Genomic DNA, 72,089 nt, shown 5'->3' with positions numbered 1-72,089 from the left:
TTTAATGCATCTATATACTTGGTAAAGGGTGGAAGGCTCGGCCTTATGCCTGGTGTTTTGTTCCACTCTTGCCGCCCTAGTTTCTGTCATATCGGTGTTATGTTCCCGGATTTTGCGTTCCTTACGCGGTTGGGCTATTGTGCGAACCCCTTGACAGTTCGCCTTAAGTAAAGCTCTTCCAGCAATGCCCAACATTGGTTTTACCATTTGCCACCTAGCCTTTTCTTTTCCCTTGGGAGTCGCGCTCCTGGGGGTCTTCATTTTTTTCCCCCCCCCCCCCCCGGGCCAGTGCTCCTCTGAGTGTTGGTCCACACTAGAGTCCTGTGCAGCGCCCCCTCGGGGAAACTCAAGGTTTGGTTTTAGTTGTATGGAGCGCTCATCTGAGTGTGCCCTGAGAAAGAGATATGTGCAGCTCCTATCGGGATTTGTCGGCACATTCGGGCGGTGTTGCTGGTTTAGTTTTACCCTGTCGAAATGTCTTGTTGTACCGGGATACCGAGTCTGATCGGAATGTCTCGGGAGGAGGTCTATTCCTTCGTTGACCGTGAGAGCTTGTGATGGGCTATGTTGGGACACCCCTGCAGGGATTGGAACTTTCGAAAGCCGTGCCCGCGGTTATGGGCAGATGGGAATTTGTTAATGTCCGGTTGTAGATAACTTGAACCTTAACTTAATTAAAATGAGTCAACCGCGTGTGTAACCGTGATGGTCTCTTTCCGGCGGAGTCCGGGAAGTGAACACGGTGTTGGAGTTATGCTTGACGTAGGTTGTTATAGGATCACTTCTTGATCATACTTTTATCAACTGTGCTTTGCCTTCTCTTCTCGCTCTCTGTTGCGTATGTTAGCCACCATTTATGCTAGTCGCTAGTTGCAGCTCCACCTCATACCTTTACCTTACCCATAAGCTTAAATAGTCTTGATCGCGAGGGTGCGAGATTGCTGAGTCCTTGTGACTCACAGATACTTCCAAAACCAGTTTGCAGGTGCCGATGAGTCCTTGCAGATGACGCAACCAAGCTCAGGAGGAGCTCCATGAAGATCTTGTCCTTTATGTTGTTTCGTTCTAGTTGATCAGTAGTGGAGCCCAGTTGGGGTCGATCGGGGACCTTTGTCGCATTTGGGGTTCTTCTTTTATTTTGGCTCCGTAGTCGGGCCTTGATTGTATTTGGATGATGTAATGATTTATTCATGTAATGGCATGAAGTGGCGAGTTTAAGCCAACTATGTATCTTTTCCCCTATTGTATTACATGGGTTGTTTGCGAAGATTACCTCACTTGCGACATTGCTTTCAATGCGGTTATGCCTCTAAGTCGTGCTTCGACACGTGGGAGATATAGCCGCATCGAGGGCGTTACAGTCACGGAGGGAGACATCAAGAAACTGAGGTGAGCCCGATACCTGCCCGATGACATCGCGCACCGGCTCCCAGATGAGGGGCAGCTCATCCCCACCCCCAGGCCCCATGAGAGGGTGGTATTCCTCACCCATTTCCTCCGCGGACTGGGATTTCCTCTCCATCCCTTCATCCGGGGGCTCATGTTTTATTACGTCATGGATTTCCATGATCTGGCCCCGAACTTCATCCTCAACATCTCGGTGTTTATCGTCGTGTGCGAGGCCTTCCTCCGCATCAAGCCCCACTTCGGCTTATGGCTGAAGACCTTCAACGTCAAGCCGAAGGTGGTGGGCGGCCGCCAGGCGGAGTGCGGAGGCGCCATGGTGGGCAAGATGCCCAACATAACATGGCTCGAGGGCTCCTTTGTGGAAACCATAAAGGGGTGGCAATCGGGGTGGTTCTATATCACCGAGCCGTGCGACCCCGCATGGGTAGCGGCCCCCAAGTTCCGATCTGGCATCGCCATGTGGCTCACCTCCTGGAAAGAGAAGGGCCTGTCCTGGGGTAATTCAAAAGAGCTGACTGGACTCCAGACATGTATTCAAAACATGGTGGACAAGAAGCTCAAGCTCGTCAACATAGTCCAGGTTATGCTCATCCGCCAGATACTCCCGTGCCAACAACGGGAGTTCACCTTGTGGGAGTTCAATCCGGCGTAGCACCGAACTCTGAACAGGATCTTCGACACGACTCATGAAGATGCCTGGAGGGTGCTGTTCAAGAGCGTCGAGGTACCTCCCCCCATTACTGAGGATCGCGGATTCAGCGCGAAGCGCCAAGCTAGTGCGGTAAGTTATTTTACCTTTCACGGGATACTTATTTTTTATATAGATTGACTCTATGCGGGATCTAAACTCCCGTGCCTTTGACAGGACTGGAAGAAGATGGCCGGACAGATCGACTGTCCGACTCCCTTGCCCGATGGCCCCGCGGACGCTCTTCTGGCGAAGCTGCTGACTCCGGCCCCTTATAAGGAGTCGAAGAAGACCAAGAAGGCCGAGCGAACTCGAAAGAGTTCCCAACGCCAGGCGTCGTCGGACTCACCGTCCGATGACTCTGCGGCGCACTCTTCCCTGAAGACGAGGAAGAGGAAGAAGAGGCTCCCCCACCGACTGGGGGAGACAAGAAAAGGAAGGCCGCCCCAACTGGGGAGGCCGGAGGGTCCAAGAAGTGAAGGACTCTCCTTCCGGAGAGCTCCACCGCCGCCGACGAAAGTGAAGACGAGTGGTTGCCCAGGGCCAAGCCCCCGAGGAGATTGTAAGTATTCGGATACCAAAGTTACCCATAGGATTCCTTTGTCGTACTACTTTTCCTAACGCCGACCTCAATTGTGCAGGCCACCCCGAGCCAATATCGAGGTATCATCAGACGGCTCATTGGGCTCGTCGGACATGGATAGCGATCCAGTCCCGACCGCCACCTCCCCTCATCCAGACGACGACGCCGAGGTGTTGTCTCAAGAGGCACCGGATCGAGGGGGACAGTCCCAGAGGCGCCTCAAGGTGACCTTTCGGACTCCGGGACCCGAGGGGACGGGGTCCCCGAGAGCTCCGAGTTCGGCCCTCAGCCGAACACCGCGCCAGACCCTCCAACAATTCCGAGCTCGGGCAGGCGGACCCTTCTAAGAGGGCCAAAACGCTTGTGCCGGTGACCTCTGCCCATCTAGAAGCACCGAACAACCTGCTGGAAGCGCTTCGCAGCGCTTCCATCGACGAGGACCACCGCACCATCATGTGTGCGGTGATCCAGAAGGTTCAGTCCGCCAAGAGCGGATTGACTGAAGCCTGTGCCAGCCTTCTAACAGGCTTCGAGGTAAGTGTGCTAAAATGTAGTAGAAGTATTACCGCATAGACAGTAGCTCCTGATGCTTTGTTCGGTGTTCACAAAGAAAAGCCGAACAGAGGATCAAATAATATCGCAGGAGTCTAATATAAGTATTGTCAATATGCATATGCAGGCTTCTCTGCTGGCGTCTGCCGCACTAACTGCGGAGATCGCCGTACTGAAGCAGGACCTTGATGAGTCCAAGAAAGAGCTCGGCCTTGTTAAGAGGCAGCTCGAGGAGAACGAGGGTAAGTAATACCCCGTCTATAGATATGTATATATATAAAAAAGGACGCGATTGCAAAATGACAGGATCATTGTATGTTTTGCCAGGGGCCACGACCGAGGTGGTGACCCTGAAGCAAGCACTGACCAAGGCCGAAGATACAGCGGACAAGGAGCGCACCGAGCGAGAGAGGCACAAGGCTCGGGTGGGCGAGGTGCAGCAAGAGCTCCAGGCTCTCGTGACGAAGCATGAGGCGTTGGAGCTTGTCGCGGCCTGTGAGAGCGTGAAGAGTGCCAAGGCCGAGGCCCAGAAGGCCCTTCAAGAGATCGACACGATGAAGAAGATAGCGGCGGGTAAGGCTTTCTATATGCAAAGCAAGCATGTAAAAGTGAATTACCGATTACTTACCCGAATCCGGAGCTCTTCAGGAGCATTCGTAGATTTGCCCCGTAGTGTGTCCGATGCCGCACAATTTTACCAGGTTGAGGACGGAAGCTCGACGGAGAAGCTGTTCTGGTCTCAGTATGCTGAGGCCGAACATCCGGTGCCAATGAGCGACCAGCTGAAGCAGATGGTCGAGCTACATAAGGCGGCGGATCAGGCCCTGAAGGGCTTCATAGTCCAGTTGTGGCCTGGCGACGCCCTTCCGAACAGCTTCTTCGGCCTGGTGAGGCGGCTTGTGGATGCCTACCCATGGCTGGATGTCGTCAAGCAATCCGTCTGCATTGAAGGTGCACGCCGGGCTTTCGCCCGTGTAAAATGCAGTGGGTCAAGCTAGACGTCGTGAAGCTGATCAAGGAGGGGCCACCGGAGGGCAAGGAGCACCGCCACCCCGAGATGTATTACGAGGGTGTTCTGCCGGGTGCCCGTCTTATCGCGGATGAGTGTTCACAAAATATTTGAATGAGACTTGCTTGTTTCGTCCTGTATGTATGAAAATTTGTATCATATTCGCTATGCAACGCTTGTTAGAATTTAAAATATTACCTTATGTTTGGCTGTTTATCCAATCTGAGAGATGGCTAGTCCTCGGCTTCTGCCCCCATGCCATGAGTGCTGGGGTGTTCGGGATAAACCTGAGCACTCTTGTTCCCATGTTTGGGTCCTTCGAGGGAGGTGCTCAGCACAACGAACAAGGCAACCAGACTAATAATGCTCTATCACTCTCACTTAGCCATAGAATTCTATAATTTTAAATTTCGGCGAAGCCCCTGGTATTCGGAAGGCCGAATTCGGGGCGCGATACACGCGTGTAAGCCAGACAGAGCCGGCCCCTCGCCCTAAGCGGCATAAGTCTTTAGGGACTCGAAAAACCTCGCTGAACAGCGACCAGTCTCTCGCCTTATCATGACAGTCAGTTTTAGCTTTCTCTACTGAGATGCTCAGCCCAGCAGAACCGGGGCACAATCGCAGTAGTTCTCCTAGCGCTACCTTAGCCGATAGAGCGGAACTTAAGGTAGCAAAACATAGGAGCCGTGCAAACCCAACATTTGACAAAAGACATGATTCGGAGCTGATGCATATAATGCTATAAGTTCGGGGTGCCGCACTTGTGAAAGTGTTCGGACTTTTCACACCGCATTGTGGGGTATGTGAGCCCCTGGTGTGTTGGTCGTACCAGAGTGTACGGTTGCAAGGCGTCATTAATGAACACACACACATATACACACACACACACACACATATATATATATAGGGTCACGCTATTCGTCACCCTTGGTGATGAATAGTTATTCATCACCCCCTCTCTATTTTGACATCAATGCACCGTATTTTTACGTTTCATAATTTTTTTCTTATTTCATATATAAAAAGAGAACGTAAGAAAATATGTACTCGCCGTAAAAATATATTTTATATTACGTAAAATTACGAATGCAAAAACATAGTGTAAAACATGCATAAAATGTGATTTTTCTGGTTTATAACCTATATTTTTATTTTTTTTATACCAAATTTTACATATTGAATCAATATGCATGTAACTATTTATATTCTAAACGTAATTTATTTAGGAAACGATCGTAAGATTACCTCGGGTGAAGAATAACTTATTTTGTACCCTGGGTGATGAATAGTAACACTATATATATATAAAACAAGAATGCAATAATAGCTGTAATGTCATGCATTGTTTATTGAAAAATTGCGTGAAAGCAGAGTGATACAGATAGTGCGATAAGCAAAAGAGTAGGACTATGTCCCTTCCAAGGGCGAGCTGAGGAATGATATGAAATCTGTAATCAACCTGGGAATTCCGTTGTATAACGTAGCTGTCTGCCTCCTTGGTTGCTGTATCATGTGTTCGGCAATAGGGCTGCCGGACATTGTTTCCATAAATTAAGGTCCTGAAATAAAAAAGAAAAATAACCAAACGGGAAGCCCCTAGTGCGGTTTAGGCCGCGTTTTGGGGTGTGCCGCAGTTGTGCCCCCCCTCCCCACCCGAGCCCATGGTATTTTTAATGCGTAATTATGTACGCGCGGCATGAATATCGCCGTTGGGCTGCGATTGGGGTGGCCGCCGTATTGCTATGAGGGCTCAGATCGCGCCAGGCGGTCTATTTGCCGATTGCCCCGAGCGCGCTTGAAGGTGTCTGGGCTTTGAAATGCTGAACTGGTAGATTGCCTTGAGCGGCTGCTTTGCGCTTCTGCTGCGAGGGGCGTGGTGTGCTCCTCTGTTCGGAGAGAGCGCTCTGTGTTTCGATTGACTATAATAACTCCACGAGGTCCTGGCATCTTGAGCTTGAGGTATGCATAATGCGGTACCACATTGAATCTAGCAAATGCGGTTCGTCCGAGCAACGCGTGATAACCACTACGGAATGGGACTATATCGAAGATTAATTCTTCGCTTCGGAAGTTATCCGGGGATCCAAAGACCACTTCCAATGTAATGGAGCCTGTGCAATGGGCCTCTACGCATGGAATGACGCCCTTAAAGGTCGTTTTTGTGGGTTTGATCCTTGAGGGGTCTATACCCATTTTGCACACTGTGTCCTGATAAAGCAGGTCCAGGCTGCTGCCACCGTCCATAAGGACTCGAGTGAGGTGAAATCCGTCGATGATTGGGTCTAGAACCAGTGCGGCGAATCCGCCATGACGGATACTAGTGGGGTGGTCCCTACGATCGAAGGTGATCGGACAGGAGGACCAAGGGTTGAACTTTGGGGCGACTGGCTCCAACGCATATACGTCCCTGAGCGCACGCTTCTGCTCCCTCTTGGGGATGTGGGTTGCGTATATCATGTTCGCCGTCCGCACTTGCGGGGGAAACCTCCTCTATCCTCCAGTGTGCGGCTGCCGGGGCTCCTCCTCGTCATCGCTATGCGGCCCCTTGTCCTTGTTTTTGGCAATTAACTTGCTGGCCTGCTTGAACACCCAACAATCCCTGTTGGTGTGATTGGCTGGCTTGTTTGGGGTGTCCTGTATTTGACACGAGCGATCGAGTATACGGTCCAAGCTGGACGGACCCGGCGTACTTTGTTTGAATGGCTTTTTCCGCTGACCAGGTTTAGAGCCTTTGAATCCGACATTGACTACCGTATCCTCAGTATTTTCGCTGTTAATGCGGCACTTATGCTTGTTGCGACGTGACCTGCTATTGCCGTCCTTGGTATCTGAGGTACCATGGTTCTTTGATATGTTATTACTGCGAGCCAGCCAGCTGTCTTCTCCCGCACAAAAGCGGGTCATGAGCGTCGTGAGGGCTTCCATAGATTTCAACTTTTCCTCACCAAGGTGCCGGGCTAGCCACTCGTCTCAGATGTTGTGCTTGAAAGGTGCTAAGGCCTCCGCATCCGGACAGTCAACGATTTGATTTTTCTTTGTAAGGAACCGAGTCCAGAATTGCCTGGCCATCTCTTCTGGTTGCTGAATTATGTGGCTTAGATCATCGGCGTCTGGTGGTCGCACATAAGTGCCCTGAAAGTTCTCGAGGAATGCAGCTTCCAGATCTTCCCAATAGCTAATGGAGTCCGCTGGCAAGCTATTAAGCCAATGCCGCGCTGGTCCTTTGAGCTTTAGTGGGAGGTATTTGATGGCATGTAAGTCATCACCGCAGGCCATGTGGATGTGGAGGAGGAAGTCCTCAATCCATACTGCGGGATCTGTTGTGCCATCGTATGATTCAATGTTTACAGGTTTGAAACCTTCTGGAATTGATGTTCCATTACTTTTTCTGTGAAGCATAAGGGCTGTGCGGCGCCTCTGTACTGGGCTATATCTCGACGCAACTCGAATGGGTCTTGCTCGCTGTGTTCAGTCCGACCGGATTTGCTTTTACTGTATCCGGCGTGACGTTTGTCGTTTCGCAGAGTGGTGCGCCCTCGTGATCCGTAGATCGATCTTGAATGCTTTGCCCTGTCCTCCAATATGTCTCATAGGTCTGGCGTATCTCCCCATGCCTTTTTATTTGAATGGTGTTGGGGTGGAGGGTGAGCTTTTGGGTGGAATGCCTCTCTATCGTGGCCACGAGGTGGCCGATCAGCCATATCATACACTTCTTCCTCCAGTCGGGGTAGTAACCTGCGCCTTGGGTAACTCTTGGAGGGGTGCTCGAGTTTATAGTCCTCGGCTGCGAGGACTTCAGTCCATTTGTCAGCTAGCAGATCTTGATCAGCTTGAAGCTGCTGCTGCTTTTTCTTCAGGCTATTTGCCGTGGCCGTAAGCCGGCGCTTGAAGCGCTCTTGTTCGACGGGATCCTCTGGGATGGCGAATTCATCGTCGCCGAGGCTTGCCTCATCTTCGAAGGGGGCATGTAATTGTCATCCTCCTCCTCTCCGCCAGCCGCTCTCTCAGGAGAGCTGGCTCCTTCATCCTCCCGCTCTAAATCTTGCTGGAGGGGATTGTTGTTGTCTTCGGCGCTATCCGGAGTGTTATTATCTCCTGTGCCGGTATCACCACTTTTCCTTTGGCGGGACTTAGAGCGGCGCCGCTGACATTGGCGCTTGGGTTGCTTCTTGGAGGGGTCATCCTCCGCTATGTTGCCCTTGCCTTCATTGGGCGTATCCACCATGTATATGTCATATGACGAGGTGGCTTTCCAGTGCCCTATAGGTGCTGGTTCATGTTCGTCTCCTACATCATCGTCCATACCGTCGATGTCTTCGGAGTCGAAATTGAGCATGTCCGCATTCCAATCCTGTTGGCCATAATCCGGCCAGGGCTCTCCTAACAAAGAGAGAGACCTTAGTGAATTCAGAATGTCGTCAAAGGGCGAGTGCTGAAAGATATCTACGGCAGTGAATTCCATGATTGGCGCCCAATCAGATTCGATTGGCAGGGGCTCTGAGCTAAGGATCGGAGCTGGTGCGGGCGCGGCCTCTGGGGTACTGTTCGGTGGCAGAGCTAGGTCATACCCATCATGACAGTGCGGCGCGCCCGGCTGTGGCTCGAATCTGTCGAAGATCAAGTCTCCGCGGATGTTGGCCGTGTAGTTCAAACTTCCAAATCTGACCTGATGGCCAGGGCCGTAGCTTTCAATCTGCTCCAGATGGCCAAGCGAGTTAGCCCGCAGTGCAAAGCCGCCGAATATGAAGATCTGTCCAGGGAGAAAAGTCTCACCCTGGACTGCATCGCTATCGATGATAGTAGGAGCCATCAAGCCTAACGGCGACGACACAGAGGAACTCTCAATGAAAGCACCAATGTCGGTGTCAAAACCGGCGGATCTCGGGTAGGCGGTCCCGAACTATGCGTCTAGGCCGGATGGTAACAGGAGGCAGGGGACACGAAGTTTTACCCATGTTCGGGCCCTCTTGATGGAGGTAAAATCCTACGTCCTGCTTGATTAATGTTGATGATATGGGTAGCACAAGAGTAGATCTACCACGAGATCAGAGAGGCTAAACCCTAGAAGCTAGCCTATGGTATGATTGTATGTTATGGTTGTTGTCCTACGGACTAAAACCCTTCGGTTTATATAGACACCGGAGAGGGTTAGGGTTACACAAGGTCGGTTACAAAGGAGGAGATATCCATATACATATTGCCTAGCTTGCCTTCCACGCCATGTAGAGTCCCATCCGGACATGAGACGAAGTCTTCAATCTTGTATCTTCATAGTCTAATAGTCCGACCAATGGAGATAGTCCGGCTGTCCGGAGACCCCCTAATACAAGACTCCCTCACACCCCAAGGTAATATTCAAGGAATATCCAAGCAACTAAGCTTGGGGATGCCCCGGAAGGCATCCCATCTTTCATCTCCAACATTATCAGTAACCTCACTTAAAGATATGTTTTCATTCGTCACATGATATGTGTTTTGCTTGGAGCATCATTTTCTTTTGCTAGGATTTGCATGCAGTTGTTTACAACAATGTTGCTGTTTCAAAACAGAAAGTTTACCGTTGCTGCAAAAATTCCCTAGAAACGTCAGAATGTGATAAAATGTTGAAACTTTTTGCAAAATAAGCTCTCATAAATTTTCTACAGTGTGGTAATTTTACATAATCTTTGGAGTTTAAGAAGTATTGATAATATTGCATTCTTTACATACTGTAATGTTTTGGCAGATTGTTGTTATGTTTGCTTGTTTAATGATTCTATTTGAGGATAGGAGTATTAAATATGCAGAGGCATTTAGTATGTATTGTTGAAGTATAATTTTAGTGATTTCCTACAGTAGAGAATGATAAGGTTTTTGCATTGGTTTATACTAACTTATCTCACGAGTTCTTGTTGAGTTTTGTGTGGATGAAGCTTTTGAGATTTAGGAAAACCGTGATATGAGAAGAATTAAGAAGACACAAAAGCTCAAGCTTGGGGATGCCCAAGGCATCCCAAGTTAATATTTCAAGAAGTCTCAAGAATCTAAGCTTGGGGATGCCCCGGTAGGCATCCCACCTTTCTTCTTACACAATTATCGATTAGTATCAGTTGAGCCTAAGTTTTTTTCTTCTTCACATGATGTGTGATATTCTTAGAATGTCATTTTATTTCATTTTTTCTTGCTATTTTAATAAAATACGTAGATCTGAAAGTTTTTGAGTAAGAGAGAGTCCTCAAATAGCTACGTATCTACTTAACTACTCACTTGATCTTCACTTATATCTTTTTTGGAGTAGCTTGTCATTTGCTCTAGTGCTTCGCTTATATCTTTTGAGCAAGGTGTCATTTAGTATTTTTGAAGAAATTCTCTCTTGCTTCACATAAGTTAATTCGAGAGAAAGAAATATTATGCTCATGATCTTCACTTATATTTGTTTGAGGTTATCAAAATCAATACATGAAAATTAGTTCCAAAGTGAAAGATATCCAAGAAGGATATAATAAGAACTTCCATGAACATCATTGGACAAAATAAACTTGATTCCTCATAATAGATTTGAGATATGATGATGTGATATGTGAGTCATGTTGATGAGTAATTATGCTTTAGTAAGAATATTGGTCTTAAGGTTTGTGATTCCCTATGCAAGCATGAAAGTCAATAGTTCTGCAATGAAATTACATCCTGCTTGTGGTGTATTATTCGGTGTTGATTATGCTCAATGCTCGCTTATGAGATTATTCGTTTCTTGGTTGGTCGCTTCTCAATCTTTGCTAGCCTTCATTTTGGACTAAGTATGATCACTACTTGTGCATCCAAAATCCTTTAAACTAGTTTTGCCACATGAGGCCACTATACCTAACTATATGCGGTATTCTTTTGCTATTCTAAGAACATTTGTATATGTCATCTCTAATTTTCAAAATATATTTCTCTTTTGTGTTCTCGTACCGCTCGTGAGGCTGTGAGGGGTGGCCAATATTTTCCATGCTAGATGTGTTATTCTCACGATGAGTGTTTATTCACTTGTCATTGCACGAGAGTAAGGCAAAGGTACTAGGGATGCCCAGTCCCGAAATGAAAAACGAATTTACTTTATGTTGTCAAATAATAAATTACTTGGAAAGTGTTGGTATGGAGGGCAACCGTGTATACGGTTAGCCATGGAAAGTGAAAGTATGGTGGAAAAAGAAACAAACTTTATTTTATGTTTGGGAACTGCCTATGATATATCTAGCATGGAAAGTATTGGGAGCTCTAAGTCATTTTCGTTGGTGGGAAAAGTATGCCGCTCAAAATGTTTTTATCTCTCAATTTTTTCTTCGAGCTCTGGCACCTCTACAAATCCCTACTTCCCTCCGCGAAGGTGTAACGTCCCAGATGTAACATTCCATAATCGTAACTCCAACTCTTGCCATTTCCGGCAATGTTATATATTATATCCTCTGTCGTTGGGTTTTGTCCTCATTTTGCATTTTTGTTCATGTCATGCATGTCATCTCATGTCATCATGTGCATCTCATTTGCATTCGTGTTTGTCTCTTGCATCCGGCTGTTTTCCCCGTTGTCCGTTTCGAAATCCGACACTCACACATGCACCCATTGCATCTCTCAGATCTCGTTTCATGAGAGGGACAAAAACGTTCTCAGAATGGGCCGAGATTTGTCGAGTGGCCTTGGTACACCACCGGTAGGCTGCCTGTCAAATTTCGTTCCATCTGGAGGTCATTTGATACCCCAACAGTTAACCGTGTAACCGCCAAAACCCCTCTCTCTTTGCAGCCCAACACCCCTCCACAACAGCCCACTAGCCCATCTAAACCCCCTCCATACTCTACGTCGTTGGATCACGATCGTGTGGGCGAAGACTGCACCTCAAAACTCCTCTCCTAGCTCCCTCTACCTATAAAAGGGCACCTCCCCCTCCAATTTCGGGCAAAACCCGGCGCCGGACGTGTCCGCCGCCGCCCCCGCAGCCAATCAGAGGGCGCTACGTGGCCCACTCCGTCGGGGCCCGGGTCGGGCCCTCCGGCCCACATCACCGCCGCCGCCAATCGTGCTGCTCCGCCGCCACCGCGCAGCCGCCGGACTCCGCTCCTCCGCCGCCAGCACCTCCCGCGCGCCTCCGCCTCCTACCGCCACTGCGCCGACACCGCCTCACCATGCTGCTCTGTCGCCGGCTCACCGGGTCCGCGCCGCGCCGCTTCGCCAGAGATGCTCGCCGGTGTCCGCCTCGTCACCGAATCTAGGCGGATCGGGACGAGATCCACCCATCCCCGATCCAAACACCGTGCCCCGTCCCCGGATCCCTCCGTCCCGTTCCGCGAGGTGAAATTTCCACTAAGTCCCAGATCCGTGACATTATGTGTGCCCCTTCATCATGTCGTAACTCCGTGCTCGTGGCTCCGTTTTGCGTGCATGATATGTCAAAATGTTCATCTCATGATGCTCTACATGTTTGTGTAGTTTTCTTGCAGGTTACTATCCATCTTGATGCCCTAATCATCGTTGCAGAAGTGCTAAATGATGTTATCTGCTGGAAACTATCGTAACTTTTTGATTTGTCTTTTTCATAACATTTTGTGTGATTTTCTTTTGAGAAACATATCAACATGTTTTAGGAGCATCTTCATGCCATATTTACAGTGGTGCAATCCATGTATTTTTACATGCCCTGTGGTGACTAGCACAAGCATGCAAAGTAGGCTACTTGTTGTTGCTGATTTCAGTGACTTAGTGTTTCCTGGTAAGTCTTATCCTGCTACATTATGTTGCCATGCTAACTTGATGCTACAAGCGAATCCATGCATATTTTGGAGATGCTTAGTACGGATATTTTGTAGATCTTGTTATGCTCTATCCATCCATGCCCTTGTTTGCAATTATGGGGTAATGTAGCTTATCATTACCATGCTCTCAATTGGCTAACTAATGTTGCTGCCAGTCTGTTAACAGTAGGTTCATTTTTGCCATGTGAATAGCTAGTGATCTATTCATTCGATGACCATGTTTTTGCCATGAGTAGATGCATAATTATGTTATCTTGCTGTTGGTTGAATCCATATGCCATGAAATGCTTTATGGTGAGTTGCAAAAGCTCGCAAACATGCCAACATGAATTTGATTCTGCCATGCCATGTAATTCTACGAAGTCTGAAATCAGTTCATATCACTTGCCATGTTTGCATTCATGCTATCAAATTTCCTGTATATCTTTGGAACAAGTTCAGTAAGGGAGTTTTGTTAAGTGCATTTACCACTAGCATGCCATGCTCAAGTTTTCCATGGTAGGTCCCTGTAACATGTAGTTTTCTATATCTAAATATTGCAACCTGATGCTGTTTCTGTAAAGATCAGTGAAAACTGCTAAGTCTGTAAACTGATATCATTTGCTTATTGCCATGTTGTTTTAGACTTGTTCTAGTGAGTTCTAGCAGTAGCTCAGTGTTCCTGATTTGTAGAGCTTCACCTGTAATTCACTGCCTTATCTTTTGTTTTCATGCTTGGGTGCTATATAGCATATTTAAACCTTTCATCCAAGTGGCCATGTTGCTGGGTTAAGTAGATTGCATTGTATCTTTTTTTACTCGTCATTTGCAAACCGTGCATCCGTTTCCGGTGATCTTCATATCGTTTTCAAATGAAATCTCTCAATCTATCCATTGGCATGCTTGGTTCGCCAAGTTAGTGCCACATTCATCTTTCCCCTTCCGGAGTGCCCATATCCATTGCACATCATATCTTGCATTCCATGCCATGTCTTGCATCATGTTGCTTGCACATTGCATCGTGATTGATTGTTGCTCGGATGTTATGTTCTTGCCTTGGGTAGAGCCAGGAGATGAGTTTTTGTTCGAGGACCCTGTCGAGTACGTTCATGAGGAGCAAGCTTTTGACAACCCTAAAAACATTGCAGGCAAGATGATCATTACCATGATATCACTTCTATCTTTGCTTGCTAGTTGTTCGTTCTATCGCTATGTCGCGCTACCTTCCACTTGTTTATCAAGCCTCCCATATTGCCATGTCAAGCCTCTAACCCACCTTCCTAGCAAACCGTTGTTTGCCTATGTTACCGCTTTTGCTCAGCCCCTCTTATAGCGTTGCTATTAGCGGGTGCAGTGCAGGTTGTTCCATGTTGGAACATGGATATGTTGGGATATCACAATATCTCTTATATTTAATTAATGCATCTATATACTTGGTAAAGGGTGGAAGGCTTGGCCTTTTGCTTGGTGTTTTGTTCCACTCTTGCCGCCTTAGTTTCCGTCATACCGGTGTTATGTTCCTTGATTTGCGTCCCTAACACCGTGAGGGTTTATGGGTGCCACTTGACAGTTCGCTTTGAATAAAACTCTTCCAGCAAGGCCCAACATTGGTTTTACCATTTGCCTAATAACAGCTAAAATTTGCATAGGGAGTAATTAACCCGAGGATTCTTAATCAACAACCCGGGCCAGTGTTCCTCTGAGTGCTGGTCCAACCTCGGCGATGTCCGGCACCCCCTAGGCAACCAGGGTCTCAGCCAACCCGACGTCTCGCCCATCCGGTGTGCCTTGAGAACGAGATACGTGCGACTCCTATCGAGATTTGTCCGCACATCGGGCGGTCCTGCTGGTTATGTTTTACCATTGTCAAAATGTCTTGTGCACCGGGATTCCGAGCCTGATCAGAGCGTCCCACGATGGAGGATTGTCTCCATGGATCGTGCACTTGTCATGGGCTAAGTTGGGACACCCTTGCAGGGTTTTATCTACCGGAAGCCATGCCCGCGGTTATGTGGCAGACGGGAGTTTTTAATATCTGGTTGTAGTGAACTTGAAACCAGACTCAACTAAAATACACCAACCGCGTGTGTAACCATGATGGTCTCTTTTCGACGAGGTTCGGGAAGAGAACACGGTGGGGTTATGTTTGAACGTAAGTAGTTCAGGATCACTTCTTGATCATTACTAGATTACGACCATTGCGTAGTTTCTCATCTCATTCTTGTATCCTGTAAGATAGCCACCATACAATGCTTAGTGCTTGCTGCAACTCTACCTTATATCCATTCCTTACATTTATGCTTTGATAGTCTTGACATCGTGGGTAATAGGATTGCTGAGTCCCCATGGCTCATGGTTTACTACAAACACAGTTGCAGGTGCCGATAAGACTGATGTAGGTGATGTCACTAAGCTCAAGTGGGAGTTTGACGAAGACCTTGGCCGTTACTATGTTTCCTTTCTGGATGATCAGTAGTGGTGCCTAGTAGGGTCGATCGGGACTTAGCTTGGGTGGTTGTCTTTTATTCGTTTGATTTCGTCCATAGCCACACTTTGTGTTCATCTTGAATAATTGTATAACTTGATGTTATTGTGTGACATAGTGGCGATTCTAAGCCAAAGCTCATATTCTATCTATTCAGTACATGAAATGTGCAAAGATACAACCACTCTTGAGACCATTCCAATATGCGCTTATGCCCCAAGTCGTGCCTCGACACATATGGAGTATAGTCACATATTGGGTGTTACAAGTTGGTAATTAGAGCCATCCCGACTTAGGAGCCCCCTGCTTGATCGAACCGCTGAATTTGTTGAGTCTAGAACAAAACTATTTTGAGTCTTAGGAATATATATATATCGGAGAGTAAGATTCTTTTTACTCCTCATCCCCTTCGTTGCTCTGGTAAGGACTCCTGACGTACCTGTTTTGACTTCCCTCTCCTCATTTTCACTAAAAAAATTAGGATCACGCGGGTATCTTGGGATCGTTCCGATATTATTGTGACGAGAACATTGTTCTTGGTGCCTCCTGACATTTAGGGGTCGTGGCAGTGTCCCGAGGAGTTGAGCTCCGAGGTGTTGTCGTCACAGTTTTATCGTTGCAGTTCCGGTATACCTGAGCTCGCCGACATCGAAAATCTCTTCTATGCAGTTAGTGGTGAGATAACCTCAACGCCACCTAGTACTGGGGAGGGAGTTCGGGAGTATTGCCACAACTAGTATAGCGGATGCTTTTCGAAGTTTGAGGTACACGATTTCCGGAGTTTTCTTGGTTATGTGTTGACGAATGGATACACTGGAGCATATGGCTTGTTAGTTGTGTGATATATATTGTGCCTCCCTATATCCCCAACACCATAAAGTTTCGGGAGTTAATAGGTGGGAATTCAAGTAGCTCTTAGTTATTCTTCCGACAGATAATTGGTATGCGATTGGGAGATCCTTACCATTTATTTGTTCGAGTCGTACCTTTTTGTTTCATTCATCAACCTTTGTCTAAGTGGCTTCTCACCCTAATCGTATTGTAATGTTAACTTTGGAATGCATTCGTTCAATCTCTATTCGAATTTTTATTGTGAAGACTTCTTTGCACATGTCCATCCATTGATTCAGCTTGTCTATCATGGTTCTAACGGATGTCGCCTTCTTTCAGGATGGCTCCCCCAACACATCTGCAGCCGGAACGTACCAATGGAGAGCAGTCCTCTGCCACCTCCTCTGCCTCCGGAGGCATGGCAAGCTTAGATAGCGGCCACCAACGCCAACACTCAAATGCTGATTCAGCTCATACAAGAGCAGAATCAAGGCCAAGGCAATTCAACAATCAGCCTCAGTTTGCTACCCTCAACCAGTTTCTTGCAAATCAACCAATGTCTTTCAGCGCTTGTGTTGAGCCCATGGACGCTGATGATTGGCTCGTGAACATCAACAAGCATTTTTGAGTGCAGCAATGTCAGGCCTGAGGAATGCGTCAAGTTCACTTCTTTTCAGCTCAAGGACCAAGCAGCAGATTGGTATCAGCAGTACAAAGACTCTAGAGGGGGTCGAGTGATTACCTGGACTGACTTCTGCAATCTCAAGCAAGGAAGCATGTCCGTCTATCAATATAACATCAAGTTTCAGAATCTTGCTTGCTTCGCAAGGCAAGATGTTCCTGATGAAAAGAGCATGATCTATCACTTCAGGGGTGGCCTCAGAGAGGATCTGTAGTTAGCTCTCGTTCTTGTTGAGCCTACCCAGTTCGATCAGTTCTACAACATGGCCCTCAAGCAACAAGCTGCTCAGCTCAAGTGTGAAGCTTCCAAAAAGAGACTCGGGGATGCAGTCCAGTCTTCCTCTTCCTCTCAAGTGGCAACTAAGCAACATAAGTTCTCGCTTCCTCCACCTCCTCCGTTTCGTCAGCGCTACCAGCAAAAGTACTCAGGTGGTGGTGGATCTTCCCACCCACCCAACCCAAGCCATCAGAACAAGTATCAGACTCAGGCTCCGAGGACAGGTGGACCTCCTCCTCCACCTTTTCGCCTACTTTCAGAGGTCACTTGTCACAAGTGTGGTATGAAGGGTCACTATTCCAACAAGTGCTCCAACCAAAGGCACCTTCCGCCTCCTCCTCCGGTAAGGTCAGCAAGCAATGCAGTTGGCAAGCACAATCCCAAGTCCACAAGGGTGAACTTGATGAATACAACTCAAGCAGAGGGTTCTTCAGAAGTGATCATGGGTAATCTCCCACTTAATGATATTCCTGCTAAAGTTTTATTCGATACAGGTAAATCGCATTGTTTCATCTCAAGACCTTTTGAATCAAAGCATGAGTTGGTTTTTCAAGATTTCCCTAGTCCGTTATCAGTTGTTTCTCTGGGTTTATTCATGCACGCGCGCTCGATGTTTTGGGATTTCACCATCAAGATGGGAAATTATAAATTCCTGGCTTCCCCAATTGTACTTGGCAATTCCAATATTGATCTCATTCTTGGCATGGATTGGCTTTCTAAGCACAAGGTCTTTCTTGATTGTGCTACCAAGGAGATTAAATTGATGCATCCTTCTGAAGATGTGATCATCTTTGCCGCTCGTGATGAAACAATTCGGTTATTGTCTCTCAATGAGAAAGGCGAGATCGACGCTATTTCTTAGATTTCAGTTGTTTGTGAGTATCAAGATGTCTTTCCTGAAGAGCTTCCTCGTATGCCTCCTCACCGGCTAGTCGAGTTCGTTATTGATCTTGAGCCCGGTATAGAACCCGTTTGCAAGCGCCCCTACAAGCTTGGGCCGAAAGAGCTAAAAGAACTGAAGAAACAACTCGATGAACAAGAATGTCTGGGTCTGGTCAGACCAAGTTCATCTCCTTGGGGATGTGGTGTTCTTTTTGTCTAGAAGAAGGATGGCACGGAACGACTTTGCGTTGGTTACCGCCCATTGAACAAGAAGAAAATCAAGAATAAATACCCACTTCCCAATATCAACGAGCTATTCGAGGAACTCAAAGGTGCAAAGGTGTTTTCCAAGCTTGACCACCGTATGGGATATCACTAGATTCACATTCGTGAAGATATCGCAAAGATAACATTCAGAACAAGCTTTGGTTCTTATAAATACACGGTCATGTCTTTCAAGCTTGCAAATTCCCCTCCAACATTCTCTCTCATGATGAACTTCAACTCCAACCCCTACACCAATGAATTCGTCCTGGTGTATCTCGACGATATCCTGGTTTTCTCCAAGAATAAAAAGGATCATGCCAAACATTGGCGATTAGTGCTCGAGAAGCTCAGAGAGTATCAATTCTACGCAAAGTTCTCCAAATGTGAGTTTTTGCTTGATGAAGTTCTTTACCTTGGTCACATCATCTCCGCCAAGGGCATTTCTGTCAATCCAGAGAAGGTTTCTGCAATTGTGAACTGGGAGCCTCCTTAGTACGTCAAGCAGCTCCGCATTTTCCTTGGGCTTGCAAGCTATTGCAGAAGGTTTGTGCAAACCTTCTCGAAAATTTCTTAGCCTCTTTCCAACCTCCCGCAGAAGCATGTCAAGTACTCCTGGACTCCTAAGTGTGACATTGCCTTCAATAATCTCAAAGAGAAACTCATCACAGCTCCTGTCCTTACTCCTCCTGATGAGTGCAAGCCCTACCAAGTTTTCTGTGATGCCTCGTTGCAAGGTCTCGGTGCAGTCTTAATGCAAGAGAAGAAAATTGTGGCCTATACTTCTCGGCAGTTGAAGCCAAATGAGAGGAACTACCCCATCCACAATCTTGAGTTTGCGTCAGTTGTCCATGCATTAATAGCGTGGAGACATATTTTGTTGGGTAGGCAAGTGGACATTTTCACCGATCATAAGAGCCTTAAATATATCTTCACTCAGCCCAACCTCAACCTCCGACAAACTTGTTGGGTCGAAATGATTCAAGAGTACAATCCAAGCACTGAGTACACTCCAGGCAAGGCTAATGTGATTGCAGATGCATTAAGCAGAAAGGCGTATTGCAACAGCTTAATTGTCAAGCCATTCCAACTTGACCTTTGTGAAGCTTTCCACAAGCTTAACCTCCAAGTTGTTCCTCAAGGTTTTCTTGCCAACCTTCAAGTCACTCCAACTTTGGAAGACCAAATTCGTGAGGCACAACTCCTTGATACCATGGTGAAGAAGTTGAAACATGGTGTTGCCAAGGGCTTACCCAAATACAAGTGCTATCGCATTGATGACAAGGACACCTTATTCTTTGAGGACCGGCTAGTGGTTCCTAAGGGCGATCTAAGGAAGGTCATAATGAACAAAGCGCACATTCTCTTCTTTCCATCCACCTAGGCAGTTCAAAGATGTACCATGACCTCAAGTAGTCGTATTGGTGGACTCGCATGAAACAAGAGATTGCTTAATTCATGACTGAATGTGATGTCTGTCGACTGGTGAAAGCAAAGCATCTACGACCTACTGGTCTCCTCCAACCTCTTGCTATTCCAGAATGAAAGTCCAAGCGTGGGAATGATGCTATCTTCATTGTCATTGACAAGCTTACAAAAGTGGCTCATTTCCTTCTAGTCAAAGAATCTATCATGACAGCTCAGTTGGCAGAGCTATACACCTCCAGAATTGTCTCATTGCACGGGATTCCTCAACTGATCTCCTTAGTCAGCGGAAGCATTTTCAGTTCCAAGTTCTGGGACTCCTTCCAGAAGGCCATGGGCACAAACATTCGTTTCAGCATGGCCTTTCATCCTCAAACAAATGGCCAAGTTGAAAGAGTCAATCAAATCCTCGAATACATGCTTAGAGCTTGTGTCATCTATTTCGGTATGAAGTGGGAAGATTGCCTCCCATATGCCGAGTTCTCCTACAATAATGGCTACCAAGCAAGTTCGGGCAAGGCCCCCTTCTGAAAGTGCGTTATATCGACTAGAGGGGGGGTGAATAGGCGATTTTTATGAAAATCTTCAAAACGTGAGAGTTATGAAGACAAACAGTGAAGATTATGCCTATTACTGTGCAGCGGAAGTTAGATTACACTAGGCCAGCCATGGTCATGTATTCAATAGAGTGAAAGCGCAATGACAAACAGCTTCAGTGTAATAAGGATCAGGTAGGAAGAAGTTATGAAGCCAAACAGATCATACATTCATGTTGTGAAGACAAAAGATAAAGCAAGCATGCAATGGCTTCACAATGAATAACTGTAAGTAAAAGGAAGTGAAGATGAAACCAGTGACACGTTGAAGACAATGATTTGTTGGACCAGTTCCAGTTGCTGTGACAACTGTACGTCTGGTTGGAGCGGCTAGGTATTTAAACCAAAGGACACACAGTCCCGGACACCCAGTCAAGGACACTTAGTCCAAGACACCCAGTCCTCACCATTTTCTCCTTGAGCTAAGGTCACACAGACCTCGCCCAATCACTCTAAGTCTTCAAGGTAGACTCCCAAACCTTCACAGACTTCGTTCACTGGCAATCCACAATTTCTCTTGGATGCTCAGAACGCGACGCCTAACCGTCTGGAGGATGCACAGTCCTCAAGTGTAATAAGTCTTCAAATCACACAGACACGAAGACTTAAGTGATGCCCAATTTACTCTGGCTCTGGGTGGTTAGGGCTTTTCTCCTCACTGGGAATTTTTCTTTCAAAGGCTTCGAGGTGGGTTGCTCTCAAACGACAAAAGCCGTGCACTGAAATCTGAGCAGCCAACCGTTTATGGTTGTGGGGGGTGGACTATTTATAGCCACTTGGCAACCCGACCTGATCTGTCCGAAATGACCCTGGGTCACTAAGGAACTGACACGTGTACCAACGGTCGAATTTTGAACTCACACGGCAACTTTACTTGGGCGACAAGTAAAGCTGACTTGTCTGACTCTGGACAAGATTTTCTCTCAAAGTCTTCTCTCGAAGACATAGGATTTGAATTAGGCATCACTTCAGTCATTCTGACTGGTTCTCTTCGACCCCACTTAACAGTACGGTGGTTCCTATGACACAACATGAATGAAATAAAACTACGAAGGATCTAGGTCTTCGAGTTCCAAAAGCTTCATAGGGAGTCTTCTCATGTCATTGTCTTCAATATGAATATCTTCATAAACCACCATTGTCTTCAATGTCTTCGTACATTTTTAGGGGTCATCTCTGGTAGTAAAACCGAATCAATGAGGGACTTCTACCTGTGTTTTCCTGCAATTCTCACAAACACATTAGTCCCTCAACTAGGTTTGTCGTCAATACTCCAAAACCAACTAGGGGTGGCACTAGATGCACTTACAATCTCCCCCTTTTTGGTGATTGATGACAAACTAGTTGAAGTTTTCAACGGGGAACATAATTTGTGAAATAGTAAAGGAATTTGTCTTCATAAGTTGCAAGGGCTCCCCCTGAAGATGTGCATATAAGTAATTTGCCTTTTGAATGCAAATGCACATGGCAGGTTGTACTTGTGGAGATCCACTTCAACTTATGATGACAATCCACTATGCATGTGAAAGTATATGAAGATAATGACATGCATAATGGAAAATGGACGTCTGCAGTAAGAGATGAGTGCGGAATTTATCGTCGCACATGCGGAATTTATCTTCGCATAACGGAGTGACAAACAGGTAGCAGACGGCCATCAAGGCTAAGTGTTACAACTCAAAGAAGCAAATGTAGCAAAAACGGGAGTTGTAAGCACGAAGCAAAATGTAGCAAAATATAAAGGCACCCGCCCAAAGTGACCCGCTTGAAGACTATAAACATCATGCTTCTCCCCCTTTTGTCAGTGATGACCAAAAAGGTTTGAAGACATAGAGTTTTCTACGCGTTCCCAGGCGCAGCAGGATCGGTGGAGTTGTTTGGTGGCGGTGCAGATGAGCTTGGTGCAGATTCGACGTGTGTTGAAGCAGGTGGAGATGATGTCGCGTCGTCGTCTTCTTCAATAATCCGGGCAGACACGGTGGCAGCAGAAGAAGAGAATTCTGACTCTTCAAGTGATGGTGTGCTTCGCATCACAGCTCTTCTTGGAGGCGTGGAGTCAAATTGGAATCTCTCTCTGAAGCCATCCTCTTGCAGTTCAGCTTCATTGCTCATCATGGTGAGGCCTTTCCAAGTGCGGCGACAGGTCTCGTGTGCGACAAACGCATTCTTGGTTGCCAGATTTCTGATGCGATTGACGTCTTGCATGATGCTTCTCATCTGCCGTTTGAGCCAGTCGTGATGCCTATCTTGCTTTTGGTGAAGAGCCACAAGAAGCTCTCGGTCATTGAGTGCTCGAGCGCGCTTCTTGGGTCTCTTGGCAGCTGTGCTGTCAGTGGCTTCAGTTGATGCAGGGGCACGTGTGGTGCCAGCCATTGGATACACTCGGGAGAGAGCTTCAACACCTTCAATATTTTGAGTGAAGCTCTGGTGTTCTGCATTTTGAAGACTTAATGGTTGCTTGCCAGGCTCTGGATATATTGCTTCAGCAGATGTGTCCACATCTGGCAAAAATATCCTATGGTTGCGGGCTGAGGGTTGATAGGAGATTGCAGAGTGAAGCTTGATCAGCCTCATAACCCAAGGAGCATAGAACTTTAATCCAAACAGTTCTGAGGCAGATGCTGCAAAGTGACGGATGAAGAGATCCTGTGCATTGAAGCATTTGCCATGAAGAATGCAGAAGATGAGAGTCTTCATTGCACCATCAATTGTTGCATATCGAGAGTGTCCCTTTACAGGCCATAGAGTCCGCCTTATGATGTGATATATTGTTCTGGGCAGGTACTCTAAGTCTTCAACGAAGAACCTAGTTGGATAGGGTGCATTAGGAGGCAGTGGCTTCATTATTGAGAGCATCTGACTCATATCTGGCTCAGGACGCTGAAATATGCTCTCAATTGCTTCAGCATGGAGTTGGCACCCTTCTTCAAAGAATTCGCCAGGAGTGGGAAGGCCGGTAAGCTCAATTAGGTCGAAAGCATTGGCTTCATGATGGATATTGCCTGTCATCCACTCCAGAATCCATGTCTTCGGATCTCTGTTATAGCCTTTGATATGCAAAGTGGCATAGAACTGGAGCAGAAGCTCTTCGTTCCAGTGCTCTTCATCAGTGATAAATGGCAGCAAACCCACTTGCTTGAAGCAATCCAGTGCTTCTTCCAGACCAGGCAGACCAGCAACAGCTTCAACCTCAAGGCGCTTGTGAGGAAAGATGCGGCCTTGGTTGTATAGGATGCATGAATAATAGCTGCGCTATTGATGGCTCCAGAACCTATCTGATACAATCCGTTCCCTTGAATAAGGGTTCTTGGAGCGGTCGAAAAACGTGTTATCTGCCCTGAAGCCGTTGATGTTGAAGGAACCAGGAGCTGATGCAGGACCTGGGAACCTTGGTAGTCGTGGGATCGGCTTCTGGACCTGGGGTCTGTACGCAATATGATAGTTGAATTGTGGTCCGGCAGCAGACTCAGGCACAGAATGTTCAGGAGCAGTAGCTTCATTGTCTTCTGAAGCTATTGTTGGGTTGGGCTCCACATTTGCTTCGGCGTTGTTTGTGGCAGCCTCAACATTTGCAGACTCAGGCACGTTCTCCTGGAGAACTGCTTCTTGTTGGTGTGGGGGAGTTGGAGCTTGTGGTATCTCTGCATGCTCTTCGGCTGATGCAGCCGGAATGTCGTCAGCAGCCTGAGCCCTTGGCCCTTTGCGAAGCCTATGGAATGTAGGCGCCGATGGAGTTGTAGTGGGTTCGGGCTCATCTTCCTCCTGTGGGTGATCTGCCCACGATGCATCTTGTGTGATTGGCATCAATGGACGACCAATACTGATCAGTTCGCTTGTCTCAAGCTGAGGAAGGGCTGCATCACCTTGCACATTGTCTTGGAGACCAATGTCTTCAGCAGCGTTAGGTTCGTCTGCTGGAATGTCTTCAGCGTTAGGTTCATGCACAGTCAACTGACGATCTGCATCAGGATAGCGGACGGAGAGGGGTTCAACTCTCAAGGGCTCTATGGGAGCAGCCCGAGATTTCTTGGTCTTGCGCTTCTTGATGATGGGTTCAGAAGGAGAGGCTTCAGAATGTTTTCTCTTCTTAGCTTCAGCCTCTGCAGTTCGTGTCTTCTTGTGCTGTGAGGCGGTTGATCGACTCTTTGGCTTCGAGCCAGTCGTTGCAGCGGGGAAGACAATCGGAGCAGTTTCTAACCTTGGCGCTTCAGGTTCAGGCACAGCATCCTTCTTTTTCTTCTTCGCGGCCATCCTGGGGTCAATGCCGGGATGCCCAAGTGCCTTGCGCTTCTCTGCCTCACGGCCATCCTGGGGTCAATGCCGGGACGCCCAAGTGCCTTGCGCTTCTCTGCCTCATTGTAGGCCTGCACGAAGTGATCAGCCAAAGTCTTCATGCGCTCTCGCGAGCCTTGAGCTTCAGCACGCGTCTTCAGAAAGTTCTCTTTCAGCTCGTGCAACATGATCTTGAAGTTTTTCACTTCTTGCACGCTGAGCTTGGCCACGTGCTTCTTGAACTGAGCCTTTTCATAATCAATTTTCTGCTTCAGTTCTACAATTTGCTGGGCTATTGCAAGTTCTGAAGCAATTGCACCTTGAAAGGCAACGCTGAGGCCTATTGGTAGCTGCAGATCATCGAAGCTTATGTCTGGTGTGTCAAACCATTCATCAATGAAGCTGTGGATGACGGCGACATCAAACAGAGGCAGATTGTTGAAGATTTCAGCCTCCTCCTTGCTCTTGATGAGCTGCTCAAGTGCGTCATCTCCAAGATCCTCATCGCTTGATAGATCAATGTTTTCACAGCGCAGAACGGCAGCAGCTGTGAGCTCTTTGCCTGTGTGTGGCTGAGGCTTCTTGGCTTCTTGGGGCTTGGACACTCGTGATAAGCCTTCTGACTGCATACTGGCTAAAGGCTTCACTCTTGCGATCTTGGGAGAAGCGGCTGGCTTTGAAGCTTTTGGCTTCTTCTGCTTCGGCTTTGGCGCAGCAAGGGCGTCATCTGACTCAGTATCTGCTGGAGGGTCATTCACAGCAGTCCCTTGGACTAGGATGCGAGTGATGAGGCCTCCAAGATTGGCATACGGCCCGATGGTATTGGGATCGGCGTCGCGTGTGCCATCTGCCCTTGGTGAGGAGGGACCAGGGTTGAAGTCAAGCCCAAATTTCTTCTTATTTATCTTTGCTGATTGTTGTGCAAACTGAAAGTTGCGCTTGAAGAGATTATCATCGCGACACCAGAGAAGTGATGACGGATGTGCTTCAGCTGGCTTTGGTCCTCTCACCATGCATGGATAGAAGCCTTGAGCAATAGCTTCGACTCTGGACCTGGGTACGAGATTTTTGTATAGTACGTCTCCCCACGGTCTCTTGATGGCGCACTTCTCCGCATATTCCTGAGTGACGAAGCGGTAGTGGAACCATTGCTCTGCCCAATATCTTCGAATCCATTGGATTTGTGTCTTGCGCTGACCATAGCTTTCTTCAGGATCAGTTTTGTACATCTCTGCGAATTCATCAGGCAGATCTTTGGATGTTTCACCACGTCGCTGTCTGCCTCCCTTCCTTGCTGCTGTTTCTGAAGCCATGAATAACTTGGAAGGCTTCAAGATGTTCAAAGGCTTCAAAGGCTTCCTTTTGCAAGAACTGGCTTCAGGAGAGTTGATGTGATGCTGCAAGTACTCTGCAAATGAATGCAGACTATGAGAACCAAAGGATTCTCCCACGGACATGTACCTGTGACAGCATTAAGGTGCGAGGGAAAGGGAAGAGGTCATATGCATTCTCAGAAGATTTTGAAGATAAATTGGTTTAGAAGACATAGACCTCATTGTGCGAAGACATTCACTCACAGATAAGAAGTTGGTTCCAGATTTGTACGAACCCACAGATCAGTACAAGTGAGGAATCTAACTACCTTATGAAGCACAAGTGAATATACTAGGCATGTCATGAGATGTAGCGAGATAACTAACTGATGTGAAGAGAAACTCCTTATGGCAGAAAGTGACTGAACTATGGGATCAAAAGAGGCTGTAAAAAGAGGTTTTATTTACCACACTTGGAACTGCTAGACGAAGTGAGAGTTGAGGTCGAGCAGTTCGATCCTCCGTGCCCTAACTTGGCGACGGAAGACACCTACGGCGACGACGGAGAGAGCGATGTCCGCTGTCAGCGTGAAAACGGCGTCGGAGAGGTTGTGGCAGTGAAGCGCTTCGTCGCCGGCGTCGTCGAGTGCTAGCGGTGGCGCTAGGGTTCGTGCGAGGGTGGAAGAGGGAGATAATGACCGCAGTGAATCGTGTATTTATAGGGATAGAGGTGGCACTGCGCTATTACGCAGGTACCCCTGGCGGTTCGCATTTGAGGCACGCGTGGCCAGTTAGAGGAAGATTGGGATTTGTTCCACGTCCCACGCACGCCTAAATTGTCGGGCGGTCATTCCTGCTTCTCCGGATATTATGTGGAGGACTGAGCATTAAAAACGGACTTTTATGGTTGTCACTATGTCTTCAGCTGACAAGGACACAGTGAAGACATGTGACAGTTTCAACAGAATGCATATGACTTGGAGAGATAGAGTTTGAGATAGAAAGCATAGAGAGGTTAGGGTCCGATCACATTCACTTAGTTCAAAAGATTCAATCAGAAGACATAGCTATAAGTGAATGCTGTAGAGGACAGAACATCAGTACATATATATCCATTTAATCAATGCAGTGAAAATAATTATGAAGACATATTGAGAATGAAACCAAACCAAATGTGAAGACATTGAGAGGTAACGCCATGAGAGAAACACTTCAAAATGGAACGTTTGGTGGTGGCGTTACCCACCGTATAGGAAGTATTAGACCCAGACACGGCGCACAATTATCGTGGCGCTCCGAAGTCAAATTCCACATTAATGTATTCACACTTAGAATGTATGTCTTCATTGTTTGAAGATATACGTTACTTCGTGTGTTGCACATCTAAGTCATCAATATGCATAAGTGTTAGGATGTGTGCCTGATCACAGGACATTTGAGGATTCAGATATTTAGCTCACACCGTAACTTGCAAAATCTCTTCTCATCCAAGGGCTTGGTGAAGATATCTGCCAATTGCTCTTCAGTGTTGACGTGTATGATATCAATATCTTCCTTCACAACATGATCTCTGAGAAAGTGATGACGAATTTCAATGTGCTTTGTCTTCGAGTGCTGAACTGGGTTGTTGGCAATCTTGATGGCGCTTTCGTTGTCGCAGTAAGTGGCACTTGCTTCAGATGAATGCCATAGTCCTTGAGTGTTTGCTTCATCCACAGAAGCTGAGCGCAGCAAGATCCAGCAGCAATGTATTCAGATTCAGCAGTGGAGAGTAGATACACAGTTCTGCTTCTTTGAAGACCAACATACAAGTGATCGTCCCAGAAAGTGACATGTGCCTGATGTAGACTTGCGATCAACTTTGTCACCAGCATAATCAGCATCCGAAAATCCAACAGATCAAACTCTGAGCCCTTTGGATACCATAATCCTAGAGTTGGGGTGTGAGCCAAATATCGAAGAATTTGCTTCACAGCTAAGTGATGCGACTCCTTTGGTGCGCTTGAAATCGAGCACACATGCAAACACTAAGCATGATATCTGGCCTAGATGCACATAAATAAAGCAAAGACCCAATCATGGAGCGGTATACCTTTTGATCGAACTCTTTACCATTGTCGTCGGGACCCAGATGATGCTTGGCTGGCATTGGTGTTGTGAAGCCTTTGCAGTCTTGCATACCGAACTTCTTCAGGCACTCTTTAAGATATTTCTCTTGAGATATGAAGATGCCGTTGCGTTGTTGCCGTATTTGAAGACCGAGAAGAACTTCAGCTCCCCCATCATGGACATCTGATATTGCTCTTGCATCATGTATCCAAACTCTTCACTATACTTCTGATTGGTGCAGCCGAAGATAATGTCATCCACATATATTTGGCACACAAACAGTTCACCATCATATGTCTTCGTGAAAAGAGTGGGATCCAGGGAACCAGGTATGAAGCCTTTGCTTTCAGAAGTACTTGAGTGTATCATACCAGGCCCTAGGGGCTTGTTTGAGGCCATACAGTGCCTTGTTGAGCTTGTATACCATATCAGGATGTTTTGGATTTTCAAAGCCAGGTGGTTGTGCAACATACACTTCTTCTTCAATCTTGCCATTGAGAAAGGCACTTTTCACATCCATTGATATAGAAGTATGTTATGATGATTTGCATAGGCCAGCAGTATGCGTATGGCTTCAAGCCTAGCCACAGGAGCAAATGTTTCATCGAAGTCAATGCCCTTCCACTTGAGTATATCCTTGAGCAACGAGACGAGCTTTGTTTCTGACAACTTGACCATGCTCATCTTGCTTGTTGCGGTATATCCATTTGGTGCCTATTATATTGTGCTTCCGTGGATCAGGACGCTTAACCAGTTCCCATACATTATTCAGCTCAAACTGTTGAAGCTCTTCTTGCATAGCTTGAATCCATTCAGGTTCCATGAAGGCTTCTTCAACTTTCTTGGGTTCTGATATTGAGACGAATGCGAAATGCCCACAGAAGTTTGCTAGCTGAGTTGCCCTTGAACGAGTGAGTGGACCAGGTGCATTGATGCTGTCAAGTATTTTGTCAATTGTACTTCATTTGCAACACGAGGATGTATAGGGCGAAGACTTTGCTCTTGCTGATCTGTGTTGTCATTTGGAGGAATGTCTTCAGGCTGAGCATTGTCTTCATGTGATCAGGTGCTGAGATGATAAGTTCTTCTTCAGGATGAGCTTCAGAAGGTATAATCTCTCCAGTTCCCATAAGCTTGATTGATTCATAGCTGGAACTTCATCTAGCACATTTGGCAGTTGCTCTCTTTGTGAACCATTTGTCTCATCGAAACCGCACATCCACTGTTTCAACCACTTTGTAATGAAAGAGATTGAAGACTCTGTAGGAGTGCGAATCCTTTCCATATCCAAGCATAAGCCCTCATGTGCTTTTGGTGCAAACTTTGAGGTGTGGTGTGGGTCCTTGATCCAGCACCTTTGCGCCAAATACTCTGAAGTAACTGACATTTGGCTTCTTGCCAGTTAGGAGTCATAAGATGTCTTGTTCAGAAGCTTGTGAAGATAAACACGATTGATTGTATGGCATGCAGTATCAATGGCTTCAGTCCAGAATTTTCTTGGAGTCTTGTATTCATCTAGCATGTTCTGGCCATCAATTGAGTGTTCTGTTCTTGCGTTCGACGACGCCATTCTGCTGTGGCGTGTACGGGGCTGAGAATTCATGTGTGATGCCCAAGGTATCAAGATATGTATCAAGGCCAGTGTTCTTGAATTCAGTGCCATTGTCACTTCTGATGTGCCTTATCTTGGCGCCAAAATTGTTCATAGCTCGATTGGCGAAGCGTCTGAAGACATCCTGCACTTCAGTCTTGTAAAGGATTATGTGCACCCAAGTATATCTAGAATAATCATCAACAATTACGAAGCCATAGAGGCAAGCAGAAGTAGTAAAAGTTGAGTAGTGAGTGGGACCGAAAAGATCCATGTGAAGCAGTTCGAAGGGTTGAGTAGTGGTCATGATTGTCTTCGAAGGATGTTTTGCCCTTGTCATTCTTCCCTGCTTCACAGGCACCGCATAAGTGATCTTTCTTGAACTTGACGCCCTCGATGCCTATGACATGCTTCTTCTTCGCAAGGGTGTGGAGGTTCCTCATGCCAGCATGCCCAAGCCTCCGATGCCAAAGCCAGCATTCTGAAGCTTTTGCAAGAAGACATACTGCAAGTTGTGGTCCTGCTGAGAAATCTACCACATACAAATCACCTTTCCTATACCCTTCAAACACTAGAGATTTGTCAGATTCCATTAGCACCAGGCAGCGATATTTGCCAAACATTACAATCATATTCAAATCGCAAAGCATTGAGACAGACATTAAGTTGAAGCCAAGGGATTCAACAAGCATGACTTTATCCATGTGTTGATCCTTTGAGATTGCAACTCTACCTAGACCCAATACCTTACTTTTACCAGTGTCAGCGAATGTAATGTGGCTCTTGTCGGATGGACGTAAAGTTGAGTCCATAAGAAGGCTTCTTTTGCCAGTCATGTGATTTGTACACCCACTGTCAATAATCCATTCTGAAGACTTTGAAGTCACTGGTGTCGTACCCTACAGTGCAGTTAGGGGGATAGGCTTCACGAAGGGTATTGTGAAGCATAAACATTTGACGAACCAGTGGATTATGAAAACTTAGATCCAGATTAGGACTAATAGGGAGAGTAGCATGCGATTCAGGAACGAAGTACATAATGATGCCATTTGGGCAGTTTATCTTGCGCCCCACAAGATTTATTATGGTCCCCAGCAATCATCAGAAGATTTTTGTTTTGTGCTGGAGACCTTTCCCTGCAAAAGAGAGTTAAGCTTTCTTAACCACCCACATCTTCAAGGGTGGTTTAGAAGCAATAAGTCTAAGTGCAGCATCTGAGAATTTTGGCTTTGAGCCCTTAGCAAACAGTCTAGCAGGGGGACAATAGTACTCATAAGAATAGGCAGATATAGTTTTGGTCATATGAACATGACGGTTTGATGAACCGCTCTCATATTCATATGCCTGAGTATGGTTTCCCTGCAAAACATTTGCGTTAGTGTGACTCAGGTGAGTCCTCTGTCTGTATGAAGCCTTTGGACTCCGAGGTTTGTCTTCTTCAGTGAGGTGTCATGAAGACATTCACAGGAAGATTTTCTAGACATGTTTTCGGAACCCAGATCTTCTTCATAGGCGGTCCATTCCTGCCGTTAGTACCAATGTACCTGGCAAACACTTCACCATTCTGATTCTTAAACAGTTTATAGTTTGCATCAAAGGATTCATCAATAATAATGGGGTTAGCACATGTGAAGCCAGATAAATTGGATGGATCTGCTGAAAGTTCCTTTGCAGCAACCCATGTGGTTTTGGGGTACTGCTCAGGTTTCCAGTAAGAGCCATCTGCATTAATTTTCCTCACGAACCCAACACCCTCTTTCCTAGGGTTTCGGTTTAGAATCTGCTTCTTAAGGACATCACATAGTGTCTGATGCCCTTACAGACTTTTGTACATTCCTGTTTCAAGCAATGTCTTCAACCTAGCATTCTCATCAGCAATAGCAGTGGTATCCTCAGAAGAGGGGTTAGTTACCACGTTAACAGTTGAAGATATTGCAACAGTAGTAGCAGTGGAACATTCAGCAACAGAAGCAGCATTATCACGCTCAATGCATTTAAGACATGGTGGTTCAAATCCTTCCTGAGCGGGACTGATCTGTTCGGAGCGAAGTGACTCATTTTCCTTTTGAAGATCTTCAGGATCCTCTCTCAACTTCTCAAGATCTTGCTTCTTTTGAAGATAATCATAGGAGAGCTTTTCATGAGTAGTTGAGAGAGTCTCAAGACGATCTTCAAGTTCCTGATACTTAACGTGAAGATTTTTTATGTCTTCAATTAAGGATTCAGAACGAGTCATTTCAGCACCCAACAGATCATCGCTTCTGTCTAACAGTTTTTTGAATATGTTCCATGGCTTTATGTTGTTCAGTTGCAATTTTAGCAAGTGTTCTGTAGCTAGGTTTTGAATCACATTCAGAGTCATCGTCACTAGATGTTTCATAGTGAGTAGTACGTGTGTTTACCTTGGCACCGCGTGCCATGAAGCAGTAGGTAGGAGTGGAGTCGTTCTTGTCATTGCGTCGGTGTCGGTGTTGCAGTCATTGTCTTCAGTGTTGAGATGGACTTGGCGACGTATGCTTTAGCCAGACTCGCAATGCCAGAATCAGACTCCTCCTCAGACTCCACCTCTGCCTCCTCAGATGCGGACTCCTCCTCTGAATCCATCTCCTTGCCAACAAACGCACGTGCCTTGCCAGATGAGCTCTTCTTGTGTGATGAAGACTTTGATGAAGACTTGGAAGAAGACTTTGAGTGTATTTCTTTTTTCTTGTCGTCAGAATCATATTCTCTTGCTCTTCTTCTTCTTCTGTTCTCATTGTCCACTGTGGACACTCAGAAATGAAGTGTCCGTTTTCTTGCACTTGTGACATGTTTTCTTCTTGTAGTCATGAGCAGAAACTTCATCATTCCTTGAGCTTGATCGTGAAGATTTTCTGAAGCCTTTCTTCTTGGTGAATTTTTGGAACTTCTTCACTAGCATTGCAAGTTCTCTTCCAATGTCTTCAGGATCATCAGAACTGCAGTCAGATTCTTCTTCAGATGAGGAGACAGCTTTTGCCTTCAAGCACGAGTTCGCCCATAGTTTGGACCGTAGATATCTCTTTTCTCAGAAAGCTGAAACTCATGTGTGTTGAGCCTCTCAAGTATGTCAGACGGATCGAGTGTCTTGAAATCAGGACGTTCTTGAATCATCAGGGCAGAATGTCAAACGAACTATCAAGTGATCTCAGCAGCGTCTTGACGATTTCATGTTTGGTGATCTCAGTAGCGCCGAGGGCTTGAAGCTCATTTGTGATGTCAGTGAGCCGATCAAAGGTGTGCTGGACATTCCCATTGTCATTTCGCTTGAAGCGGTTGAAGAGATTGCGAAGGACACTGATTCTTTGATCTCTCTGGGTTGATATGCCTTCAGTAACTTTGGAGAGCCAGTCCCAGACCAGTTTGAATGTCTTCAAGGCCTCACACGGCCATACTGTCCTTTGGTCAGATGACCACAGATGATATTCTTGGCAGTAGAGTCCAGTTGAACGAACTTCTTGACATCAGCAGCAGTGACACCTTCTCCAGCCTTGGGAACGCCGTTTTCGACGACATACCATAGGTCGACGTCAATGGCTTCAAGATGCATGCGCATCTTATTCTTCCAGTAGGGATATTCAGTTCCATCGAAGACGGGGCAAGCAGCGGAGACTTTGATTATCCCTGCAGTCGACATAGCTAAAACTCCAGGTGGTTAAACCGAATCACACAGAACAAGGGAGCACCTTGCTCTGATACCAATTGAAAGTGCGTTATATCGACTAGGGGGGGGGTGAATAGGCGATTTTTATGAAAGTCTTCAAAACGTGAGAGTTATGAAGACAAACAGTGAAGATTATGCCTATTACTATGCAGCGGAAGTTAGATTACACTAGGCAGCCATGGTCATGTATTCAATAGAGTGAAAGCGCAATGACAAACAGCTTTAGTGTAATAAGGATCAGGTAGGAAGAAGTTATGAAGCCAAACAGATCATACATTCATGTTGTGAAGACAAAAGATAAAGCAAGCATGCAATGGCTTCACAATGAATAACTGTAAGTAAAAGGAAGTGAAGATGAAACCAGTGACACGTTGAAGACAATGATTTGTTGGACCAGTTCCAGTTGCTGTGACAACTGTACGTCTGGTTGGAGCGGCTTAGGTATTTAAACCAAAGGACACACAGTCCCGGACACCCAGTCAAGGACACTTAGTCCAAGACACCCAGTCCTCACCGTTTTCTCCTTGAGCTAAGGTCACACAGACCTCGCCCAATCACTGGTAAGTCTTCAAGGTAGACTCCCAAACCTTCACAGACTTCGTTCACGGCAATCCACAATGTCTCTTGGATGCTCAGAACGCGACGCCTAACCGTCTGGAGGATGCACAGTCCTCAAGTGTAATAAGTCTTCAGATCACACAGACACGAAGACTTAAGTGATGCCCAATTTACTCTGGCTCTGGGTGGTTAGGGCTTTTCTCCTCACTGGGAATTTTTCTTTCAAAGGCTTCGAGGTGGGTTGCCAACCGTTTATGGTTGTGGGGGGTGGACTATTTATAGCCACTTGGCAACCCGACCTGATCTGTCCGAAATGACCCTGGGTCACTAAGGAACTGACACGTGTACCAACGGTCGAATTTTGAACTCACACGGCAACTTTACTTGGGCTACAAGTAAAGCTGACTTGTCTGACTCTGGACAAGATTTTCTCTCAAAGTCTTCGCTCGAAGACATAGGATTTTAATTAGGCATCACTTAAGTCATTCTGACTGGTTCTCTTGGACCCCACTTAACAGTATGGTGATTCCTATGACAGAACATAAATGAAATAAAACTACGAAGGTTCTAAGTCTTCGAGTTCCATAAGCTTCATAGGGAGTCTTCTCATGTCATTGTCTTCAATATGAATATCTTCATAAACCACCATTGTCTTCAATGTCTTCGTACATTTTTAGGGGTCATCTCTGGTAATAAAACCGAATCAATGAGGGACTTCTACCTGTGTTTTCCTGCAATTCTCACAAACACGTTAGTCCCTCAACTAGGTTTGTGGTCAATACTCCAAAACCAACTAGGGGTGGCACTAGATGCACTTACAAAAGGTTTGTCGTCAATACTCCAAAACCAACTAGGGGTGGCACTAGATGCACTTACACCTTCGAAATTCTATATGGCAGAAAGTGCCCTACTCCTCTCAATTGGTCCGAGACTGGTGAACGCCATCTTCTTGGCAACGACTTGATCATAGAAGCTGAAGAAATGTGTAAAGTCATTCATGAAAATCTCAAAGCCGCGCAATCGCGCCAGAGGAGTTACTATGATAGCAAGCACCGTGACTTGTCTTTTGATATTGGAGACCATGTCTATCTCTGAGTCTCTCCAATGAATGGCACTCAACGCTTCGATATCAAAGGGAAGCTTGCCCCTAGATATGTGGGTCCTTTCGAGATCATTGGCAAAAGAGGCGACCTCGCTTATCAACTTGATCTCCCTTCCAACTTCTCAAATGTGCACGACGTGTTTCACGTGTCACAAAGTGCTTCAAGACACCCGAGCACACTATCAAATTCGAAGAAATTGAGCTCCAAGAAGACTTGTCTTATCATCAGCAAACCGTTGCCATTCTTGAAGAAACCGAGTGCAAAACTCACAACATATCAATCAAATTCCCCAAAGTTAAGTAGTCTCACCATTCTGACTGAGAAGCTACTGGGAAGCGCGAGGATCACCTCCGTTCCGAATATCTGGAGTTCTTTTAGTCCTAGGTCTTGAGACAAGATCCTCTTGTAGTGGTGCAGAGTTGTAAGTCCCAGATGTAACATTCCATAATTGTAACTCCAAATCTTGGCATTTCCCGCAATGTTATATGTTATATCCTCTGTGGTTAGGTTTTGTCCTTGTTTTGCATTTTTGTTCATCTCATGCATTTCATCTCATGTCATCATGTGCATCTCATTTGAGTTCGTGTTCGTATCTTGCATCCGGCCATTTTTTTCCCGTTGTCCGTTTCAGAATCCGACACTCACACATGCACCCGTTGCATCTCCCAGATCTCATTTTGTTAGCGGGAGAAAAACATTCTCGGAGTGGGCCGAGATTTGTTGAGTGTCCTTGGTACATCACCGGTAGGCCGCCTGTCAAATTTCGTTCCATTTGGAGGTCGTTTGATACCCCAACGGTTAACCATGCAACCGCTGAAACCCCTCTCTTTGCAGCCCAACACCCCTCCACAACAGCCCACTAGCCCATCTAAACCCCCTCCATGATCTTCGTCGTTGGATCACAATCATGTGGGCGAAAACCGCACCTCAAAACTCCTCTCCTAGCTCCCTCTACCTATAAAAGGGCACCCCCTCCAACTTCGGGCGAAACCCTAGCCAACCACCTCCTCCGCGCGCCGGACACGTCCGCCCGGTGCCGGACGCTTCCACCGCCGCCCCCGTAGCCAATCAGAGGGCGCCACGTGGCCCTCTCCACCCCGCTCCACCGCGCCCGGCTGCCAGGCCTACCGGGGCCCGTGTCGGGCCCTCCGGCCCAAATCGTCGCCGCCGCCACTGCGTAGCCTCCGGACTCCGCTCCTCCGCTACCACCTCGCCCGCGTCACCGCACCGCTGCCAGCGCCTTCTGCGCCGCCTGCGCGCCTCTGCCTCCTGCCGCCACTGCGCCGGCACCGCCTTGCCATGCTGCTCCATCGCCGCCTCGCCGGGTCCGTGCCGCTCCGCCGCCTCGCCGGAGAAGCTCGCCGGTGTCCACCTCGTCGCCGGATCTAGCGGATCGGGACGAGATCCACCCGTCCCCGATCCAAACACCGCGCCCCATCCCCGGATCCCTCCATCCCGGAATCTCCCCATCCCGTTTTGTGAGGTGAAATTACATTACATGTGCCCCTTCATCATGTCGTAACTCCGTGCTCGTGGCTCCATTTTGCGTGCACGATATATGAAAATGTTCATCTCGTGATGCTCTACATGTTGGTTTAGTTTCTTGCATATTACTGTCCATCTTGATGTCCTAATCATCGTTGCAAAAGTGCTAAATGATATTATTTGCTAGAAACTATCATAACTTGTTGATTCGTCTTTTTCATAGCATTTTGTGTGTTTATCTTTTGAGCATCATGTCAACATGTATTAGAAGCATCTTCATGCCATCTTTACAGTGGTGCAATCCTTGCATTTTTACATGCCCTGTGGTGACTAGCACAAGCATGCAAGGTACGCTACTTGTTGTTGCTGATTTCAATAAGGATGCTAAGTCTTATCCTACTACATTATGTTGCCATGTTAACTTGATCCTACAAGTGAATCCATTCATATTTTGGAGATGCTCAATAAGGATGTTTTGTAGATCTTTTTATGCTCTATCAATCCATGCCCTTGTTTGCAATTATGGGGTAATGTAGCTTCTCATTATCATGCTCTCAATTTGCTAAATAATGTTGCTGCCAGTCTGTTAAAAGTAAGTTCATTTTTGCCATGTGAATAGATAGTGATCTATGCATCCTATGACCATGTTCTTGCCGTGAGTAGCTGCATAATTATGTCTTCTTGCTATTGGTTGCATCCATATGCCATGAAATGCTTTGTGGTGAGTTGCACAAGCTCGCAAACATGCCTACATGAATCTGATCCATATGCCATGGTCTGAAATCTATTCATATCACTTGCCATGTTTGCGTTCATGCTATCATCTTTCTTGTATATCTTTGTAACAAGTTTAGTAAGGGAGTTTTGTTAAGTGCATTGAGCACTAGCACCCCATGCTCAATTTTTCCATGATAGGTCCCTGTAACATGTAGTTTTCTAGCTCTGAATATTGCAACTTGATGATGTTTCTGTCAAGATTAGTGAAAAACTGCTAAGTCTGTAAACTGATATCATTTTCATTATTGACATGCTGTTTTAGACTTGTTCTAGTGAGTTCTAGCAGTAGCTCAGTGTTCATGATTTGTAGAGCTTCACCTATACTTCACGGCCGTGTCTTTTGTTTTCATCCTTGGGTGTTGTAGCATATTTAAACCTTGCATCTAACTGGCTATGTTGTTGGGTTAAGCAGATTGCAATGTATCTTGTTTTGCTCGTCATTTGTAAACCGTGCATCTGTCTTCGGAGTTCCCATATGCATTGCACACCATATGCATTGTATGTTCATATCGTTTTCATCCGAAATCTCTTATTGTATCCACTGGCATGCTTGGTTTGTCAAGTTAGAGCCACATTCATCTCTCCCCTCTGGAGTGCCCATATGAATTGCACATCATATCTTGCATTCCATGCCATGTCTTGCATCATGTTGCTTGCGCACTGCACCGTGATTGATTGTTGCTCCGTTGTTGTGTCTTGCCTTGGGTAGAGCCGGGAGACGAGTTCGTGTTCGAGGACCCAGTCGAGTACGTTCACGAGGAGCAAGCTTTCGTCACGCCTGAAAACATTGCAGGCAAGATGATTGTTACCCTCGATATCACTTCTATCTTTGCTTGCTGGTTGATCATTCTATCGCTATGTCACGCTACCTTCAACTTGTTTATCAAGCCTCCCATATTGCCATGTCAAGCCTCTAACCCATCTTCGTAGAAAACCGGTGTTTGGCTATGTTACCGCTTTTGCTCAGCCCCTCTTATAGCGTTGCTAGTTGCAGGTGAAGTGCAGGTAGTTCCATGTTGGAACAAGGATATGTTGGGATAACACAATATCTCTTATATTTAATTAATGCATCTATATACTTGGTAAAGGGTGGAAGGCTTGGCCTTTTGATCGGTGTTTTGTTCCACTCTTGCCGCCTTAGTTTCCATCATACAGGTGTTATGTTCCTTGATTTTGCGTCCCTAACACGATGAGGGTTTATGGGCCCCTCTTGACAGTTCGCTTTGAATAAAACTCTTCCAGCAAGGCCCAACATTGGATTTACCATTTGCGTAATAACAACTAAAATTTGCATCGGGAGTAATTAACCCGAGGATTCTTAACCAACAACCCAGGACAGTGTTCCTCTGAGTGTTGGTCCAACCTGGGCGATGTCCGGCGCCCCCTGGGCAACCAGGGTCTGAGCCAACCCGACGTTTGGCTCATCCGGTGTGCCCTGAGAATGAGATACATGTGACTCCTATCGGGATTTGTCGGCACATCGAGCAGTCTTGCTAGTTTTGTTTTACCATTGTCAAAATGTCTTGTGCACCGGGATTCCGAGCCTGATCGAAGGGTCCCACGATGGAGGATTGTCTCCGCAGATCGTGAGCTTGTCATGGGCTAAGTTGGGACACCCCTGGAGGGTTTTATCTTTTGGAAGCCGTGCCCGCAGTTATGTGGCAGACGGGAGTTTTTAATATCCAGTTGTAGTGAACTTGAAACCTGACTCAATTAAAATACACCAACCGCGTGTGCAACCGTGATGGTCTCTTTTCGACGGGGTTCTGGAAGAGAACACATTGGGGTTATGTTTGAACATAAGTAGTTCAGGATCACTTCTTGATCATTACTAGATTACGACCGTTGCATAGTTTCTCATCTTATTCTTGTATCTGTAAGATAGCCGCCATACAATGCTTAGTGCTTGCTGCAACTCCACCTTATATGCATTCCTTACCTTTAAGCTTTGATAGTCTTGACACCGTGGGTAATAGGATTGCTGAGTCCCGGTGGCTCACAATTTACTGGAAACACAGTTGCAGGTGCCGATGAGACTGATGCAGGTGGTGCCACTGAGCTGAAATGGAAGTTCGACGAAGACCTTGGCCGTTACTATGTTTCCTTTCCGGATGGTCAGTAGTGGTGCCTAGTAGGTTCGATCGGGACTTAGCTTGGGTGGTTGTCTTTTATTCATTTGATTTCATCCGTAGCCGGACTTTGTGTTCATCTTTAATTATTGCATAACTTGATGTTATTGTGTGGCATTGTGGCGATTCTAAGCCAAAGCTCGTATTCTATCTATTTAGTACATGAGATGTGCAAAGATACAACCACTCTTGCGATCATACCAATATGCGCTTATGCCCCAAGTCATGCCTCGACACGTATGGAGTAAAGTCGCATATTGGGCATTACAGAAGGGCCTTTCTTTTACTTTATGCAATTTTTATTTTCAATTTGAGTCTCCATCTTCTCTTATAAAGCACCAACTAGGGGGCACTATGATCGTACTTGAGCATTGGGTGTAGTTAATATGCAAGGGCGTTTCATGAATGGAATGGATCAATGATTGTGCATGATGGGCTAGGGATAACTTATTTTAGCATTGATATTTTGAAAGACATGGTTTCTTGGTGATATGCTTGAGTACTAAAGTCCTCATGTCAAAACTATATTATTGCTTTGAACCATATAAAAGTCCAAATGACCATGCTCAAAATAAAATAATATGTGATGAATATGATAGGTAGCTTTCCACAACAAATATTCCATTTTCAATTACTACTTTATCAGGATAAGTTTTATGAGAAACAGTTGATGTTATGATGCTATGAAACGTGATTGAAATTATCATTGATCAAACTTATGCACTTTTCTAGCATTCACTCTTCATAAGTTATTTCTTTTATCATTTATCTACTCGAGGACGATTAGGAATTAATCTTGGGGATGCTAATACGTCTCAAATGTATTTATAATTTATGAAGTATCCATGCCATGTTTACAACAATTTTATATGGTTTTGGTATAATTTGCATGGAACTAACCCGCACTGACGTTGTTTTCAGTAGAACTACCGTGGTGTTGTTTTTTTGAAGAAATGAAAGTTTTCCAAATGAGCATAAATTTTTCATGATTTTTTGGAACAAAAGAGACCCTCGAAGCTTCACGGGAGGGCCAGACGTGCCACGAGGAGGGCACAACCCACAAGGGTGCGGCTGGTGGGCCTGGCTTACCCCGCAGGGTTGTGCTCACCTCGAGGCCCATCTTCGCATGAAACTGACGCCAAAAATCCTAAAAATAGAGAAACCATCAGAAGTAACCCTAGACCAAAAGTTCCACCGTCGCAGGGCTCTGTAGGCACTAAAAACCAATCTAGACCCCGTTTCGGCACACTGCCGGAATGGGAAATCATCACCGGTGGCCATCTTCATCATCCTGGCGGCCACCATGATGAGGAGGGAGTAGTCCACCCTCGGGGCTGAGGGTTTTTACCAGTAGCTATGTGTTTAACCTCTCCCTCTCGTGTTCTTGAGATGTCACGATCTTGATGTATCATGGGCTTTGTTAATATAGTCGGATCATATGGTGTTTTCCCCTCTCTATCTTGTTGTGATGAATTGAGTTTTTCCCTTTGAGATTTCGTTGTTATCGGATTGAATACTTTTATGGATTTGAGAACACTTGATATATCTCTTGCAATTTAATACTTGTGGTGACAATGGCATATCATATTGCTTCACTTGATATATGTTTTGGCACTCAACTCGCGGATTCCCGAGGTGACATTGGGGTAATCTATGCATAGGGGTTGATGCACGTTCTTGTCTTTGTTTCTCCGGTAGAAATCTTTGGGCACTCTTTGAAGTTGTTTGTGCTAGATGGAATATTGTGACTCTGAATTTCCTTTAGTGTTATTTTAGTACGAACTCTTGGTTAGATCGATCAAAAAGAATAGCTTCGTGTTATTTTAGTATGAACTCTAGGATAGATTGATCGGAAAGTGTAGCTTTGAGGTGGTTCCGTACCCTACAAACAATTATGTCTTATGTTCTCTACTAGATAGGAACTTTGGAGTGATTCTTCATTGGACGTTGAGGGATGGTTATATGATCCAATTATGAGAGATTGCACTAGTGAAGGTACATACCCTATGCCTCATTTTCAAGCATTGCAATATCGTTTTTGTGCCCATTTACTATTTGTTACCTTGCTGTTTTTATTTATTCAGATTATAAAAATATATTTCTACCATCAATACTACACTTTTATCACCATCCCTTCGCCGAACTAGTGCACCTATACAAATTACCATTGTATTTGGTGTGTTGGGGACACAAGAGACTTTTCATTATTTGGTTGCAGGGTTGTTTGAGAGAGACCATCTTCATCCTACACCTCCCACGGATTGATAAACCTTAGGTCATCCACTTTAGGGAAAATTGCTATTGTCCTATAAAACTCTGTGTTTGGCGGACGAACACGTGTCTAGAAGAATAAAGTTGCGTAGTAGACATCAACGGCCTCTACTACCACGGGGGGCTGTTCATCCTGCCCCCACCGGGAGCTGTTCATCCAACCCCAACAACGGTCACTGTTCATCAAGAGGCAGCAGCTTTGATCGGCTTCAGTTTGCAGCAGTAGCAAAGGAATAGCTTGGTTCAGTTAACAGCCAAGGGATCGATCGCTCGGGTTCAGTAACGTAGCTAGTGTAATCGCTCGGGTTCAGTAAGCAAACGCCTCGCTCGGGTTCAATTAGAGCCCAACGCCTTGCACACACGCGCGTACGTGTACAAGAGAAATGCACAAACCTCCATGCATCGCTCAGCCCCGACCACCCACCGTACCAGGGAACTCCTCAAAATTTTCCTAGCCCTCGCTTCTACCACGATTTTTTCCATCATGGACGGCCCAAAGAATGTCATGTAGTTGCATCCCCGGCTAGCCCAGGACGAAAAGCCCATTTTCTGTCATGATTTTTTGTCATAGAAGTAGGAGCCCACCACATCTAAGATAAGATGTGCTTTTGTGACAATTATCGTCGTAGAAGTGTCATAAACATGATAGGGAAAAAAATTCGTTCGACCCAAAATGTCACGGATGTCTTTTTTTGGAGTGTACATGATTCAAATCCAGCAAAGGACGTTACAAATGGTAGCAAGTTCTTCCCAATCCATGAGGATATTGGGGCTTGAATCCACGAGGGGATCTTCCATAGACGGGGTCTTGAGTCCACTTGGGGGATCTTCTCCTAGGAGGCCTCGGTCTCCTATGGAGTATGTGTCAAGTGGATGAGTGACGTGGCTTAGACTGCGTCAGTATTTCCCCAAAGAGGAAGGGATGATGCAGCACAGCTACGGTAAGTAATTCCCTCAGTTATGAAACTAAGGTTATCAATCCAGTAGGAGAACCAAGCAACACTATGTAAATGGTACCTATACAAAGAACAAATACTTGCAACCCGACGCGCAAGAGGGGTTCTCAATCCCTCTACGGTAAAAAGATAGATTAAATTGTACGAGATTGGGTAAATAGATCTTGCAAAAACACAAAATAAACAAGTAAAGAAAAAGTGCAGCAAGGTAATTTTGAGTTTTTGGAATAATAGATCTGAAAACAATATGATAAAAGATAGACCCGGGGATCGTAGATTTCACTAGTGGCTTGTCTCGAGAAAATAGCATATGGTGGGTAAACAAATTACTATTGGATTGATAGAAGAGCAAATAATTATAACGATATCCAAGGCAATGATCATGTATATAGGAATCACATCCAAGATTAGTAGACTGAATCATGCCTGCATCTACTACTATTACTCCACACATCAACCGCTATCCACCATGCATCTAGTGTATTAAGTTCATGGAGAAACGGAGTAATGCAATAAGAATGATGACATGATGTAGACAAGATCTATTCATGTAGGATTAGACCCCATCGTTTTATCCTTAATAGCATGGATACATGTGTGCCTCGCTACCCCTTCTGTAACTGGGTGAGGACACCGCAAGATCGAGCCCATCACAAAGCACCTCTTCCCATTGCAAGAAAAATTGATCTAGTCGGCCTAACTAAACCAAAGATTCGGAGAAGAAATACGAGGCTATAACAATCATGCACATAAGAGATCAGAAACTCAAATAATATTCATGGATAGATCTAATCATAAACTCGCACTTCATTGGATCCCAACAAACATACCGCAAAAAGTCATTACATCAAATATATCTCCAAGAACATCGAGGAGAACATTGTATTCAGAATCAAAAAGAGAGAAGAAGCCATCTAGCTACTGCCTACGGACCCGTAGATCTATGGTGAACTACTCACCCATCATCGGAGGAGCACCAATGAGGATGATGAACATCTCCATGATCGTGTTCTCCTCCGGCAGGGTGCCGGAGAGGGCCTCATGATTGGATCTCATGGTTCTAGAACTTGAGGCGGTTGTAATTTTGTTTCGATCGCTCCCCTAGGGTTTCTAGAATATTTGGGTATTTATAGAGCTGAGAGGCGGTGGAGGAGACCGCCATGAGCCCCACCACCCATCAGGACGCGTCAAGGGCCTTTGGCGCGCCCAGGTGGGTAGTGGGCCCCATGGGCCTCCCCTCTAGGGCTTCCTTGGCTCCCAAGTTGTCTTCTAGTACAAAAAAAATCTCCAAAAGTTTCATTGTGTTTGGACTCCGTTTGATATGGATATTCTGCGAAGTAAAAAACAAGCAAAAAATAGCAACTGGCTCTTGGCACTATGTCAACAGGTCAGTCCCAAAAATGATATAAAGTTGCTATAAAATGAAGGTAAAACATCCAAGAATGATAATATAACAACATAGAACAATAAAAAATTATAGATACATTGGAGACGTATCAGCATCCCCAAACTTAATTCCTTCTCATCCTCGAGTAGGTATGATAAAAACAGAATTTTTGATGTGGAATGCTTCCTAACATGTTCGTCACATATTCTTTTCTTTTGTAGGATGGACATTTGGAATTTTAGGTGGTTCAAAGCAATAGTCTATATTTGACATGAAGACTTCAAGACTCAGTCATATCAACAGCAACCATGTCTTTCAAAATATCAACAGTAAAGAAAGTTATCCCTAGCCCATCTTGCTCAATCATTGATCCATTCATGAAACACACTAGAATATTAGCTACATCCAATGCACAAGTATGATCATAGTGCTCCCTAGTTGGTGCTTTATAAGAGAAGATGGAAACTCAAATAAACATAAAAATTGCGTAAAAGTAAATAGATAGGCCCTTCGCAAAGGGAAGCAGAGATTGTAGAGGTGCAAGAGCTCAAAGCTTAAAGTGAGAGATAATTTTTTTAGAGGCATGCTTTTCCCATCAATGAAAATGACCGTGTAGTTCCCAATACTTTCCATTCTAGATACATCATAGTCTGTTGCCAAACATAAAGTAAAGTTTATTCCTTTTTCCACCATTCTTTCACAATCCATGGCACAGGTGCCTTCCATACCAACAATTTCCAAGGAATTTATTATTTGACAACATAAAGTAAAATTGTTTTTCATTTCGGTATTGGGCATCCCTATTACCGCCACACTCTCATACAATGACAAGTGAATAAACACTCATCTTGATAATAACACAGCTAGCATGGAAAATTATTGGCCACCCCATGCCACCTCATGAGCGGTACGGGCACACAAAATTGAAATTCATTTTGAAAATTAGAGATGGCACATACAAATTTACTTGGAATGTCACAGAAATACCGCATATAGGTAGTTATGGTGGACTCATATGGCATAACTGGTTTTAAGGATTTTGGATGCACAAGTAGTATTCCCACTTAGTACAAATGGAGGCTAGCAAATAGATGGAGAAACAACCAACCAAGAAACAAAAATTCTCATAAACTAGCATTAAGCATAACTAACAATGAATAATGCACCACAAGTAGGATGTAATTTCATTGCATAACTATTGACTTTTGTGCTTTCGTAGGGAATCACAAACCTTAACACCATTATTCTTACTAAAGCATATTTACTTTTTTTGATAGAAAGACTGTAAGTGAACCCCCTACAGTAAAATTGGTGCAACAAACCCAAATTACAAGTACCGTGCCTTGAACCTGGGTGGGTGGGAAGGCATCAGCCCCTTCCCACCACTAGGCTATGCCTTAGTCTGCCAAGCATATTTACTCACCAACATGACTCACATATTACTATCATCATATCTCAAAACTATTACAAAGAATCAAGTTTATTTTGTTGAATGATCTTCATGAAAGTTTTTATTATATCCCTCTTGAATATCTATCACTTTGGGACTAATTTGATATATTGGAATTGCTTTTGACAAGCTCAAACAAATTTAAGTGGATAACATGAGCATAAAAAAATTAATCTCTCGAAATAATATATGTGAAGCATGAGAGAATTACTTAAAAAATTTACTAACTCTCATAATAATCTAAGTGAAGCATGAGAGTATTTTTTCAAAAATATTAAAGCACACCGTGTTCAAAAAGATATAAGTGAAGCACTAGAGAGATTCCAACAATTCATAGCATAATTTTGGCTCTCTCAAATAGGTGTGTCCAACAAGGATAATTTTGACAAACTAAAAAAAAACAAGCAAAGACCCATATAATACAAGATGCTCCAAGCAAAACTCATGATATGTGACGAATAAAAATATAGCTCCAAGTAAAATTACCGATGGTTGTTAGACGAAAGACAGGATGCCTTCTAGGGCATCCCCAAGCTTAGTTGCTTGGTTATCCTTGAATATTACCTTGGGGTACCGTGGGCATCGCCCAGCTTAGGCTCTTTTCACTCCTTAGTCCTTCATCCACCGTGATCGTCGGTGTCCTGGGAACAGGGGTACCCAGACTCGCCTGGCTGTGGCCCATGGCGTGGCTCCATCGACAGCCCAGTATGGCCCAGTTTTAGCAACAACAACCCAAGACCCTCGAGAGGGGACAAGCCTCGTGAGGCGGACGACACCAGGACCTCCCTAGGGGCAGCCTCACTAGGCTGGCTCCCGAGGAGTGGAGATATCAATGCAAGGTGCACCTCGCGAGGTTCACATGACATGAGCCATGACGACCAAGGCCAGGCGGGCGTCAGCACGCACAGTGTACCAGTTTCCCCTTTGGTGCCAAGGAGGCAAGTGCAGGCGCGGAGTCCTGAGGAATCAAGAAAAGGTTTCCATATCAGTGCAACAAGACCAAGACCGCCAGAACGGCAGGTCGGAGGTCAACGCCGAGCCCACCACAGCGTCACCACCAGAGCCTTTTGCACGTGAAGACTACTTTTGTCAGGATAGCTTGTACTAGTTGTCTCCCATCAAATTTGGCCATTGTGGGATCCCTTCCCTCGTACATTTGGGAATAGGTCCAAGGCCACTATATATAGGACCTAGCCACCACCATAGTGGGGGGGAATCCATTCCACCCTGACCACCTCACTAGCTCATCGAGCTCAAGAACACCTCACCTCCTAAGGTTGTTCGTCTACTGTAGTAGTTCATCCACAGCCCCTCGAGGCAATCCACCACAAAGCTGGAGTAGGGTATTACACCGCAAGGTGCTCCGATCCAGGATAAACTGATGTGTCTCTTGTGCCTTGGGTTCGTCAAGCTAGGCCGTGGGATCATTGAGCAGGCAGACTGGAAGAGGGAGTTATTCGCACGCACCCCCATGCTAGAACCTCTCAAGGGTCTGCGGAACCCTGAATCCAACATTTGGTGCACCAGGTAGGGATGCGTTGGGGCCTTTCTTCTTCCAGCCAGTCGTCGCCCGACAGCCCTGCTGGCCGACGATTAGAGGGCTCATGCCGAGCACTGGGCCGCTTGGCCAGCCTGGGCGATGTCATCCGCCCAGGAAGACCTCCACTCCGCGCTCCAAGCGGCTCCTACACCGCCCAACTCTACCAGACGCAGGACACACGGGCCGGCGCTGCCCGGCCTCGCCCCTTGGCATATGCGCATCGCCACGTGGTCTTCGGGTTACGCCGCGGCCGCCATCATCGTGGCGCGGGAGCTACTGCACTGCAGGTTGTCGGAGGGCGGCCACGATACCCTGCTGGAGCGGGTCGCCGAACTGCTCGACGCTGCATGCAGGGGCGCAGCACCTTTCTCCTCCCTTTCCACCCCTCAGGTGGTGGCAGAGGCGCGTGCCGGGCCCCAACACGCCCGTGCGCCCCACGGAGCACCCGAAGGATTCGACCGCAACAACACGACCCTCGGCGCAGTTCATCCCGCCGCAACTGCAACGCTTGCGGCCGGGGCAAGCTCTGGCAGTCCCCTACGGCACCGCACTGGGGCATCGCCCCACGGCCACCAGGGCAAGCCACAGGTCCCAGAAGTCCAAGGTGTGGTCCACCCAGGTCAAGGCTCCGGTGCAGCCGCCCCAGATGCCTACGTGCCCCGCATGATGGACATAGAGTACACGCATGAGAAAAAGCCAAGCTTGCTCCCCGAGCCGAGCTGGGCAGGAGATTCGCTAGAGGTCAGGGCTTTCCATGAGCTGCCTGGACGCTTCACCGAACCCTTCGATGACAACAACCATAGGGTACGGTCGATACCCCAGGGACATGCTTACGCTAACCATGGACTGCAAGTCAACCAGGCGATGACAGCGGTCGGAGAACCCGGCATGGTGCTCCAACTCCCGGCAGGACTGGCGCACTGGGGGCTGCATGGGTGAGGCCCGGATGCAGGGCCCCCTCGTGACGCGCAGAGCAAGGCATTGAGGGTGTTGCACAGAGGTAGGTCCTCTGCCGGGGAGGCCCTAGCGAGCCCTCCCCCCTCGGCAAAAGGCCCGTGGTCGCCGAGGGTGCCGCCAGCGTCCCCCTTTCCCCTTGGTCTCGTCCTGGTTTCCGGACGCCCCAACGGTGGTTGGGGGAGGCGCAAGGCGGGGCCCTCGTCAGGCGATATGAAGCAAGGCTCGTGCTTGTCAAGGTCTCCGCTCTTGACACTCTCACGTAATAATGAGTGAGGTTGTACACGCCCCGGAGTCTCCAGTTTGCCGCCCCTCGGCCTCGACGGCTCCCGCCCACGTCCAAGTGGAAGCACCATGCTCCGCGCTGGCCGTCGACACTGTCCCCCAATGACTATGCTCACATCCAGTGAAAGCACTTAGCTCCGCGCTGGTGGGAAGACAATAAGACTAGCTAGGTAACGGACGGAGTTTTTTGGATTGAGAGTTGACGTCCTTTTGTGTTATCTGAAATTGCGGGGAGTTTTCTCTGGTTTGTGCTGGTTTATTGCGTTTTGGTTGCATGCTTTGTTTTTTAGGCTCACGCCTCCAACACCCCCCTTACGAGTGCCCCGCGGGCTGGGGGCTGGTCGACAGACAGTGCTAGGCGTGTCTGAGCAACCTGGATAGGACCCCCTCAGGTCGAGAGTGCACGCGTCGCAAAATTGCCGCACGCGCATCCTATCATGGTCCGATGTATGCTCCTAGCGCGGCCCTCTCGAATGGATCCACGGGCTTCTCAGGACGCCCAGAGTCTCGCGAGCCTCTAAGGGCTCGCCTTAGGAGGAAGGTGCGGCCCGGACATTAAGACCTGCGGAGTCATGGTATGGCACGACAATTACCGAGCTCGGGAGACCCGCGGGATCGCGATGGTGCATCTCAAGCCTTGTCCACCAAAGGCGTGCCATCAATTTATACACTCTGTTTCATACATGATAAGGGAGCCCCCCTTTAAAACGCTCTGACACCCCACAGGGCCATGCCCGGAGGTTCCCCTTTTTACATAGGTTAAGGTGAGGAAAGTGCGGGGTTAGCCAGAGGCGCTGCCTCCTTGACTGACCTTGCCGTCTTCATCGCCGACATCAGAGTTGTCGTCAGCGTCGTGTGCATCGTCGTCTGCGCGCATTCTTCAACTACCACCACGGTCGTGTCATCTTCAGGCGCGAACTCCGCGACCAGGGCATCCACGTAGTCATGCACCTAGTCCGACAAGTTGTCTTGGATAACCATGGGCAAGGTGGCTATGGCAGTATCATAGTCAAAATGGGGGTTGAGGTTCTGAAGATGACTGAAGACAAGCGAAAATGCGCTCCCAAGGAGGCCCCGGCTCCTCTCCTCAACGAGCTCACGAGCCCTCGCGACCCGGTCCTCTAGGCGCGTCACAATCTTGGTGAAGAAACGAAGGTGGTTGGCGTAGTCTTCCTCATGTGGATGAGGGGCACTCTCCTCACAGATAGTGATCAGGGCTCGGTTGGCTCTCACCCTGAGGTCCTGGAGCATGGAAGTGTGCTCATACTGCAGTGTTTGCCAACGACATGCCTCGTCCGTGTTCTCCTGTGCAAGGGACGTGGCGCGGTTAATCTGTTGCTGGAGGGAGAGCATGTCGGCGCGCGCGGAGGCCAGGTCGGCCTGGGCGGAGGTTCGAGCTGCCACAACAGCCCTCTCGCATTTCTAGGCCTCATCCATTCTCGTCCTAAGGGCGGTGAGCCTGCCCTTAGCCTCAGCCTCCAAGAACACCAGCACCAGGCGGTGCTCGTCAGCAAGATCTACACGGGCCTTCACCACCCTCCGGTTAACCTCGTCATGGATCCTGGCTACACGCATGGTGACAACATCCTCGGCCATGGCCACCTAGCGCTCCCTCGTCTCCAGCTGCTCGAACTCGAGGCTACGCTCCGAGGCCTCCAACAAGATTGCCTCCTCCTGTTTCTGGATCTCCTCCTCTTCGGAAGGCGCTCCCCTCATCGACACCAAGACGGCCCTGCGCGCCTCGATCCACTGCTCGAGGGTAGCGTTCAGGGCCAGAAGTTCTCGTTCGCGCTCCTTGGTGATGGTCCGCTGCCCTGGCCTCCTCCAAGGCCCTGGCACAGGCCTCGCGTGAGGTCGCAAGGGACACCTTGGCCTTCGCATTGGAACGCTCATACTGAAGGTGCCCGAGGTTGATGTCTACCTTCAACTGATTCCATTCATCCGCCAGCCGAAGGCCCTCCGTTTCAAGGCGGGCGTCGACATCAACAAGCTCTTCCCCGAGTTGGCTCAGCGCACCCATCGCCTCCCGGAAGAGTTCGTGGCATACAACATTGTGCCCGCGCTCAAGCTCCAGCGCATGACCAAGTCCGTCCTTCACACCGGTAGTTATTGGGGAGGCTTGAGGTGGCCGGACTACCACTAGAGGAGGGCTGGAAACTGGCGCGCTTTGCTCGCCACCCTTCGGGCCTCAGTGGATGCACCGAGTGGCATAGCCTCGCTGCTCGAAGACGAAGCTAAGGCTGGGATCGCCCAGTCATCGGAGACAACCAACGGAGGAGCCCTCAACACACCTTCAGCACCCCAGGGCGCACCAAGAAAGCGGGATGATAGGAATGCGGGATCAAGGCCTCCCGTCGGCACGCCTGCCTCCTAGACAGGCCCTGCACCCCGCAAGGTGGCCTGGTGGGGGGAGCTCAAGATCAGAGACAAGCCGAGGATGGGGGGAAGCCGCTCCTCGGGAAGTCGCTCCTCAGGAGATATCGCTGCCACAGATGAAGGGATCCTGAAGGGTGATATGTCTCCGTCGTATCTACTTTTCCAAACACTTTTGCCCTTGTTTTGAACTCTAATTTGTATGATTTGAATGGAACTAACCCGGACTGACGATGTTTTCAGTAGAATTGCCATGATGTTGTTTTATGTGTAGAAAGCAAATATTCTCGGAATGACCTGAAACTCCATGGGAGGTCTTAGAAAAAATAAAAATAGAAATCCTCGCCAAAGATGAAGACCAGGGGGCCCACACCCTTTCCACGAGGGTGGGGGGCGCCCCCCCCCCCCAGGGCGCGCCCCCTACCTCGTGCTCCCCCTGGAAACCCTCCGACGCCAACTCCAACTCTATATATTTGCTTTCGGAGAGAAAAAATTCAGAGAGAAGAAATCATCGCGTTTTACGATACGGAGCTGCCGCCAAGCCCTAAAACCTCTCGGGAGTGCATCTCTGGAGTCCGTTCGGGGCTCCGGAGAGGGGGATTCGTCACCGTCATCATCATCAACCATCTTCCATGACCAATTTAATGATGCTCACCGCCGTGCATGAGTAATTCCATCGTAGGCTTGCTGGACGATGATGGGTTGGATGAGATTTATCATGTAATTGAGTTAGTTTTGTTAGGATTTGATCCCTAGTATCCACTATGTTCTGAGATTGATGTTGCTATGACTTTGCTATGCTTAATGCTTGTCACTAGGGCCCGGGTGCCATGATTTCAGATCTGAACCTATTATGTTTTCATGAATATATGTGAGTTCTAGATCGTATCTTGCAAGTCTATAGTCACCTATTATGTGTTATGATCCATTAACCCCGAAGTGACAATAATCGGGATACTTACCGGTGATGACCATAGTTTGAGGAGTTCATGTATTCACTATGTGCTAATGCTTTGTTCCGGTTCTCTATTAAAAGGAGGCCTTAATATTCCTTAGTTTCCAATAGGACCCCGCTGTCACGGGAGGGTAGGACAAAAGATGTCATGCAAGTTCTTTTCCATAAGCACGTATGACTATATACAGAATACATGCCTACATTACATTGATGAACTGGATCTTGTTCTGTGTCACCCTATGTTATGACTGTTACATGATGAACCGCATCCGGCATAATTATCCATCACTGATTCGGTGCCTACGAGTTTTCCATATACTGGCTTACGCTTATTTACTTTTCCACTGCTACTGTTACAATCACTACAAAATACCAAAAACATTACTTTTGTTGTCATTACTTTCTGTTGCCGTTACCACTACTATCATATTACTGTGCTACTAAACACTTTGCTGCAGATACTAAGTTTCCAGGTGTGGTTGAATTGATAACTCAGCTGCTAATACTTGAGAATATTCTTTGGCTCCCCTTGTGTCGAATCAATAAATTTGGGTTGAATACTCTACCCTCGAAAGCTGTTGCGATCCCCTATACTTGTGAGTTATCAAGACCTTTTTCTGGCGCCGTTGCCGGGGAGCATAGCTCTATTCTTTGAGTCACTTGGGATTTATATCTGCTTATTATTATGAAGAACTTGAGAGATCCAAAAACCAAGATCTATCCCTCAACTACGAGGGGAGGTAAGGAACTGCCATCTAGCTCTGCACTTGATTCACCTTCTGTTATGAGTAAGCTAGCAACACCCACACCTGCTTCTGCTATTCGTTCTGATATGTCGCATGTTATTGATGATGCCACTTCTGCTATGCATGATACTTATGATGAAACTTCTTCTATGTTTGATACTACTGTGCCCCTTAGTGAATTTCTTGATGAACAAATTGCTAGGGCTAGAGAAAAATAAATTATTGAATCTGAATACGATGATGATAGTGATGATGAAAACATGCCTGTTATTCCTAAAGGTTATCTTTTTAATAAGGAATCTTCTGCCGCTATTTTCGCTTGCAAGGATAGATATGGGCTTAAGAGGTTATTAATTAAATGGAACAAGGAATCACTTAGAGATAGAATGAGACCCGATCCTTCTTTTGCTACTTCACCTATATGTGTTCCTGATAAAGATTATGAATTCTCTATTGATCCTGATATAATTACTTTGGTTGAATCTGATCCATTTTATGGCTCTGAATCTAAAACTATTGTGGCACATCTTACTAAGTTAAATGATATAGCTGCCCTGTTTACTAATGATGAGAGATCACGTTACCTCTATTTACTCAAAATATTTTCGTTCTCATTAAAGGGTGATGCTAAGATATGGTTTAATTCTCTTGATCCTGGTTGTGTGCGTAGTCCCCATGATATGATTTATTACTTCTCTGCAAAATATTTCCCTGCTCATAAGAAACAAGCTGCTTTGAGGGAAATATACAACTTTGTGCAAGTTAAATAAGAGAGTCTCCCACAAGCTTGGGGGAGGCCTCTCAAGTTACTTAATGCTTTGCCTGATCATCCTCTTAGGAAACCAGAAATACTTGATATCTTTTATAATGGACTAACCGATGCTTCCAGAGATTACCTGGATAGTTGTGCTGGTTCTCTTTTCAGGGAAAGAACACCGGATGAAGCTGAAATCTTATTGAATAATTTGTTGACAAATGAAAATAATTGAGCACCTCCTAAACTAGCTCCTGCTCCAATTACTGAGTCTATTCCTAAACCAACTCTGAAGAAGAGAGGTGTTCTATTTCTCAGTCCCGAAGATATTCAAGAGGCAAAGAAATCTATGAAAGAGAAAGGTATTAAAGCTGAAGACGTTAAGAATTTACCTCCTATTGAAGAAATACATGGTCTTAATATACCGCCTGTTGAAGAAACTTATGATCTCAATTATGTATTTGTTGAAGAACCTCCTGATCCCGATATCCCAACACAGGTAGTAAAGGTAAATTCTCTCTATAGATATGATAAAGCTGAAGTTCCTCCTACTAAAATTGCTAGTTAGTGCTTGGATGAGTTTGATAACTTTATGTATAATAAAGACGACTTCAGTGCTTATTTTGGTAGACAACTAAAAGAAAATGCTTATATGATTAGACGCTTGGGTGATTACATGGCTGATATCAAAGATGAACTTAAACTAGTTTGCAAACATGCTTCTATGGTTACCACTCAAGTAGAACAAGTACTTAAAGCTCAAAAAGAAGTGCTTGATAAAATTAATAGGCAAAGAATGATTATGCTATTTGAGTGGCTACTAGAACTGGTAGAATGACTCAGGAACCTTTGTATCCTGAAGGCCACCCTAAGAGAATCGAGCAAGATTCTCAGAGAAATAATATTGATGCTCCTAGTTCTTCTAAAAAGAGGAAAAAGAAAAATGATAGAATTGTGCAAACTTCTAGTGAACCTATTGCTGAACCACCTGATAATCCAAATGATATTTCTATGTCTGATGCTGAAACACAATCTGGTAATGAACATGAACCTAGTAAAAATATTAATGTTGATGTTCATGATGATGCTCAACCTAGTAATGACAATGATGTAGAAATTGAACCTGCAGTTGATCTTGATAACCCACAATCAAAGAATCAACGTTATGATAAAAGAGACTTTGTTGCTAGGAAACATGGTAAAGAAAGGGAACCTTGGGTTCAGAAACACATGCCTTTTCCTCCGAAACCATCCAAGAAAAAGGATGATGAGGATTTTGAGCGCTTTGCTGAAATAATTAGGCCTATCTTTTTGCATATGCGATTAACTGATGTGCTCAAAATGAACCCTTATGCTAAATATATGAAAGATATCATCACTAATAAAAGAAAGATACCGGAAGATGAGATTTCCACCATGCATGCTAATTATACTTTTAAGGGTGGAATACCAAAGAAACTTGGAGATCCCGGAGTACCTACTATACCTTCCTCCATTAAAAGAAATTATATTAAAACTGCTTTATGTGATCTTGGAGCCGGTGTTAGTGTTATGCCTCTTTATTTATATCGTAGACTTGACTTGAATAAGCTGAAACCTACTGAAATATCTTTGCAAATGGATGATAAATCAACTGCTATACCTATCGGTATTTGTGAGGATGTGCCTATTGTGGTTGCAAACGTTACTATTTTAACGGACTTTGTTATTCTTGATATTCCCGAGGATGATAGTATGTCTATTATTCTTGGAAGACCTTTTCTTAATACTGCAGGGGCTGTTATTGATTGCAACAAAGGCAATGTCACTTTTCATGTTAATGGTAATGAGCATACGGTACACTTTCCGAGGAAACAACCTCAAGTTCATAGTATCAACTCCATTGGAAAAATTCCATCGATTATAATTGGAGGTTTTGAATTTCCTCTTCCTACTGTCAAGAAGAAATATGATATTCTTATTATAGGGGATGTGCATATTCCCGTTGAGGTAACTTAGTGTTATTCGAAATTTCTCCGGTTTCATGATTATCGGAATGAGTTTGTTAACAAGACTTGATCAACCTTGTTAGTGGATTCTTTTTGATGACCATGAGATGGATGAAACTAGAAACACAAACTTCTGTACCTTCTCTATATTTTCTGTTATTTATATTAAATAAAGTAAAATTAGTATTTTTTGTCTGTTATCTGATTATCCGTGTAATATAAAAATAACCCGAAAATAAAAGTCCTCAGAATGACATGCCAATTTAATATGATTTTTTCTGGAATATTTGAGGATTTACTGTGCAAAAATCTCCGCGGGAGGAGCTGCCACCTGGCCACGAGGGTGGTGGGCGCCCCCCCTATAGGGCGCGCCCCCCTGCCTCATGGGCCCATGGTGGCCCTCCTCCACTTATCCCAGCACCCATCTTCTTCCTCTATCTCACACAAACCCGAAAAACCAACTCAAGCACGAGTTCCAGCCACTTTTGCTGTGATTTTCGATCTCCTTGCTCAAAGCACCTCTCGCAAAACTGCTTGGGGAGATTGTTCCTTGGTATGTGACTCTTCCATTGGTCCAATTAGTTTTTGTTCTAGTGCTTTATTCATTGCAAATTTGTGCTGCATAGGTGACCATGTTCTTGAGCTTGCATGTCAAATTTATATGGTTCCAAGTAGTTCTAATGCTTTGTATAGGCTCTAGGCACTTGTAGGAGTAGTTGCTATCAGTTTTATAGAGTTTGGTCACTTTTATTTTGAAGTTACTAAAAATTTCAGATTGTTTCAGAAAAATGATGAGGAGATTATTGAGGGGCTCATCAAGCCAAAGCTCAAAGGAAAAGGCACCGAAGCCTAAGTATAATTTGCCACGCACCGCGGAGATTCGAGCGTGTGAATGGCCTTCTGAAGATTTCTTGAGAGCAGCCGGTATCTATGAAGATTTTCATGAATTGGCTCACAATGCAGGCCTCACTACTTTCCTCCACGACCAATGCGATCAGTATCTCTTACTCACTAATACCTTTGTGCAAAACTTTTATTTTCATCCTAGCAACTCACCACCTATGGTGGAATTTCATTTATATGATGAGCCTAAGGAGATGTCACTTTATGGATTTTGTCGGATTTGTTTAGTCCCTTTTAAGGGCAAGCCAGAAGAACCACATCATGATGATGTGGCTGGGTTTATTGATAATATCACTCTAGGAGAAACCAGGAAGGTCTCCAATGCACGAATCACTAGCATACATTTTCCTATTTTGCATTACTTTGCATTATTTGCTAGTCGTTGTTTAATTGGACGCGGAAATTCTGGAAACCTTAGTATCCCTGATTTAATTATTCTGCTCCAAGGTTTATATAGTGATAACACTTTTAGTTTGGGCGGTATTATTGCTAGACGGTTAAATATGAACCATACTAAAGGCCCCATCTTTGGAGGCATATATGCCACACGCCTAGCCGCACATTTTAACATACCTATTAGGGATGCTGAGAAGGAAGAAAAGGTGCTGCCCCGTGTTTATCTAGATCATAAAAGTATGGTGGCACATGATTTTATTGTTAAGAATAGGGCAGGGGAGCTTAGATATCAATTGTTCTTTAATAAACATCATCCTGAGACTATTACCTTGCCTGCTCCTTCTTTGTTTGATTTGACCTCATGCACGTACCTTGTTACGTTGATGGCTATTCACGCCTACCAGAACCCTGCACCAACCGAGGAGCCAGAACAGGAACCACAAAATGAGCCCCCACGACAATCTGTTTATTCTTGGGATCCAGAGATGACTGTTAGTCAGTGGCAGTCAGAGTCTTCTTCTTCATCACAGTATGATCCCAACTATTCCTCCTCATCACAGTACGACCCCAACAACTATTATTATGGATATCCGCCAGGCCAGTCGTGGCCATAGACCAACTTAGGCCAAAAGCCTAAGCTTGGGGGAGTACGTATTTCTCACTGACATTACATTTATGCTCACACGCACTCATTGCTAGATGTCGGTGGTCATACTTTTTCATTGTATTATCCATGCTAGTTTATTTTCTTTTTCCTGCTTTCTTCTTGTGTTTTTAATAAACCTTAAGAAAAAAATTAGTTGTAGCTTTTAATTAATTTACTTCCGATGCATGTAGTAGTAATTAAAAATAAAACCCAAAAATATTTCCCGTTCTTCTTTTGCTTGTTGGGAGCTTTCCCGTTGAGGGAGTCCTGGATTAGGGATGGCCAGACTATACCTTCAGCCGGACTCCTGGACTATGAAGATAAAAGATTGAAGACTTCGTCCCGTGTCCGGAAGGGACTTCCCTTGGTGTGGAAGGCAAGCTTGGCGATACGGATATGTGGATCTCCTACCATTGTAACCGACTTTGTGTAACCCTAACCCTCTCCAGTGTCTATATAAAGCAGAGGGTTTTAGTCCGTAGGACAACATACAGAACAACAATCATACCATAGGCTAGCTTCTAGGGTTTAGCCTCTCCGATCTCGTGGTAGATCTACTCTTGTACTACCCATATCATCAATATTAATCAAGCAGTACATAGGGTTTTACCTCAATCAAGATGGCCCGGACCTGGGTAAAACTTCGTGTCCCTTGCCTCTTGTTACCATCCGGCCTAGACGCACAGTTCGGGACCCCCTACCCAAGATCCGCCAGTTTTGACACCGACATTGGTGCTTTCATTGAGAGTTCCTCTGTGTCGTCGCCGTTAGGCTTGATGGCTCCTACGATCATCAATAGCAAAGCAGTCCAGGGTGAGACCTTTCTCCCTAGACAGATCTTCGTCTTCGGCGGCTTCGCACTGCGGGCCAATTCACTTGGCCATCTGGAGCAGATCGAAAGCTATGCCCCTGGCCGTCAGGTCAGATTTGGAAGTTTAAACTACATGACTGACATCCGCGGGGACTTGATCCTCGACGGATTCGAACCACTGCCGAGCGCGCCGCACTGTCACGACGAGCATGATCTAGCTCTGCCGCCGAACAGTGCCCTGGAGGCCGCACCCGCATCAGCTTCGACCCTTAATTCGGAGCCAACTGCGCCGATCGAGGATAGGTGGTTGGACGCCGCCTCGGGGGCTGCGATCCCAACGGCAATCGAGCCGAACACCAGCCCCGCACTCCGTGAGACTCGTGACTCCAAGGAGCCGGACTCTGAACCCTCCGCGCCCCTGCCAATCGAATCCGATTGGGCGCCGATCATGGAGTTTACTGCCGCGGACATCTTTTAGCACTCGCCTTTCGGCGATATTCTGAAGACACTAAAGTCTCTCTCTTTATCAGGAGAGCCCTGGCCGAACTACGGTCAGCAAGGTTGGGATACGGACGATGAAGAAATTCAAAGCCCACCCACCACCCACTTTGTAGCCACTGTCGACGATTTAACTGACATGCTCGATTTCGACTCCGAAGACATCGACGGTATGGACGCCGATGCAGGAGACGATGAAGAATTAGCGCCTATTGGGCCCTGGAAAGCCACCTCGTCATATGACATATACATGGTGGACACCCCAAAAGAAGGAGATGGTGATGGAACAGCGGAGGATGACCCCTGCAAGAAACAACCTAAGCGCCAGCGTTAGCGGCGCCGCTCAAAATCCCGCCAAAGCAAATATGGTGATTCCAGCACGGGAGATAATAATACTCTGGAGAATGCCGACGAAAATCCCCTCCAGCAAGATTCAGCACCGGAGGATGGATAAGCCAGCCCTCATGAGAGAGCGGCAGACAGAGAGGTCTAGGACGATAATTGTACGCGTCCCTCCGAAGACGAATTCGTCATGCCAGAGGATCCCGTCGAGCAAGAGCATTTTCAACGCACGCTTATGGCCACGGTGTCGGTGTCAAAACCGGCGGATCTCGGGTAGGGGGGTCCGAACTGTGCGTCTAGGCCGGATGGTAACACGAGGCAAGGGACACGAAGTTTTACCCAGGTTCGGGCCCTCTCGATGGAGGTAAAACCCTACGTCATGCTTGATTAATATTGATGATATGGGTAGTACAACAGTAGATCTACTACAAGATCAGAGAGGCTAAACCCTAGAAGCTAGCCTATGGTATGATTGTTGTTGTGTATGTTGTCCTACAGACTAAAACCCTCCGGTTTATATAGACACCGGAGAGGGTTAGGGTTACACAAATTCGGTTACAATGGTAGGAGATCTACATATCCGTATCGCCAAGCTTGCCTTCCACGCCAAGGAAAGTCCCTTCCGGACACGGGACGAAGTCTTCAATCTTGTATCTTCATAGTCCAGGAGTCCGGCTGAAGGTATAGTCCGGCATCCGGACACCCCCTAATCCAAGACTCCCTCAGTAGCCCCTGAATCAGGCTTCAATGATGATGAGTCCGGCGCGCAAATTGTCTTCGGCATTGCAAGGCAGGTTCCTCCTCCAACTACTTCATAGAAGATTTTGAACACAAAGATAGTGTACGGCTCTGCAAAATAAGTTTCCACATATTGCCATAGAGAGAATAATATTTACACAAATCTAATCTGCTGGCGTATTCCATAGTGTGACACACCACGGCCAAGCCTTTATCCGAGTTGTTTCCTTATCCCACCTCAGCGTGTCATGCGAGGCGTTTTCCTTGGCACGTCTTGTTAAAGCAGAGATCGTGTCCCCTTATTCCGGGATTCTCATCAATACGGGCGTGGGTAACCCAACCGCTTTTGGGACTCCTAGATTATAGGCAAGTCCAAACGGACACGGAGAGGACGCTTGATATTCACCCTCTTTATAAAGGGAGAAGGCTTTTATTTTTCCCTCCCGTGCTCAATTGAATCCTTCCCCCACCTCAAGCTCAAGCGCCCAAAGTTCAGGTCAGGTGCTCTGAACCTTCAGTCATGTCCGGGTCTAGCCTTCAAGGCCGATGGGTGCCTTCCTCCGTCACGGAAGAAGACATCAAAAAGTTGAGGGAGGCCAGATATCTGACCACCGAGATTTTGCATCGGCTGCCTCCCCGAGGGCAGGCTGTCCCCACCCCCGAACCCAACGAGAACGTCGTGTTCGTCTCCCACTTCCTCCGAGGTCTAGGCCTTGCTCTGGATCCTTTCGTCAGGGGTTTGATGTTTTATTACGGGCTAGACTTCCCTGATCTAGCTTGGGACTCCTATCTTCATATCACGACATTTATTGTCGTGTGCGAGGCCTTCCTCCGGGTTACCCCTCACTTTGGCCTATGGCTCAAGACCTTTGAAGTGAAGCCGAAGATGATCGAGGGGCAACATGCAGCGTGTGGAGGTGCTTCAATACGCAAGATGACGGGAGCTCCGTGGCCCAAAGGTTTCATCCCAGAGGTGTCTGAATTGTGGCAACAGGAGTGGTTCTACATCACGGCTCCTAGAAGTGCCAAGTGGGAGGCCGCCCCTGTTTTCCGCTCGGGCCCTCCACCACAACTGATGTCATGGATTAGCAGAGGTCTGAGCTGGGGTCCAGCCAAGGACGTGCCTATACTGCAAAGCCACATTCGAGATCTCTTCAATGGATATTTCAGTTTGGTTGCGGTAATACAAGTTATGTTGGTTCGTCAAGTCCAGCCTTGCAAATGCCGGCCTCTTCGCCTATGGGAGTTCAATCCCGAGGGACCGCGTGTCATTCAAAATTTTCTTGGCCTGACGCACGAGGAGATGTACAGGTCATTCTTCGGACCTCAGGTGGAGTGTCCGGAAATCACCGAGGACGTGGGCCTGAGTAGTAACCGCGCCGCCGAACAGGTAAGGCATCTTCCGGCCGAACATACTATCTCTCCTTTGTTGCGAAGTTATTTCTGAGAGTTTGCTTTTTGACCAGGACTAGCTAACAAAGGCGAAGTTGATTTGGTGTTCGGCCCCCCTCCCTGAGGGTTTGGAAAATCCGGTATTGGAAAAGATGCTCCAGACCGCACCTTGCCCGGAGCCCTTGAAGGAAGACACCATGGAGGATAATGCAGGCGGACGCGGGCCCCCAACGCTGCCCATTCTAGCCGAGGGAGCGAGCGTCTCCATGAAGGAAGACGACCAGAAGAGGAAAAGGACTGCGCCCGGGGATTCGGAAGCCGAAGCTTCCAAACGAGAGAAGAAGTCTCCCACAGAGGGTCCTACCTTGGCGGGCGCCGTTGCCGCACAAAGTCCGCGGGGGGATCAATTCTCTCGCGAGTCGTAAGTGACCCGAAATACTTTAATAGTACAGATATGCCATCTTTTTCTTCTGAGAAGATAACCACCGCATATATTTTCGTAGTTCGGGCCTTAGCCCCTCTCAAATGAGCTCGTCTTCGGGGGATCTTCTTCCAGAGATGATGGAGAGAGAAACGCCTCCTCCGGACTCCTCCGCTCCAGAAGCGGGCGACCCTGAAGTGTCATCGCGGAGGGCCTCTCCAAGTCCGGTGAGGCCAGAAGATAATCCCATTGACCCCCGAAGCTCCCAGTGTCCGGCTCCCGAAGAGAGCAGACAAAAGAGTCCGGCACCATCTAGTGTGCGATCAGATGTTCTGAGGGAGTTGGTGGGGCGAGAAGCCATCTTAGATGAACACCGTGTGCTGATGAATATGGTGATGGGGAGAATATCGTCCGCCGAAAGCGGATTGCATGAAGCTTTTATGAGTCTACTGACAGGCTTTGAGGTATGTAAAAGAATGTACGATAGTCCTGCACATGCTAGGTGTGCCCTATGTAGACAGTAGCCCCTGAGACTCTGGTTGTCGTCGGAAACAACGAGAACGGAGGATCATATTCCTAGGTAATAACCATACTGCCTCTATGTGCAGGTGATGGAAGCTCCGGTGGCTAGCTGGACTAGCGAATTTGCCCATTTAGAACGGCAGTTGGATGCGGCAGACGCCGACATCGAGCTTGTTAACAAAAGGTTTGACGAGGCACAGGGTAAGTATCAATATCTGGTAAAGGCCACATAGGAAGAGCAGGATAATGCCAATATGTTTAATATGTTGTGACTGCAGATGAGCTGCCACTATTGAAGCCTTGCGGGCAGAACTTGCCCGAGCCAAGGAACAAGCGAGGTTGGGTAATGCGGCTGCTTTGAAGGCGGCCGAAGAGTTGCAAGCCGAGGAGGCCGCGCATGGCGAGAGCCGAGACAAGAGGGCCAAGATGGCCATAGAATTAAAAGCCGCCGCCGACCGTTACTGGGTTCTTGAAAAGGAAAACCAAGCGAAGGCATCAGACCTTGAGAAGGCTGCTGCGACGAGAAAGGACCTCCGCTCTGCTATGAGGGCAAAGAAGGAGGAGCTTCGGGAAGCCGGGGATATTGTAGCTAGGAAATCCTTTATGTTGCGGAGGAAGTTCGGAGATCCACTGTATGCCCCTCTGGATCGGCTGTGGAGTTCGGAGGATGTGTATATGGATTTGGCGGCGAGCGCTGCGGATGCGGTCAAGTACTTCCAGGGTCAAAAAGACCGTGAAGTGGACCTGCTGTTTTGGACACAATTCCATTCTGCCGAGCGTCCACTTTCATTGACTGACCAATTAGCCGAATGGGCCGAACTGAATAGGTTGTCCGGACGCGCCATGAGGTCTGTTGTGGATCAGCTATGGCTGGAAAGGCAGAAACCGAACAGCTATTTCAGCTTGGTGCAGCAGTTCCTTGACGTTGTGTCGCGCATCAATGTGATGAAGAGGTCGGCGTGCATAGAGGGCTCACGGATGGCCTTTGCCCATGTTAAAGCATGCTGGGCGGAGATGGATGCCACTACTATTGCAGCGCGGGATTCGGCGATAGGCCGAATGGCTGCTGAGCACTACTTTGAAGAAGTTCTTGAGGGTGCTCGTTTGATAGAGACCCAGTGGTCAAAAAATATTATGTTTGAGTGATATGTAATCTCATTGTAAGCGTAAATGCTTTTATAAAGTTTTATAAGGCTATTTTTATACTTTTTCCTGAAAGTAATATGATGCCTCCTGGGCGGCCATTTATGTTTACATGTGTATAACCAGAAAGATTGCAGCCGTCGGCTTCAACCCCCACGCATATAATGTGGAGGTGCTCGCAAAAACATGCGTTCACACTTAACCCAACATCTTGGTCCTATTAAGGAGGTGATGGCGGAGCGAGCGAGGCAACCGGACTATAATGCTTTAGCACTTTCACTTAGCCATACGAGTTTGACAGTGGGGATACTAGATAGCCCCTGGTGGCTCCGCACTCTCCCGATCCCGGGGTGCGTACATGCCTGGCCGGAAAGAGGCCCTTCGTTAAGGCGGAGGAATTCTATCATTCCAACAGGTCATCGAGTGGTTGACCAGTCTCACGCTCTATCATGACAGTCAGTTTTCGGCTATCTCTACTGCGATGCTCGTCCGGATGAACCAGGGCACAATCGCAGTAGTTCTCCTGGTGGTACCTTAGCCGGTAAAGCAGAACGTAAGGCACCAAAACACAAGAGCCGGGAAAACCCAACATTTGACCAAAGACAATGATTCGGAGCTGATGCATATAGGGCCAAACTCGCGACGCCGAACACTCCCTAAGGTATTCGGTCTTTGTGGTATAAACCGGGCCTGAATAATGGCATTTGTAAGAAGCCCCTTGTGTCCAGGTACGTGCATTTTTCTGGCGTGGCCACATGCCAAGACTTCAGCATCCTTCTCGACGGTGGATATGTATCAACAAGAGATAGTAAAAAAGGTTTACGCAGGGTCTTAATCTAAAAAGAATCCTTGGAGCGGGTCCCTGCTGCACGGCTACGCCTGTGTCTCCTTTGTGCCGTATCCTGGACGGGTGTAGCACGATGATCGTCTGTAAAAGAGAGGAATTTAGGTGAAAAAGTTGTCGTGCAAAAAGATAGTTTGTTAAAGAAACCATGTATAATTCAAGATGAGAAGAAATTGCCACTTGTCTACACGTGTTGAGCCCCTTGCATTGACAAATAGGGGTGTGACCATTTATTCGGTATAAGTAGCGGCGCCGGACTCGATTAGTTGTGTCTGAGGTCTTGACGACCTATTGGATGCTTTCGCTGGTCCGGGTGCCTTTAACATGCGGCTTCCAAGGCAGCCTCACTCTATTCGGCACGCAAAGATTGCTTGATATTTCTGTGCACTGCAATGATGCCACGTGGACCGGGCATCTTGAGTGTGAGGGAGGCGTAGTGTGGTATTGCATTAAAGCGAGCGAAAGCTTCGCATCCGAGCAGTGCTTTTATAGCCACTTTGAAACGGAGCGATGTGGAAAGTTAAATGCTCGCGACGGAAGTTATCGGGGGAGCCGAATATAACTTGTAGTAAGAGGGAGCCCGTACAACGAGCTCCTGGGCCGGGCGTTACTCCTTTAAAGGTAGTATTGCTATGGCGAATTTGTGTTGGGTCTAACCCCATCCCGTGGATTGTATCCTGATATATTAGGTTTAGGCTACTACCGCCGTCCATCAAGACTCGTGTGAAGTGATATCCGCCAATTACTGGGTTTAATACCAGGGCAGCCCATCCTGCATGTCGGATACTTGCTGAGTAGTCGTGATGGTCGAAAGTGATCGGTTGAGACGACCAGTGGCAGGACTTCGTGGTGACCGGCACTTGGGTATATTTTCCTGGGAGTGCCGCGTTGTTTTATCCCTTGATCACGTGTAACACGTTTACTGTTTTGACTTCTGGTGGAAATTTCTTTTGTTCCCCCGTGTCTTTCTTGGGGGGCTCGTCCTCGTCTTCACTTGGTGTATCCTCCACCTTGTGTACGGCGTTGAGCTTGCCGGACTTCTTGAAGACCCAACATTCTCTGTGGGTATGATTAGCGGGTTTACCAAGGGTACTATGGATCTGGCATACTTGGTCCAGAATTTTGTTGACGCTGGACAGTTCATCCCGGGTGGCTTTAGGGGGCGGCTTTTGACCTGGCCGAGAGCTTTTGAATCCGGCATTTACTGTCGTGCCCTTCGTGCTGTCTTCTTCAATCCGGCATTTGTTATTGCTGTTGCACCGTGATTTCCCGTTTCCATCTCTAACTTCAGAGGTACTGGGGTCGCTGCTGCTGCATCTGGCTAGCCAGCTGTCCTCACCCGCGCAAAAGCGGGTCATGAGGTTTGTTAATGCGGCCATCGTTCTCGGCTTATTTTTGCCGAGGTGTCTCGCGAGCCATTCGTCACGGACGCTATGCTTGAAAGCTGCCAAGGCTTCGGTGTCCGGACAGTCGATAATCTGGTTCTTTTTAGTAAGAAACCTGTTCCAGAGCTTTCGGGCTGACTCTCCGGGCTGTTGAGTTATATGACTCAAATCGTCCGCATCGGGAGGTCGGACATAAGTCCCTTGAAAATTCGCCCGAAATGCGTCTTCAAGCTCTTCCCAACTTCCGATGGAGCTTTTGGGGAGGCCTTTGAGCCAGTGACGAGCTGGCCCTTTGAGCTTGAGGGGTAAGTACTTGATGGCGTGGAGATCATCTCCTCGAGCCATATGGATATGGAGGATGTAGTCCTCAATCCAGACCCCAGGGTCTGTTGTTCCATCGTATGCCTCTATGTTTACGGGCTTGAATCCCTCTAGAAATTCATGGTCCAGCACCTCATCGGTGAAACATAGGGGGTATGCGTCACTCCTGTAGTTGGGTGTACCGTGTTGTTCGGATGTTAGTTGTGTTGCATTGTATGCTGGGGCGCGCTTGCGTGGTCCATAGATGGATCTTGTTGCACCGTCCTTTGGGTGCGAGCCCTCGCATGGGTCGCGTGTTGTATTGTGAGCGGCGTTGTATGCCGCTCTGTGTTGGTAGAGGGGTCGTCTATCCGACCAGGTGGCTGCTTTGATATTTGGTTGTGGGGGGTCTGAGGCCTCCTCATCGAATTCGGGTAGCAGCTTCCGCTGTGGGTAGCTCTTGGAGGGGCGATTGTCGCCGTACCTTGCTGCTGTGTTGACTATTTTACTCCACCTGATTTGGAGCGTGTCTTGCATGGCCTTGAGCCTTTGCTTCTGCTTTTTCAGACTCCTCGCGGTGGCAACAAGCCTTTTACGGGAAGTCTGCTGCTCCGGGTGCCTGTCCGGCATTATGTCGTCCGGACCATTATCCTTGATAGGATTTGTTTGTTCGGTTTGATTATCCGGATTGCCGTTGTCCGGCAGCGGTTCGCCCTGCTCCGGCGTTGGGTCTGTGTGATCGCTATTTCTGTCGAGGCGGGATTTGGGGGGCGCTTGCGTCGCCGCTTTGACTGTTTTTCAAGGGAACAAGCCTTCGGTGCGTCCTTCCGCTCCTCGTCGTCATCCTTTGGTGCGTCCACCATGTATACGTCATATGACGAGGTGGTGTTCTAGGGCCCAATAGGCGCTGGTTCTTCATCGTCTCCTTCATCGGCGTCCATACCGTCGATGTCTTGGGAGTCGGAGTCGAGCATGTCGGTTAAATCGTCGACAGTGGCTACAAAGTGGGTGGTGGGTGAGTTTTGAATTTCTTCATCGTCCGTATCCCAATCTTGCTGACCGTAGTCCGGCCAGGGCTCTCCTGATAAATTGAGAGACCATCATTCAAGTTGGTATTACCTGGCCATCTGCAAGTTGGTATTGTTGTTAACGATCTTTCGGTATGAACTTGGCATTTGGTTCCAACCATCATGTCAAGGGTCGACGTGGATATAAAGCTGAATCATTTGTTTCGAAACAAATTTTCAGGCACCTGATTTTTATTTGATAGGTAGCATAAGCACCTGTCGTTCGAATTCCTAGTTCTCCAAAAAATTTACATCTTCGAAGTACGCACGGGATCCATCCGGTTTCACGGGCTGATAGTTGGACGCGGCACGTCAGAACTGGGTTGTGGCATGCCAAGCCTAGCTGCAAATTGCTAAAAGAGAGGAGCGATGGATTTGGGCCTTCCAGAACAGTTAAGTGTCGCGACCTCGATCGTAAAGTGCCTCCCATGGACTAAAAAGGCCTAGTCCGTTATTATTAGTTTAAACATGTAAAATATTCCATAATGAAAATAAATATGTAAAATGCAATGAATTTAGTCCGCTTTCATTGATAACCATCTGATTTGCATGAAATCCGTCCATGGAACCACAAGACGGCTGTCCATACAGAGCCTAACCGTACAGAACTAGAAGATCCCGGGCCGTACGCAAGCAAGTGCATGCACTTATTATCATGATGGAAGAATAATGCTGATGTATGAGCCGGTGAAACCCATGAAGTATTCAACGTAGTCAATAAACGAGAGAATTCTTCAAGTATAGACTGATAACTGGGATCCAGTAGGTATATTGTTTTTTCAGGTTGAGCAAGTTTCAACTGGCCTGTAGACTGCCCAGGCTTGGTTTTGTTTTCAGCAGGCCCCGGCCGATGACGACAAGGGGCACAAAGATCCAGCAGGTATCAATTGGCCTTTGGCACGCTAGCCTAAGTTATATTTTGTCTTAGAACATCCGCAGGCAGTTTTTTTACTAAATCAAACACACATCCCAGTTCTACTTTTCCTCTTGAAACGCCATGTCCTACTTCCGTTTTCTAATCTCTACCTATAGTTTTACTAGTTCATATACACGTATTGTTATATTGAAAATAGATAAAGTTCCCTTTTCATCTTTACATCCTTATTTTGTTGTTGTTGTTTTCCCTCCGAGCGCTGATTTTTTTACCACTGGTTCCCTAAAAGCAACTCAATTATCCCACATCTTATTAGCTTACAAAAACAAAACAATATTTTATTAGGCAAATCAACAAGTTCTTAAAAAATAAATGTTTATCATTTCTGGATTAAAACAGTTCGGACTCCACCGAAATATGCAAAACAAGGTTGAACTTTTTGACCATGGTCCTGGGCAGAAAACGGGCTGTAACAAATTCCTTAAGAATTAGCAAATGGGCTACAAATTATTAAAAAAATATCAAATGGGCTCTATGTTGTCTGCCATAGATTTGGAGGCTGACTTGTGGGCCTACTAAGTTCAACAATTGACTCTACCAGCGTCAGACTGTTAGATGTCAATCTAACGACAATCGTGCTTCTTCAGTCTCTCATCTTCCTACTCTAGACACCCAAAACAGCGCCGACGGAACCACCTGCTCCTGCCTCCCATGGCCGGTTGTGCTGCCGGGCAGGCCTCACGGCCCCACCATACTCGCATCCCTGGTCTGGCTACCCCTCTACTCACCCACACTTCATGTTATTCTCCGACGACGATAGCCTCACACTGCGGCTGAACAAGTAAACCCTCGTACCCACTCCGCGTGGGAAACAACTGCCGAGTCTTCCTCGGCTCCGTTTCGTTCCCTTACATGGCTTCGCTGTCATCCACCGCCTTGGTGCTCTCGGCATGGCGTGGTCAACAAACGACATCCATTGGAAGAGGACTGTACGTGGAGAGACTGACAGCTAGGTCCATGGCCGCATGCAAGGAAGTGCCTCCTCTTTTTGCCTATAGGAAGTGCCTCCTTATTACGCGCAAAATAATGATTCCTCCTCGTGACAGTTGGGACCCACCAGAAGGGCCTTTGTATTTCGTGAAAAAAACATTCCCCTCGCTGACAACTCGGTTCCACCAGCTATTATGCACAAAAATAATGAATGCCCCTGCAGCTAGGTCGGTCCCACCATACTTGGAGGCTGACTTGTGGGCCTACTAAGTTGACGCGGACGCATGTCTTTGTCAACTTAGTCAATATAAACAATTCTAGCTGCGGTGATTGTACAATGTCCATCCAACGGTCGTCATGCTTCTTAATCCTCTGGTCTTCTTGCTCCTGCCGCTCAATCCAACGCCGGCCGTGCCACCTGCTCCTGCCTCCCGTGGTTGGCTGTCCATCCAACGGTTGTTGTGCTTCATCAACCTCTAGTCTTCTTTCTCCTGCCGCTAAAACTAGTGTCGACTGTGCCCCCTACTCCTGCCTTCCGTGGCTGGCTGTGCTGCCACGCAGGCCTCACTGCCCACCCTACTCCCACCGCTGGCCAGGCCTTCCCTCTCCTCACCCACACCCCCTATTATTCTCCAAAGACGGTAGCCTCAAATTGCAGCCGAAGCAGTCAACCCTCATACTCCCCTCCGCGTGGGCATCCACTGCTACTTATTCCCCGGCTCTGGGTCGTTCCCTTCCTAGGTCGCGCCGTCGTCCAGCACCTTGGTACTCTCGGGTGGTACGGCATCGTCAACACGGTCAGCGAACGATAGCCATCAGAAGAGGACTGTAAGTGGATGCTGACAGCTGGGTCCATGGCCGCACGCAAGGAAGTTCCTCCTTATTATGCGCAAAATAGTGATTCCTCCACCTGACACCTCGGACCTACATGAAGGGCCTTTATATTTCACGAAAAAATGTTCCCCCCTGACAGCTGGGTCCCACCGGCTTTATCTTCGCACGGAAAGAACTTCCTTCTTACCCCTTGATAGCTAGGACCGACCAAGTTGAAGCGAATGTAGCGTTGTCTGTCCGGCCGCGAATGTGTACGTACATAGCGGTTGATCGGTCTCTCTGCAGCGACGTACCATGGCCAAGTAAGGAGCGACACATTTTGAAGTAGAGGCGCTAATGTAGCATATCACATAGTCTTGTGTATATCGTGTACACGTACGTACGGCCACGCTGCAAGATAGTAAATACGGCTACATACGTACATACGGGCGGGCTCTCGAACTTGTACAGCGACATCGTCCTGTTCGTCAGCAGCCAGCCGGCTGGGTCGAAACTGAGTAAACATCGTCGTGTGTTCTTTGGGAGCCAACCGGCTTGGACGGAACAGCCGAAACGAGGTCTGGTGTACCATAGAACGGAGGAAACGGACTTATGTTCGACCGCGTAAGGTCAATATAGGGTCCTGTTCATCGGGAACGGTCTAGCGTACTGCAAAATGGAGGAAACGAACTTATGTTTGAGTGCCTACGGTTGAAACGGGGTGCTATTGATCGGGAGGGGTGTGGCGTACCGCAAAACGGAGGAAACAGACTTCTGTTGGAGCGCCTACGGTCGAAACAGGGTCCTGTTGATCGGGAGGGGTGTGGTGTACCACAAAACAGGACTCCACGGGCTACTGTTCATCCACCGTCGACTTCCTCCAGCCTCCACCTGCTACTGTTTATCCACCGCCGATTTCCACCAGCCTCCACCAGCTACTATTCATCCACACGGTCTTGTTCATCCAGCCTCCACCGGCTACTGTTCATCCAGCCCTCCATGGGGTCTTGTTTATCCAGCCTCCACCGACTACTCTTCAACCAGCCCTCCACGGGGTCTTGTTCAACCAGCCATCCATGGGGTCCTGTTCAACCAGTCCTCCAGGGGGTCCCTCCACCGACAACTGTTTATCCACCCCACCTCCTCGATCGGGTCTTGTTCATCCAACGGCAACGGCCTCTACTCATGGACGATTCCAAGGGGGCGGGGGGACGGGGGGGGAGGGGGGCGAGACCCCCCCCCAACGATCACATTGCCCCTCAATAGCAATCAGGTATTAGCATATTTTTTGCGTACGGACATGTTTTATGGTTGTCTCACCCCCATGTGCCTCCCGTAGCCCATGTATATCACTTACTTGCAGGCAACAGGTCAAAGCCCATGTTATATGCACGTAGTGATTGCAGTAGGCAATAGGTCAAAGGCCCAAATATTAGAGGAAGAAAAAGAAAATAAAAACAGCCCACCCTGAAACAGAAGGACCCAGGCTCACACACGTCGCACGTACACGGTAGTTTCCTCTGGTCGCTTTGTTTCCAATCTGCTAGTTCCTGGCTTCATGCGATCAGGAAAAACCCACTCGCCGCTGCTGCCTAGTAGATCATCTACCGTCGAGAAGGGAAGGCGGCAGACAAGCACCGCCGGACAGATTCATAGGCATATTACAGCCGGCCGACAGCGACCAAGTGAGGAAAAAGGGTTAGTTTATTCTTTAGGATTAGATGAGTTTGTGTCTTATAATGTAATCGTAGTACTACGTACCAGGAAAACTAATTAGAAATTTTCGATTTTTTAATTGTGTTTGTGTAGACATGAAGATGAATAGAGATGAATCAGTTCATAATTTTTTATGCCAATTGGTTCAAGCTGTCAGCCATGTGAACATGATGCAAAACGCAAACGTTCTGCAGCCTAGCCAAGAGAACAACCCTACCCCCGCTGAACATGATTATCAGCCTGATCATTGTTTTGCATAGCATAAAGTGGATTAGGGGAAGCACTATCACAAGGAGCCACCATGGACCTAATGATGCATGACTTCCTCTATGCCTCCATGGCACGACCCCTCTCATCAACTTCAAATCTTTCAATTTATTTTGTCTAACATGAATGATAGCTAATTAATGGGCATGAAAAGTAGATTGGAATCAATTATTTGTAGTACAATATACCAAATTTTGCTGTATAAATTGCATGCAAAATGAACTTGTCTTGTCAAAGATGGACAATTTGGTAGTCTTCTTCTAGTGTTTACATCAATGAAAACATGGTTTCAGTTTTGGCCTTTTACATGGTCTTAATATTTTTTGGCTGGGTCGAAGTTCAATAGTATGTAAGAGCTCAACTTAGGAAATCGCCCCCCCTATACCAAATACTTGGCTCCGTCCCTGCCTCCACTACCACGGGATCCTGTTCATCCAACCTCCACCGGGAACTGTTCATCAAGAGGCAGCTTCGATTGGCTTCAGTTAGCAACATTAGCGAAGGAATCACTCGGGTTCAATTAATAGCAACGGATCGATCGGGGTTCAGTAACGTAGCTAGTGCAATCTCTCGGGTTCAATTAGAGCCCAATGCCTCGCTCGGGTTCAGTTAGAGCGCAACGCCTCGCACACACGTGTGTACGTGTATGAGAGAAACACACAAGCCTCCGTGCATCACTCGGCTCTGACCACCTACCTAACTGGGAATTCCCTGAAATTTTTCTCGCCCTGCTTCTACCACGATTTTTTCCATCATGGACGGCCCAAAGAATGTCATGAAGGTGTGTTGTGGTATTCTCATGGGGGGGGTGCAGGACGACAAATGCCACAAGGTGGCTTCATGTGAGGGCAAGACTGGTGCTAGAATATCTAGGGACGGGTATGCGAGTAGCACGCGCTAGTTTACCCAGGTT

This window comes from Triticum urartu, chromosome 5 (genome assembly GCF_003073215.2).
Source record: "Triticum urartu cultivar G1812 chromosome 5, Tu2.1, whole genome shotgun sequence".
Lineage (NCBI taxonomy): Eukaryota > Viridiplantae > Streptophyta > Magnoliopsida > Poales > Poaceae > Triticum > Triticum urartu.
The sequence above is the reverse complement of the archived record's forward strand: the minus strand, read 5'-3'. Positions refer to the sequence as shown.